We start from the raw sequence: 63,303 nt of genomic DNA, 5'->3' as shown, positions 1-63,303 counted from the left end.
ATCTGTCCTAATGTGTAAAATGGATGGACTGCTTCTTGTTCAGTTAATAATACAGTGTTTGTATATCTGGTGTACTTTTTCTCTGTCTTTTTTTTTAATTCCCCGAAACGAGCTTATCCGTGTTGTCATTTCTGTTAAAAGGTTGTTGTTTTTTTTTATTTGTTTGCCTTTGGTAATGCAAATCTCTCAGCGAAAGGCAGAAAAGCTGCTCCTGTTCGGTGCGTTTTTATCATTTATAATCATGTTTAATGTGTTCGGTCAGCACTGTTGTATCCACAATTGTATGAAATCCTGAGTGAAAACAAATCCAAAGCGAATCCCGCCACGTCGGTAAGCTGTGTGTTAAATGAGTGATGCATTGTTGTGGGGCCAGTGCTTTGCCTCACTGTGGGTATTTGCCCTAACGGCCCCCTTCCCTCACCACCCCCCAAGCCTCTTTGCTCTTAGAGACGTTTGACTTCTCTCCCGCTCTCTCAGACCAATTGTGTTGTCTTCCAAAAACACTAACTCCTACTTTTTTATTGAACAAACCAACAAAGAAAGCCATGACATTTTTTTTTGTTCCTTTTTAAAAGGCCTTGGCTGTGGTTAGAGAGCAGGACAGACTTCCAAGACGCTTCATGAGTGTAACCAGGGATTAAGCCACATGTTGGACCGCTCTCGCCAAGAGCCCAAAGACACACCAACGGTCCTCATGTACCGGCTTTCTTGAACACTCTTCAGTGAAAGAGAAGCAAAAACCGAAGACCAGCAATATGCAACAAGAACTACCAGCCTGCACTCAAGGAGATCAAGCAAACCCATAAGGATATCTAACAATTTTCCAGACTCTTTTATCTTTTTTTTTTTTTAAAGCATGCATACTTTGGCTCTTTAAGGATGACTCCCTCTCAGTATCTACAGAGACAAGCCCTCGATTCACCCTCTCTCCACTTTGACCTGTGTACATTTCTACAACCGCTACATGAATTAAAGGGAAATGTCTTATTCTGATATATTAATCAATAAATTAACATATATTTGTATGATTGTAACTTTTTGTGATCATTTTTCATCTTATTTTTGGGGGCTTTCCTAACATTTTATGAGTTTTCCCTGCAGCTGAAGAAATAAAAAAGATCATTTAAGAGTCTAAAACTTCCAATGGAAAGAAAAGGGAGATATAGCTTTAACACTGGTGGTAGGCAGGTGAAACACTTTGCATCATAGAGCAGTTGATTTGCAATGGATGCATTATTGTAATTTTCAAAAAGTTACAAATATGGTACAAATTCTGCTTCTTTTCAGAGTAATACAGAAGTAGCAAAACTGGTTCTAAAATGCTTAAGTACTGCAGTAGAAGGTTAGGCAACATTAAATGGACACAGAAACAGAAATATTTATACAGTTTTGCTCTTAAGAGTGACTGATGCATTAGAGTGCTATACTTTAAACAACTTTTTTGTTGTTATGATAATGTGACGATGACTTCAGCACTCAAAACACATGGACACACCTGAAGGGTTTCCACACTGAAGTATTTTGAAAAAAGGGTAAAGGCATTTTTATTGGTTATATGCATGTTTATTTTTGTTGTCGTTTTGTAGTTTGTTCATCTCTGAGTTCTAGTCTCGCCTACTCATAAATATGACAACAGCATAATAAAACTCAATTATATGTTTCATGGGGTTGGGTTTTGATATTTTCCTAAAAGAATTTTCAAATACTTTATATCACACTAAATCCATCTGAGTCTGAAAAAAAACTTGGTTCATGTTTTAAATTTTTGACTCTAACTCTAATTGTTTCTAAGGAAAAAAATAAGTGTTTTGTGGGTCTGTCTCACATTTAAAGCATGCAAACATAAAACATGAAGGGGCAAAACACACAGGATTATCAGCATGGGAGAGTCAGTGTCTCTTGCTGTATTTGTGCCAGCAAGTATAAACCACTAGCAGGTCAGAACACCGCTTATAATCCAAAAACTGAGCCCAGTTATCCAAGGAAGTACAGCAGGAAGCCGCAGATCAGCACAACTTTTACCTGTTTTAAAAACCCATCTGTCATAGGAGATTAGGTGGAGAATAAGCATGGATTATTTCAGAGGCCTCACTGATGCATCACATGGCGACAACATCATCACGGATAAGAAGTACATAATGTTGACATTTCCCTGCACACGCAACATAAATAATCTAATACGGAGTCGCACTGTTGCGTAGTGTTGCCATCATTTCCCATTGGCACGGCTTAACTTCAATCGGCAAAATGGAGGACTCTATGCGAGCGCTTTATGAAGGCGCTCTGATGACTTGGTCATTTCAGCTCGGGGAACTTGTTGAGAAAATTATTATGGGATTTTAAATGATTCTGTTTTGTTCAAAGCAAACTGCATTTACAAGCATGAGCATGCCAGCATTATCTTTTTGTTTTTTGAAAATAAAAGCCTTTGCACTTCTTCTGTGAGGCGGTACAATGCTAGGAAATCATGAAACAGCTAAACCTAAATATCCTTTTCATAAAAGGGTGCTAACATGGACATTTGTGGTTGTAATGGACATGTTCTATTGTAGGCTGAACTATACACTGCACATTTCAATTAAGACAAATTATTACCAACTCACTATATCATAAAATATACTTTACTCATTGAAGACTAAAATTAAATAAGTAAACAATGATTGCAAAATAGCAAGATTTTTAAAAAAACCATGTCATTAAAAATCTATTTATTTCTGTTTTAATTAACTTTACATTTTGTAAAAATATACCCACCATTTAACCATGGTGGTCAGATAAGTAGTTACAAGTTGTAGAAAAGGAGGGTAGAATTTTTTCTGGATCATTTATTTGGGACTTTTTGGGATTATTTAGGATTAATGAACTCACATCTATCTCATCTACCGATCAGCCACGGCTCTTTTCAAAGAATTGTTTAAGCAGAAAGTATAAGACGGATGAATGGCTCCATTTACATCTGTGTTTTGCAGCACGCCAGTCGATTAGACGCTACAATCGCTCAGTGACAACGATGGCAAATCAATGTTTGACAGGCAGAATAATTATGCTTCAAGTCTTTTCGCAGAACGAGCTGAAATTGAGCCGCATGTGATGTGACAGATTATCGTGAGCTCTTGGGTTGTTGCCGCTTTTACATCAACTTCCCCTTTTGAGACGTGACCTCAGTTGGGGTCAGACAGCCGCTCTTTTCCCTCGTCTGATCCTCCTTATATACTTCGCTGTGCCATCTATAATCTCGTGGAAGCATGACTTGTGCATTTGTATGAGATTATTCGGAGTAAACCCACACAGAGCGAAGCGGTCCACAGGCAGACTGAATGGAGCTTTATGTTTCCTAATGCAGCAAATAGGGATTACAGTGTTAAACCAAATATAGTTCCCTGGAAAGCTGGGGGAACCAATTACTCTCAGAGTGTTTATGCTTTTTTATAGAAACCTTTATGCTAAATTTGACTAGACGAAAAAAATCACATCCTTGTGTTAATTATGTTTTGCACCAGAAGCCATTAATCTTCTGTCTACTCCTGCATCAATCGCAGATCATTAATGTACTAAATAGCTCCACAGTAGTTTCATAGTATTTAGGTCTGGGTACTGAGATAACCATGGAAGACGTTTACTGATTTTCTGTTTAATTATTTTGATGTTGAAAAAAAAATAAAAAACATAAAATATAATAATAATAAATTTCCAGCTCACTGCTGGAGACAATACAGATCAAAGAAAAGTCGTTTTGAACTTGTCACTTTATAAATCCTCTGCCTAGAACAAAACTAAAGAAGCATAAACAGAGTAACAAGGTCTGTATGGCCTTTAAAATACCTATGGTCACCTTTAGATGGCAGTATTGTACCTCAGAGTTGTCCCTATTTAGCCGTTGTTCCCTAACATGCTCTGTACTTTGATGGTACAAAATGTACATTGAGATTAAAGGATTACTCACAAAGGCAAGATTACGGAAGTGTCAGATTGTGTGGTTTAATCCAAAGCAAAGTGATAGTCTTAAAAAAGTAATTAACTGCTAATTATACACCTCAACATATCAAAGCCAACAATTTCAAATGGGTTATGGCTTATAATGAACTTTTACAAAAAAAAAAGAATTGCCTGGATTTAGGGTCACCAAAAAGATCAAACATAAACAAGCAACTTTAAAAGTCCCTGTCAAAGGAGCAACTGTTATTTCATAGGGTGAGTCACTTTCAGAGTAAACTAAACACTAGGTCAAAACTTTATTCAAATTAGCTCCACTTGGTATTGTCGAAACGGTTGGAGAGAACGGAGACAGCTAATCCGGAAACACGCCCCAGAGAGGAACAAGCGTGTCCAAATTGTTCCATTCCTTGTCGTCTCTTTCACCTGAGATGACTCACGTGACAACACAAGAAACCGGCGGCAAGGAGAAAACATTTACCACACACCCCGTGTGTTTGTGCTGCGTGGTGACTCAGAGTGGCTTTAGTATCAGCCTAAAAAAATTACAGTATTATGGAAGCTGAAACCTGCCATTTTCCTTACAAAGAATGTGGAGGTTATATCACAAAAGTGTTTGACATGGAACAACAAAAAAAAGAAAGAATTTCACAAGTCCATACATGTTTTCATTGCTAGTGCTCATAAAAGTAGAGTGGAAAACTTGGCATGTGTTTCTAAGAACTGACTGGATAAAAGCGGTAGCCCGACGAAACCAGTTTGTCCAGTGAACGAACTGAATCAGCCTCCATTGTGACTTAAACATCTCTGTTCGCAAACAAGTTGCTAGAGATAGATAGAAATGTTTTTACAGTGTATATCTCCTCAAGCTATTCTAGCCATTTTAGATGGATGCTTTTTTCTGAAATAAAGGAAATTATGTTAAAACACTCATAACAAAATCGCAATTATTACAGAGGATTACAGAGATAACATTTGAGCAAGTACTAAGTATGGAATGTATATTGAAGTTTTTTTTTCTCAGTTGGGATAAAATGACATATAATTTTTGATGGTTTTATTATTGTGTCATTTGATGACAGATGAGGACTGTGCCAGATATGATTGGAAGATGTAATCAGGTCATAAAAAAGGTTTCAGTTTACAAAACTGATTGAACACAGTTTCAGTTCAACAGCATTTGTTCATATCCAGGAGAAGTGAACAGATGCTGATTCTGTGAAGTAGGTCTTCACAGACAGATATGATAAAAAGAAGAATAAAAAGCTGAAAACATAAAAAGAATTCAGTTTAGGGTTTAAATCAGAATTTAATTGCACCTTTTTTACTTAACAGCCAATACATTTGAAAACATATGTTCAATGCATCAGTCTACAAGCAATTAACTAATTATGTACACTTAAAAATGATGCATATCTAAACCCAGAAGATATTAAGATCTTGATATTTTCTCTCATGAGTTACTTAACTTCAAAGAAACAGTCTGTCCAAATTTTAACCTTTTGTTTTCCTACAAATTTACTTTAAGTTTTAATTTGTTGGCAAACTGACTGAAGGATCACTAAAATCCCACTGCTGTTATCATAAAAAAATATCACATCCGTTTTTTATGGGTAATTAAAACCCTCTCAATCTTTTTCACCTTTTGTTACAAGCACAGACCTCAATCTGTTCCATCTGATTTTTATGTGACACCCTAACACCACATATTTGTATGAAACAAAGAATGCATATTTTATTTTGTCTCTTTACGAGAAATATCTGAAAGGTGTGGCATGCATCAGCATTCAACCCCTTCCTCCCCTGACAGAACATCACGATGTACTCTCGCCTTGAAAAGCTTATTTACTTTCCTGGTTTTTCATTTTAGAGGGATATGTCTTAGTAGGTTTCCTACCTCTTTTGGTAGAACGGGTCTACCTCTTTTGATTCTCATATAATGGCTTTAATGAAGAAAGACTGTTTAAAGCATTGAATATTGTCTCAATACATGACCTTGCTTTAAACTTTTCCACAGCTGACCAGAAAACTTTCGAAATGCTTCAACAGTGATTCACAGAGAGGAGTTCTCTTTCGTCCTGTCTTCTTCTATATTTAACGATGCAGTGCCGAGAAGTCTCTAAAAGGGAAATGACAATTCCTCATAATAAAAACACTGTTCCATCATACAAATGATCAGTGAGCAGATCAGCAACATGTAACGAGGCCAAGCTGAAATCCAGAGCTAAAAACATACTTTCCATGGGTTTCCTCTGGAAATGTGACAATTTATATCAATAGCAATGTTAGAGTTAATTCAAATAGACTGCATTACTACATTGGATGTCCTTCTGGGTTAGAGCACCAGTCCTGTCTCAATTGTTTAACATATAGCCTTTGATTTTGGGCTTAGCTGAAAATGGTGAGGAAGTCACCAACCTTCATTTTTCCCCCTCGTTTTTTATGCAATACAACACAACCACAGGCAGAGAAACATACCTGCAACATACTGTATCTGCCTTTTTTTTTTAAAGTTACACATTCAATCTTTTTGAAAACGTACGGACTACGCTCAAAAACCAGATCTGTACAGACAAACCAACACAGCTCTAAGATTTTAGTCAAAATTAGTCGACACATTTAGATCGCACGTTGCCAGAAGTTTGTTGATAGGTACAAGACATGAGTTTTTTTGCAACTTGCTAAGATATATTGGGACCCTCTATGAATTACAGAACATCTAGAGACCTACCAATCCTGGAATTTAAATAAACTCAAATTGTATACATGAATTAAAAAGACTGTCATTGATGTTTTTGTCTATGGCAGCATTCCTGAAACTGCATTGGTTATTTATTTAAACACGTGCATAAATCCACATAAATGAGTCATTCAGGTTGAATTAAGAGACTCTTTTGCAACTCTAAAAATAAACTTTGCTGTTGCATAATATTGTGGGTGAAAGATCTGAATCTCATGGCTACAGGTGGTTTCACCTATGAATCGTGAGTTAATTTCAAGTGTGTTGACTTTAAGCTTTATGAAGCTTTAAAGTGTTTCCGGGTAATCACCTGACATAACTGAACTGCATGACAGGACATGAAGACGCTTATTTTGCTTCGCATCATTAGAAAGAGTGAAAAATCATTTTAATTTAGACAGGTATCGAAAGAGAGACGAAATAAACACGTTTAAATTCTATTTGCCCGTCTTTACTGGTGATTTTCTGTTTCAAAACCATATCCGACCAGGTGTAGTATCAGTGTTGCTGTCCGCTGTCTTATCAGGAAACGCTTACATCACGAAACTTCAGGCGTTCCTCCTTACGCGGATGAGTCGAAACTGCGTGCGCGTCCCCGCCCACCTGCCCCAGAAACCGCCTAAAAATGCTCGCTCCCGCCGTCCACTCCCTAGTCAAGGTGCGGAAGAGGAACAGGTGCGCAAGCATTTACCGAGAGAGTTTTCAAGCCGACATATCGCTTCTGTGTGCTACTCTTTCATTTGCACAAAGCAAGGGACCTTTTTAATTTTAATTTTTAAAAAAGACATAACTTTGTAAGAAGCAAGTTTTGTTTATTGGATTTGAAAAGAACAGGACTTTCTCAGTAGGTGGACCTTTTTGGCTTTTTTGTTGCTGTTCATCCCGATTTAGGAGAAAGGGGAAAAACAAATAGTCGAAATGGCAAACAAGGGCCTTCAGATTCTGGGCTTCGCTCTGGCTCTCATCGGTGTGATCGGATTGATAGTTGGCACCATTTTGCCACAGTGGAAGATGTCAGCCTTCGTCGGGTCAAACATCATCACGGCAATTTCTATGTACGAAGGACTGTGGATGTCCTGCGCCTTTCAGAGCACAGGCCAGATCCAGTGCAAGGTGTACGACTCCATGCTGCAGCTCAACAGTAAGTAACAGCAATTATGACTTGTTTAAAAATAATAATAGCTAATAAACGGGGGTCATTATGTAGTTTTGACGGAGTTAACCTAAAAATATGGCCCCACACTCCTCGCTCTGCATGGGCTTTGTGAAAGGTCACCTTCCTCCTAAGGAAAAAACAAACAAAAAAAAAAAAATTCACCTTGACAGGTTCTTCTTTTGAATAAGTCCCCAGTTTCTATTTAATTGACATTATATGTTTGTTTTTTTTTTAACCCAACGGGGACCTCGCCTAATCTGGAGGGAAACTGCTTCAAACCGTTGCTAGAAATTCAAATATTTAACATTCTTTGCATTTTCCACCCGAAAAGAGGGGAAATCTACACAATGGCGTCGACTGCGATTCTCCTTGAGGGCATTATTGTCCTGTAAAGCCTTCCCACCTTGCGGAAATGTTTTTTTTTTCTTTTAACATGGCAGATGTAGTTAAAGGTTAAACACCTGGGTGAGCCATTGTTTGGTCAACAGGCCCTATAAAGCTATGCACCTGAAGGAAGTGCACAGCAGTGGGGAAGTCTAAAACTGCCTGAAGTTAGTTTTGTTGAATATCAAAGGCAGAAACAGGAAGTTTAAGAGGTTTGACCTGGAGCATTTTAGATGTTTTTTTTTTTTATAATCAAACCCATCAAGAAACTCGGGTACTATCATATATTTTAGTGTGAGAGCCAATTGCGCTTATAAGACTGATTCCGAGAGATTGTGAATATATTTGGTGGCTCCCAACCGGCAGATGATGTTTCTCGGAAAAGCGGCCAGTGAGTTGCTAGAACTGGGAGTGTCCTCCATAACAAGAATTCTGAAAACCGGTCAGACCCGTTTTAGTACACCTACAGTCTACCACCCCACCCCCACGCCATTTCCTGAGTTTCTGGCTGAAGCCAGTTTCTAGAGTGGCAAGAGATAGCAACTGTTCCGTCCCAAATGAGTTTGTTCATAACACCTTTTCCCAAAAGGTGGTGTCTACATGCACACATGAACTGGGTATGACTATAGCAGTATCAGTTAATTGAAGCTATTTATTTATTGTCTTGTTTGCGCCACACCTGTAATTATGTGTCCTCCTGTTAATAAGTGTTGGGTTTGACAACAACTGATAGCCTAACGGACTTCTTTTGTACCCTTACCTAGGTGCCCTCCAAGCAACACGCGCCCTCATGGTCGTGAGCATAATCGTGGTTGTAGCTGGGATGGGGGCAGCTTGCATGGGGATGAAATGCACCAACTGCGGAGGTGACGATCAGGCGAAGAAGGCCAAGATTGCTATGACTGGTGGCATTATTATCTTGATTGGAGGTAAGAAGCAAATCCCTAAACTCAAACCAGGAGCTTTCGAAACTAGTGGAAACGTATCAAATAATGCCTGTTCTCCCACAGCTTTGTGTGCCATTGTGGCCTGCTCTTGGTATGCCAACGACATTGTCCGAGCCTTCTACGATCCCTTCACTCCTGTCAACACAAAGTGAGTTTCTCTGGATTTTTGGTTGCTCTTACTTCTTCTGTACGTGTAGAAACCGATTAAAATTTTTTTTTTTATTACTCTGCTCTCCGAAGGTATGAGTTCGGGTCTGCCATCTTCATCGCCTGGGCTGGGTCTTTTTTGGCTGTTATCGGAGGTGCTATGCTGGCAGCATCCTGCCCAAAAGAAAAACGTTCGCCCAGCTATCCTATGTCCAGCAGGCCCCCCAGCAACAAGCAGGACTACGTTTGAACAGGATAGGAACTAGTTATTGTTTGATAGAACATTTTAATATTCACGGTGAATCCATCTGGACAAATGTATAAAAAGAAAGTATCCATGAAGTACTGACTTTATTTTATATTACCTTTTTAGTTTTTTTGCAGGACTACTATTGATGTTACTGTAATATTTTACCAAATACTTTGAAAATTTCTTATTTTTTGCAACACCGGTTGTTTACTTCAGTACACACCGGTCCTGCCCTGTCTGAACTTTATGTGTACTTTTCAGTGTACTGTGTATGGAGCTGACAGCTGTAAAGCACTAAGTTAATTATGGAGAACCTTGAGGCAGGAAGCACTTTTCGTGTGCAGTACATTTGAATGGACAGTGTTGGGCAACATCTGTTTTACTGTAAGAGTTTTTTTTTTTCCTTTTTAGATTAAGTTTTTTTAATGCATTAGTCATACCATGACTTGTACTCAGATTGCCAATTTGTAACTTGTGATACTCTGACAGTTTAAGATCCACTTGTGTGAATGAGCTTTGCTTGTATTGGTGATTTTTTTTAAATAAGTTTTGATGTTGTAAATAAAGTTAAAGTGAAAGATCTAATTGCTTGATACTAACTTAAAAGTGCTCAAATTTTACATAACCATGAGATGGAAAGTCTGGCTCTCATATCTGGTAATAAGAAGTCTTTCTGCAGCTTAGAGAAGCTGCAGAATGCATGCTGCATTCTTTACTTCAATCTGTCATCCTTGAACTGTGCTGAGTGGAGCCCAGCACAGGATGGTGACTAACTCTGTATTAACTCTGTTCCAAAATGAGTTTGCATTATACACTGCATCATTGTGCATTAGATCTTTTTGATAACCTCACATTTAAGACTGATTGATTAGGATATGGTGTAAAGATGGTGTAAAGATTTCAGTGTTGTGCAGACTGAAACAAACGTCCCTCTGTGGGGACATTCATTTGTACCAAGAAAGTGAAAGACAAGTTGAAGCATCAAGCTTTATACCAAAGACTGGACAGTAAGAGCAAATTTACAGTTGATAAAAATGCCCAGGAGTTAAAAATGGCACACTCTGATCCAATGAAATGTTCAAACATATATGCTTGAAGACCAATTAAAACCTGCAGTCCCCTTCCCCCACCTTGTGGGGGGAGAGGAGCCTTACTTGGACAAAGCCGCATTAATCCCAATTAAACATGTAGCCCAGTTTATCACATCTGGTAGTAGCACTACTTGAGATTGACAGTGTATCTGTAATCCTTTCAAAAAACTATCTGAAGTATATGTCTAGAAGGTGGGGTGTTCTATTTAAATCCATACCTTGCATTGGTTCAGAGTATGTTCTGATGTATCGATCATGTGCCGTCTTGCTCTAGTTCTACCTACAATCTGTCCTCATTCTGCCTGCCAGACTAATCATTAGTGTCCCATATTGTCATATTATTAAAATAAAGTTGCTTATCCCTTTAGATCAGACTGCTCCAGTTCCTCAAAAGTTCAATCTCCAGTCTATTGAAGATTGTTTTTTGCATGAATAAATAAATATCTTAAAGGAATACAAGAGCTGAAGTTGGCTACTCCTCCGCTGCAATTCCCTTTTCCTTTTTTCTGGAAAACACTTCTGAATAAATTCCTGTTTCAACATGTTTGTGATTTTCTCTAATCAGTAGAGAAAGCTGCTTAGTCAGACCACAGACAACCAATCAGAGCATTGCAATAGCTGATCATAAATATATGCTCTAAGACTTTACTACCTTTGTGTAAATAATATACTAATAGCTGAGGCATTTAGAAGAATGGTGCAGCTGAACCAGTGACCTAAATTAAACATCCAATTCCATCCAGTACTTAAATTGAAAAAAAAAAAAAAGTTTTCCTTAGCGTTACAAAGAAAACAGTTCCAACTCATTTGGAATACAGATACACCATTTTAATCACCTTAGCATCATAAAGGTAGTATCAGTATCACTCTCCTCTGTAAAAGGCTTGTTGAATACAATTTCAACAAAGCCCACAGTTATATCCAACCTCTATCTTTAGTCATTACTTTGACTTCATAAAACATTCCACTGGCTGCTTCTTTTGTCCGTCACACATCTGTAAAAAACTTTATATGATCAAAGGTCAGAAAAACAGTTTTTACATCCTATTCCCAACACAAGAATGCTTGCTCTAACCTGCCCCACTGAGCACAAGAAGCTTTAAAAAACTTTTTAAAACGAGGCCAAAACACAAAATCAACGAGGCCAAACCCGTAACATTTGGTTTAACAAATACTCTTTTTGAATTGAATCAAACTGTTCTCAAACATTAAATACTAAATGCCACTGAGGCAAGAAAACTGAAGTCAAATTCCTCATGTGTACCTCGGTCCATAAAACTCAATCAGGTTTGTCTTCAGGTTTTCAAAACCTTAAGAGAACCTCACCTGATATTTAATGAGATTATCAGCTATACTCGTTAGATGGCTGAAAAATTGTGAAAAAATAAAATAGTTATAGTCAAAAATGCCAATACAGTAGTTGATTTGTCCCAGGTAGGAAGGTGTACATTATGGGGGAATAGGAGTGGCAGAGTAAGAGCACTACAAACACCAAATGTTAATTGTATTTTATTGTTTTATTATGTTGCTTCAAAAATAAAAAAAGGAAAAAAGGATCAAACACTGCATGCATCCTGAAACCTGGGAACATTTCTGACAGAAACAGTAAAACGCCTTGTTGTTTTAATCAATTTTGGAGACATGAACAATCAAACCAGAGGTTAAAAAAAATAGATTAAAAAAAATATATAACTACAAGGGAATGGAATGATCTCATTTACCACTCCTACTCCTTCATGATCTTACTTTAGTCAAATGAGCCCTGAATTTGTACCTTGTACCACTGAATTATGAGCACACACTGGAATTTCAGAGAAAGATTACACAAGTCATTTGCAGACTCCCTAATGCATAAAGCACCTCTTCAGCGGTACACAGCCTTTGGCCTAACGGACTGTCAAGTTTTAACAACTTGACAAACTTGAAATGCATTTTATCCCACTTGTTAGTCATGGAGGGGAAAAAACAAAACAAAACAAAAAAATTAACTGGACGGTTAAACGTAACAAGTTCTGAATACGTTGATCATGGTAGTGTCAACTTTCAGGAATAAAAGGGTAGATTATTTAAACAGTCATTTGACAAGGTATGTATTTTGTATGATGTGATGCTTTTTACACCTAAGAGAACAATTCAATTTGAACCAGATATAAGCAAAAACAAATGCCTGAAACACTCACATCCTAACAGTCCAGAAACGTTCATCTCCAGTAATCTTTGAACAGGCTTCAGTTTGTCTAAAGTAGAGGGCGATGTTAATACTCAACCTCTACATTCAGGAAGGCAGAGTGATTCCAAGGAAAACTGAGGCACAGACTTAGACTTTGAGAATATGAGAGGTTATGGGGATGAACAGGTCATAAAATTGGTAAAAACTACAGAGTCAACTACTTTTCGTCCTTCAGAGTCTGTCTCCACTTCCACAGATCTGCAATGATCTAAAGAGAAACAAAACAACATGTCACACTCATAGAGAAACAATGAAAACAGTCTCAGGGGAAAATTGATTATTGGAGCTATGTGGATTCAGTTCTACTGAGCTAAAATGTTGAAAATTTAAATATGTGGCAATAGTGCCCTCTTGTGGCAAACACTCCCCCAAAAAAAACATGCATGACATATAAAAAATTAGAAACATTCTTGGGTTGTTTTTGTAACGTTTCTACCAATCATATAGCATACAAGCCATTCTGTAAACTGATTGCTTTTTATAAAAAAGTGGCTGTTTTACCTGGGGGTCAGACACTTTGTTGGAGTGCTTCACAAAGTTCTCAAACTTGGGCTGCACTTTAGGTAACGTGATACCCTAGAAAAGACAAAATTCTTCAGTCATCACACCAAAATCAATAATGGGCAATAAATTAGGCAGGTTTAGGAAGTATGTGTAAGTACACCAACCTTCTTCATTGCCTCCATCAGCTTAGTTTTCAGCTGAGGAAGGGTTAAATTCACTTTGGGAGTTGCCTGAGTTTTCGGTGACTTCTCGGCTTTCCCCTTGGGGCCCTTCTAAAGTAAACAAAGGTCAACTTAAATTGGCCCTGAGCTTTCAGGAATTCATCAATGATTTGGAAGACTCCAGAAACACTTCACAGAAGCAGTGATTGTGAAAAGCATCTGACCTGCTTCGGGGCAGGTGTGCTCTGAGCAGAGTTCTTGCCATTTTGAGCCGGGCCCTTTTGTTTGGCCACAGTTGCTTTGGGTTGGGTTTGTTTGGCCTGTGATGAAGATATAGCCATAAGAAAGAGCACACACACACACACACACACACACAAAATATTTTAATACACAAAACGTCTGAATGTTTGCTCACCTTCACTGGTGATTCCTCAGTTTCACTCTCTTCATCCTCCTCGTCGTCCTCTTCATCATCCCTTGGGGAAGAAAAAAAAAAAAAAAGGAAAATCTTATTAGTTGAAGTGCAACTGCATTCTTGACGCAGAGATAAAAATGTCATGACTGTAATGGCTAAATTAAAACAGTAAAAACATCTATACTGCTCTTAAAGAAATTACAGTACTTTAGGACTGAATATGCTTACAAATGTAATGGTAATGTGTAGCATTGAGAAAGGATTTGAATCTTTATTCTCATTTAAATCTTTTGATTAGATCAAAATAAGAATTCAAAGACAAAACCAGCCCACTCAAACTTAATCAGAACAAAACATGTCATTTCCTACTAGGAAGCAAAAAGGGTCAACCATAAACTTCTAGACAACCAACAAATAAATAAAAATAAAGCAACCTTAAAAGGTGTGTAGAAGGTTACAGTGGATTTTTTTATAATATAAATGTTATTGTCATTGTCACAGGAACAACGACATTTAAAGTTATCCAGCAAATGGACTGCAGGGGACGTTTAGAGAGCAAAACATATTACTATACGTCAATTTTTCTCAATTCTGGTCCTCACGTCCCTCTGCCTGCATGTTTTAGGCGTTTCCTTTCTGCCACACACCTGGACTGAATAATGGGTGATTAATAAGCTTCTGCAGTACTTGAAACTTGCAATCATTTGGTTCAGCTGTTCTGGAATAGAGGCACATCTAAAACATGCAGAGCAGGGGGGCTTGAGGACGGGAATAGAGAAGCACTGCTGTATGGAAACGAGACTGATTCTGAAAGTGGATTTCCCCTTTTAACAGATGGTACCTTGACTTTCTGACCCTCTGAATCCTGTCCTTCCACCTCCAACAATTGGAGTTCATCCTTGGAGGTGGGGAACCTCAGTAGTAAAGCTTCACCTCAGAGCAGCATTATGTTCTGAGGTGATACAATTTGAACTCTTAACCCAGATATTTGTGCCATTTAAAAAAAAAATACATATTTCTGAAGTCAATTCTAAGAATATCAAATTATTGCATTCTATTAAAAAATAAAATTAAATAAATCTTGATACTCACTCATCGTCCTCCTCATCGTCCTCGTCATCCCCTGCTTCCATTTTTTGTTTTTTCTGTAGAGATCAGATCAGGTTTCGTTCACACAGACGTCTTTCTACATGGAACCTGGTGAGGTTTGTTAAATGACAGAGACAAACCTGAGACTTAGCAACAGGTAATTGCATGGATCTTTTCCTGGACACTGGAAATGCTTCATCCTCTTCCTCCTCTTCATCTTCATCATCATCTTCATCAAAAGACTGGTCATTCTCCATCACTTTTGGGGAACGTATTCAGAAGTTTAACATGAGCCAGCTGTAATTACTGGAATAATGTCAACATTTGGCTTATTTTACAACAAATACTCACTGATGAGGTGTTGTCCACTGAGGTGAACTGGACCGGAACCGGTCTTCAGACGAAACACTGTTGGGGGTGTGACTGTGAACCCGCCAAGACACACCTGAAGAAGAACAACATCAACCAACAGCCACACATAAAATCTAACATTTGGTAAATATAGCATTATAGACAAAGTAAATGTGGACTTACGCTGGGCAGGGTGGACGGCTTCAGCGAAACTAGTGCTGCCTTGACCATCTGACCCTCTGAATCTTGTCCTTCAACCTCCACCAAGTGGAGTTCATCCTTGGAACTGGGGTCCACACATGCCTGCAGGAGTAAGAACAGTGGGCAGATTTAAAAAAAAAAAAAAAACAACTTTATTCCTTTATTGTGACTTTCAGCTCAGATGTTTGCAGAAGCTTCCTCCAGTTTCAAAAGCTCAACTGGTGACACCTACTGTAATACTATAGATTCCAACCAAAAATGGCAGATAAAGAGAGACTGCTGTGTAAGGAGATGGATGATAAAGTTTGTCAGCGACATAAAAGTACTTCAAGTTGGCATTGACTGATAGGGTTTGGTTGCCATCCAGTGCACCACCTTTATCATGCATGATGAGCTGTTAATGAAACAACACACAGAAGATACCGAGGGTAGGAAAATAAGTCACCAAGTTGTTTTAAGCTGCGGAAGTTAGACTGCTACATGTTCTCCCAGATAACACGTTTATAGAAAAGCTTAAACCAGCAACATTCAACCCTTATAAAACGGGCATCCTGCGTGCTTCAGATGAGTTTTTCGTCAAGCGAGAAGTAAAATTCTTGATACATCCTCAACATGTCATCAGGTGATACAGGAGCCTGCTAATAAACCATTCAGAGGCGCTGGAAATGGATAGCATCTAAACGTTTGACATACAAAACTGCCTTACACTGGTGCTGCTGACCTCAACATTGCTTAATTGTAGATAATGTCAAGCTCTGAACCTTACACAATCACAATGCATGCAGTTAATGAATACAAGTGATACTTTTTCATGATTACATTTGAAGTTAGGCTGTCAACCATTTTTTTGTTGTTTTGAAATTGGTCTCTCTTTGAACTGAGACTTTTTTTTGTTCATTTCCAGTTCAATCTTATTGTATTTAATAGGGCTTTATGTCCCATTTGCCTAGTCTGCCATTCTGTGACCTTGTAATAATCAATAGAGTTCACTATCTGGGTGCTGCCAGCAAAGGAGCTACAGACTGCATGTCTGATTGCCACTGAACTGTAGTTGCAGAGGAAACATCTTCTCTACTTTTCCCAAAGTGAGCAGAGTGTTTACAGACATTAATTCATTTAGAGCCAGTTATTATCATCCTGAGAAATATTATAACTGAACTTGTATACAAGTCTGTAATATTTAATTAAATAGAAGAAATTAACTAAGAAAAAAAAGCACTATAATGTTCCGTCTGTTCTGATTCTTTATTTTTCTCTTTTCACGTCTCAGGGACTTATTGGACTCACCATCCTCAGATCTAGTTGATGCTCCAACTCGTCGTCATCAGGATGGAAGACCACCTCCTTGCCAGCTTCCAGAATACACCCTGATAAAACATAATCATAAAGTAAAGAAAAAACTGAATCAAAATACAAGTCTTGCAATTTTCCAAAGAAATGATTTGTGTTTTAGATGAAGTTTTGAAAATTGACACAGGAGGGCGCTCTGGAGTCCAAAAAAAAAAAAAAGATTACTTGTGAAGATGAAGCACGTGCAGGAAATGATCCAAAATGACTTTCTCCTGGTTAAAATATCACTATAACAACTTAGCAATCAATTAGTTTAAAATACACTTAAGACTAATTCCAAATACAAAATAATTCACTATCCTCAAACCAATAATGAACATATTTTTTTTTAAAAAAAGTTAATATTTAAAATTCTTAAAAATCAGAACTTCGTTGAATCAAACTTTGGAACTTGAATTGAGAGTAAAGCCTCCGGAACAGATCGGAGGTAACCAGGTGGAATCTGGTTATTTCTGATCTGCGGCTTGTTCAATCTGCACTGCGGTCAGCAGTGCGCGTGTCCGCAGACACGTTGAGACGGTTTTAACCTTCATTACAGAAAACGATGACAATTTACCCAATAGCTTTAAGTGAGCACGCACGGATGATGTCGAGTGAGTTTTGACCGAGTGAACTGGTTCGCGAGTTATAGGCTGAACATAGTTAAAATTTAAAACGGTTTGCTAAAACACGGGCGCCGCCATATTGACTGCGAAAAGCACGTGTGCAGAAAACTGGATCCGAGTCTCGTTTTTTTTTCCCCACCAGGACTCGAACAACTCTTTGTTTTATTGCTGTAAAAACGTCACCTTCAAAAGGTCTTGATGTTTTAAATATCACTCTTTGTCACTAAACAGATTCAATTTAAATCCCAGAGGAGCGCGTGTGACTTCAACATTGGCCTGAATGCAAGAACTATCTCTTTAATAGTTGCATCAATCAACAAAAAATTACAAAGTCTGGGTTTAAAAACATTATCTCACCATAAAGAAACGTCTGTGGTGCCATTGGCTCGTTGTTTAGTCCTTTCATTTTCTCGGATGGAGGGAACCTGCTGCCTGCCTTCGCTGCAAATGTAATGTGAGGCTTTGATAAACGTGGGTTCTTCCCTTTCTTCTTCTTCTTCTTCTGCTTGGTCTTCCTCTTCTTCTTCGTTGTATGAAAAACAAAACTGCAACACTGCCCCCCACAGGATAACAGTAATATTAGTTTCTTCGGCGCTTTTAAAACGGGTGGATGGGCTGCTTTATATTAATCTACTGCTCTCGACTGGCTTTTATTTACCTTTACACTGCTGTTGCTTTCTAATATACCTTTAAGCAACGCATTATACTGCGACAGACTGGAGCCTATCCAAGGGTGTTAGAAAATGTTTGGATGGATGGATGGATGATGGATGGATGGATGGATGGATGGGGGATGGATGGATGGATAGATGGATCGATGGACAACGCATTATAATTTAATTATACTTTTATATTTTTAACACTAATGTGCAGTCTTAAAACATTTTAAACAACAAATACAAAAATGCATTCTTTAAATATTAATTCCATTTACTCAATGAAAATCTGTGTAAATATAGTGGAGTTTTGTGTGTCACAATCTCCAGCAGATTTTGCATTTATTGTGTTTGGTCTTATTTTGACTATTTGGACAACCACTTCAGAGATGAGATGGTTCTTCCAATCAGTTGTGCTTGTACCTATTTGCAATGCCAATTAAAACTCCAACATCTTTATAATCGGTTCTGTAATTTTTCCAAAGTTGATCAGAATTCCTAGAAATTTTTAATTAATAACCTATCAACATTGGTTTCCTCTGGCCATAAACATGTCTTGACAGACACCCATTTCTCTGACTCATGTTTCAAAGTGGCGAAGACAACTCAGTCAACTGGATGTGTGCTAATCTCCTTAAGTGAGGAAATAAACAGCAGCTTGAAAAAATTGGGACTGGAAGAAGAGCACATGTTTATCTTTCCACCACAGACATCAAGGAAGGTGTGAAATGTGGTAATATAATTTCTTACTCTTACAGAACTGGAGCAGCGAGTGGCAAATTTCCATAACAACCATTTATTTTAAGGCATTTGTACACATCTTCGGTGGGGGGGTTCAGAACTCTGGAGGATGCCATAGCTCAAGCTGAATCAGCTGCTACTTTTTATGCATGACATATAAATATTTAATATTCAGAGGAAAGTCTTCTTTCTAAAATGTGTCTGGGCTTTATTTCGGACACATCCTTGTTACTGTAAATGCAGAGTTCTCTGTCTGGTGTTCTTCATTTATTCATTTATGCAGAACGTTGCATATTCCTTTGTCCAACACAATGATGTGAGTAGCTTGAATATTTTATGACATTTAGCAAAGTTAAGTAAAACACAGCAATCAAATAACTTAAATATTTATTTTATGGCTTTAGATGAATCTTTTGTTAATCTGATATAGCAACTCTGTTTCAACAAAGGATACTGTACAGCGGGGGAGGGGATGTCACACAGATGATGCACAGACCAAAGAACTGCTCCACTGACTTTAAAAAAGCAAATGGTTAATATTTCAGTGATTAAAATACCTTAGGCCTGTGAGTTTTCTATTATCTTTCAAATACTGGAAAACTCAAAGAGAGCAATAATAGATGTGCTGTTCTGTCTGTACTTTAGGTGCAAAATCATTGTTTTGGTCAGTGCGACATGTTCATTATGTCAGGACATATCATTTCAAAGTTGACACTACATCTGACTTCTGACAACCTTCACCCTTCTATACTTAGCAAAATGAGCTATCCACTGCCACCCAAATGCTGGCCTCTGCATTAATATCACAAAGATAGCCCAAACGTTTTGAGGTAAGGTTGTTCCTCTGATCTGTTGAAGATACCTCTTCTGGAGTCTTTTCAAAAGTATAAATTCAGATAAAATGGTCCAGGAGGCTGAAGCTAATAGCTACTCCGAAACGGCCTAAGCCTAAACACTTCCAATTTCCAAAACATTATGGTGGTTTATCTGACAGATCTAGTCTGAACCTCTAAACATTGCCATATTTCTATTGAGTAAGTATTAAGAGTTAAATAGATGATTTTTGTAATGCCTTAAACTACGCTAGGAGGCAGCGTGACACTGATGTATGTGAAACACATGCCGAGAGCTAAACACGTCAGCGTTTTCACTCGGAGTAAATCCAAAAAGGTGAGGCTGTTTTCAAATCAGTCAAACATTTTTCACGTAAACTGCTACAATTTTTTTGCTTTGTATGCTGCTTTACCAAACTCTGATTGGACAGAGGTTGTTACATAATTTCCATGACACAATACATGATTCGGAAAGGAGGATCACTGGTACTGTACAGCATCCATGCTCCTTTGCCTGTATAAATAAGAATCTGTTTCTTGGGAAATGCAGCCCAGTCCAAACATGGCAAAGGTTTAAAGATCTGTGAGATTGTGTTCTCATGGCCTATGAAGTTTTTGAGATTGGATAAAAATATTTTTATGTTTTTGGTTTTACAAATCTTTAAGAAAGTAAAAGTCAATTGGTCCAACACCATCCAACCTGGATTATTATTAAAGAAAGTTGCCAACTAACTATATTCTTTATGAAATATAGATTTGTGAAGCTACTTATTTTTTGTGAATGTTTTCTGATATTACCTGGACATTTAACTGAAAGTATGCAGTCATTTAGAGTAGAAATGCAGAAAGATGGCTGTGTGCTCCAGTGATCTTCAGTGTAATCTGTCCAAGCAAAAGGACCTTTGTAAAGATTTCTAGTCAGTATTAAACTGCAGGCAGTTTAAAGCTCATGGCTCTGGCCAGAAAAACAAGTTTTTTCAGAAGTACATGCTATGATCATGAGGATTGTTGGCAATACACCACTACCTAGGCTACTTATGTTTCTTTGGTAAATAATTCTTGTATTGGTTCAATTGCGACAAGGATTAAAATAATTCTCACTATGATATTTATGAAAACTGGAGTATGTAGAAGGATATAGGACTAGCCATTAGCTTTAGCCTTGGGGAATATACTACTACCAACTCTTTTGATAAAAGTGTTAAAAGAGTGATATGCAGCAGCTGAAATATTAAGAGCACATGACTATTTTATCACAACTTAACTTTTAAAATTCCAAACTATTGCTTAAATAATATAATCCCTGGAAATTATATATATTTCTTTGCTTTGCTTTGACTTCACCTCATAAAAATGCTATCAATTAAAATCATACACATTTGACTTTTTTGACAACATGAAGTCTTACAAAATACAAAAGACAGGCAACTGAGACATCATCTAAGGTCTATATAATTTACAACCTTAATCGTTTGAATTCTCTAATGCAGGCGTTTCACAGAACAACAACAAGCAAAAGACAGAGAGGTCTGAGCAGCAGCCAAGTCGACACGAATGTAGAAGCATCACTAAAATCCAGAGACTCGGAAATTACATTTTTGAATCCTTCCAGCCACTGGATGTATGAGTCAATTAATGCAGATGTACTTATAGCAAACTTTTCAGAAAACAATTTGACTTATAAGACATTTTTTCCCCATTAAACACATGCAAGGGAGTCTGGATAGAAAAAAAGCAAACGACACATGGCAAGAAAAGAAAAGTAGGTCCACCTCTGGAAGGCATGTTTCTTCAAAGGTCAAAGCATCCTTTCAATGTCAGAGCGTCTTTATCTATAAACGGCCAATCTGTTAGACGGAGCTCAATGCCTGTCACATTAATCACTTTGCTGTGTGGCCAAACGTGGCAGGAAGGCTGAGGGCATTCCACTCCAGTCCCCTCATTAGTGTCATCACAGGAAGCTCTGGCTGTATCCAGAGCTCAGCTGGCGAGAGCAGAAACAGGAGGATAGACTGGATGTACGGCACATGTGCACGCAAACACACATACACACACACACGCACAAAGCCCTCTGGTTTGCCATGCTCCTGTCTTCTTCGTTTCAAGCCGTCCTACATCACGTTTTCAAACAGCTGCATGGATCTCATCATGTTTTCATCCTGATGGGAGATAGAAGGTGGATAGATGACTTTTACCATCAGCACTGCTTCAGGAAATAGAGTAGATGACTACTGTGTGTTGAGTAACTGATAGGAAAACATTTGCAAATATATGACAAAGTAAGGCCACTTAAGCGACGGTTAGGTCGGTCTTGGATAACAGTCTGGATTGATTTTATTGTAAACCTCTACATCAAAGAGATCCTGGTGTGGGGTCTTATAGAAGTTATCCTTACATTAAGATGCTTATTTAAATTTTTCCACAGCAATTTTTTCTTTAAGCACAGTAATGTCTAATGTAAAAAATAAAATAAAATAAATGTTAAAAAGAAAGGACATTTACTGTTGGAAAATGCATACCTCTTGGCAGGCAATAATAAACTCTTCCATAGTCACCACTCCGTCTTTGTTCTTATCCATCTTCTGAAGGGAAAAAAAGGGTAATTAGTGGTAATTCAAGGTTACATTGAAGTTTGCTGACGTAAAATGGTGTAAAGAACTACAACAAAATGCAAATACTAAGCAACAGATAGAGAGCTGTGTGCAGGGGGTTCCAGACTGCTGTCAAGCACTGCAAAGATCTCTTCCAGAAGCCTTGTTGAATAAGCAGCTTAAAAATAGGTTTATGACTCCAGTTTCTCCCTCTAGAACACTGGACGTCCACAAATTTCTTTTCTCATGTCTATGTCAGGCTGACAGGCTTTTTTTCTTTTTTAGCATAGAGACTCATGTTGAACTTGGTCTTTGTTCATTTTCCTCTGATTTGTATCATATTCAGTGCTAGAAAAGATGTTCTTATGCAGTTTAAACAAACTGATTTATCTATCATTAGCTCCTCCAGAGATGTCAAAATGAGCTATTTATTTCAGTCATTCAATAGCAAGTTTTGGCAAGAGGAAGGTTATTAAAACAGTTTTTTTATTGTTTTTTTTTATTGTGAAAGAGTCAGTTTTAGCTAAAAGTCTTGCCTTGTTCAGTCAGTCTAACAACAACTTGCCTCTTCTATGTTAACAACAACTTGCCTCTTCTATGTTGTTGATGGATGTTGGAAACAAACCTGAAAAAAGGCATCCACATGCTGCTGTGGGACGTCTCCCTTTAAAGCAGGGTAGGTGTACTTGCCCATCATGTCGTAAATTGCTCTTACAATCTCCGTCATTTCCTGAGTGAACACAATTCAAGCCGCGTTGAGAGAAACATTTTAAATTATAAAATAGCCACAATGCTCAAGTTGAGAGGTCTCACCTCTCTGTTTATATATCCGTCTCTGTTGATGTCATAAAGATGAAACGTCCACTCCAGCTTTTCCCTCAGGGTTCCTCTCAGCAGAATGGATAAGCCCACCACAAAGTCCTGCCAGCAGGACAAGCGAAAAGAGCAAGAATGAACAAAAATGTGATTTTTTTTTTTATACCAGTTTTGAAGGGTGCCTAAGGCTACAGAGGTGAAGTAAGTAGCAAAGCAGTAGTATTTTTTGGAACACAATTATCTCTACAAAAGCTCTCGATGTAAATCAATATTTGGTTGATTTTCCTGACAGGTTGTCTTTTCTTCATAATGTTGCCACATTTAAGAAAAAGTAAAACCATCAAACTAAATTTCCTTTAACCAATCACAAATGACTGAAAGATTTGCATGTTGTGATTAAAAAATAAGTGAAAAAAGTTTAATTGCAAGCGAGCTAAAAAGGTTAGCGACGTATCTCAGTCTCAGAATTATGAAAGAACAGATTAAATTCACACCCTATGTTACAAACTCATAAGAAGAGGCTGTCTAGTTTGATAAACATGAACCACTAGAGGGCACTATAATTTTGAGAAGTTTATCTCATATATGTCATTTCGGAAAGTCTCAAAACTTCAGGGTAATTCAGGATTTTTATTATTATTATTATTATTATTATTATTATTATTATTATTATTATTATTATTATTATTATTATTATTATTATTATATAATATCTAATATTATTATTATTTGATAAAGATAATTTCTGTATCTTGTTTTGGGTGAAATTTTGCCAACGTAGCTGTACGGCATACTCTCTGCTTGAAATTCAAGTAAACCAAAGTCTATTAAGAGGGGCAGTACAGATTGTATACAAGGAATTGGGGAAAAACAGAAGAAAGGCATTTCTTATAAATTACTTCTCAACATCATGAGAAACTTTTAATTTGGTTATAATGAACATATAATCCCAAATGCGTCCTCTTGAACTGTTCTGCATATGTACCTCCAACTGTATTGAGCATTTTGTTAATATTTTTAATATGTTCAGTCTGAATACTAACAGGAAAACTGTTAGTTCTGAGTTTGTTCTTGACATATAAACCCAGTCATTAAACCAGTACCGTATAGGGAAGGAAATGTGTCTGGATGGACATGTGCATTGATGGAGTTGTTGAAAAGGACATTACCCTTTATTATAATTTCCTGCTCCTGCTTTCAGTTGTAGTTTTACCTTAAATTTGATGGAGCCATTGTTTGTTGTGTCAAAAGCGTTGAAAAGATAATGTGCGTACATGCTTGCATCTGCAAAAACAACAACAATATCAATGTTTAAGCATACAGTACATAAAAAGCAACACGAAAAAAAAAGTGAAATGGAAAAAACAAAAAAATGAAAAAAAAAAACAAAAGCAGTGTCAACAACTTTTTACCTCCATGAGGGAAAAACTGTGCATAAATGTGCTTGAAGGTCTCCTCATTTACGACTCCACTGGGACATTCCTTTGGGGAAGAATAATATTTAATGATAATGTCAGTTGGAGTTTTTCTGGAAGGATACATTATGTAGCAAAGGAAGGTGATCTGATGTGTGCAAATACATTCTTAAAGCCGCGATAGAGGATCTGCAGCTCCTGCTTGGAGAAGTTTGTTTGGGCTTCCAGTTGGTCAAGACCCTCTGGCCTGTGACACACCATGGTCATCTCAAGCTCATCATCTGCTTTATCTGCAGCAAAAAAAAAAAAAAAAAAAAATCAAAGATATTAATTACTCTTAAAACCCGTGTCCTAGTTATTAAACATATAGTCCTCTGTGGAAAATGAAAGCTTTTCAGACACTCAAAATGAGAAAAATCAGCAAACTTGAGACTGTGAAGTCGGCAGAAAACATCATAAATCTGATTAGGCTGCAGAAAATCGTGTTTACAGAGGTAGAGGGAAGCAGAACAGGGAAGAAAACACCAGAGATGAAGACGTAAAAAAAAAAAGAAAAAGAAAAATGAAGGTCTCAAGAAGAGCTGCTTGCACATGAAAAATCCGATTGCTCCCACAGGAGTTGAAGCGTTTTATTGATGGGAAAGCGGTGCTCAGAATCGGGGGTGCCAGAGATGGATGGTGGTTAATGATGCGAGGAGATGTCCATGCTGTGGGGTCCTGTTTGTCACTGTTGCGCTGTCTTGACACAGGTCAGCGCTCACAGCCAAAACATCCAGCGACGGGCATCTCAGATGAGTTCACAGGTGCGAGCAAATATCCAGAAGAAAACACCAACTGGCAGATGCAGATCCGCTGAGAAAGTGGTGAGGGCAATAAATTTTGGCAGCACAGTTTTCACTGGATTGTGGTTGCACAGTGCAGCAATAAAGAAATATTAGATGTTCTTGAATAAACAACAGCAATTCCACTCACAGTACTTCAAATCTGAAAATCAACCTTCCTATAAACAACCTTTGAGAGAGAAAAGAGTATGAGAAAGGATATATGAATTTGGGCTATGAATTCAAATGGTTTAGTCAAAGCATCAGGTCGATGCCTTCCACACTTATCAGCCTTTCTTGTAAAGATGCAAAAAAAATCTTTTAGAAATGATCTTACAGACAAATTCAATCTTTAATTGGAGTACATGTGTTGAATGGGGTAAAAATGCCTATAAATTCATCTATCATGCATATTTTGGTCTATAAGAAGAAGATTGAGTAACTCATTAAAAAAAGAAACCCAGTTTTATCAAAGTCATGCAAAAAGCACCTGCTGGAAATTTAATCCAGAATCTACCTAATGCAAGGCAGCAGTTCTGCTACTTCAAAATGCCTTTATTTACAAGGCATGCTGTAAACGACCAATAAGGGCAGATCTATTTTCATATTTGTAATTAGGAAGTAGCAAAACAAAAACAGCTAGCTGTCCAAAGTGGGTCACATCTACAGTCAGAGCAATGATTAAAAAGTTTAAAACAAGTGGTCCGGCCTCTCTCTACCTTTAAAACAGAAACATGTACATTTTGCTAAATGCTACTAAGAGCTGTATGAAAGTAGGACTACATTTTATGACGACAGGTTTGGTATGGGACAAAAATATTGGATTATTTAAAACCTCACTTCATTCCCATTGTTATATACAGCACATATGGTGAAGGATTGAGTAAGAATGGGCTTCTTGCTCAAAGAACTGTATTGAAAATAAAAATGGAGTGTAGTGTGTTAGAAAACAGAAAACTGGTCCTCGGTGGGTCTTTTGGCACAACGATAATATTTATGTGATGTACATTCTCCAATGAACCAAAATATATAATCAGATAAACACAGAAGTAATTTATTAGACACCAATTCAACTTTCTTCCATGGCTATCTTAATCCCCCCCTATGTAAATGATATAAACAAACCTTCCTATAAACAACCTTTGAGAGAGAAGAGAGCATCAGAAAGGATACATGAATTTGGATGAACGAATGAACAATAATGAGGGATATCAATGGGGCAGTGATTTTATACTGTAGATATAAAAACATAAATTTGAATGTAAATTTTTTCCCCACACTGAGTAAATGTGTTTAAATGTTTGCCCTTCCTAAAATGTTTCAAAATGAAATCATAGTGATTGGACAAAATATCAGTTCCTCGCAACCTGAAGACTCCTTCAGTGTTAACTCCACCTCCGGCTGTACTGTCCTAGAGCTTCTTGTTGTCATAGAGATTGCATTTCAGTGGAGCTGTTCGATCTCACAACACAACAAAACAACAAAAGGGGTCGACGCACCTATGAACTGGCTGTCAGGGGAGCTTTGATTCACGGCATATGAGGCAGATCAAATGTAACGGGGGTGTGAGAAAGAAACAGGAAACAGAGGTACTGATTAGAGGGCGGCTGCAGCAGAAGACAGGCTAAAAGATGAGGAGTCAGGGAGAACAACGCATGCTCGAATAGGAAACATGTTAATTAAATTACAAAAAAATAAGGCGCTGATTTAAAAAAAAAAAAAAAAAAAAACGCGGCCCACGGAGGCACCTACCCACGGAGGCACCTAACACCAGATCAGATCTCCTTGTAGTCTTACTGTTTAATAGTGCAAAATGCAGGCAGAAAGACTATGTAAAAAAATGTTCCCAACATTAACTGTGTTTATTTCCAAAAAGGGATTTTAAAAATATATTAACAGTGAAACAGCTGCTTGATACATAATGCCTCATCAGCCTCCCTCCACTGGGACGGAAGAGCTATATGCTGGCTTAATGATGATAATTAGAGGTGGATATCAATTCTGTTATGTTGCTAATGGCACATCCTGCTGGGATGTCAGGATGGCAGCGTAATTTTTCCAGAACTGTGCTAATATTTCCGAATATCCGAATCAGAAAGAGGCAACCATTTTAAGGGCCACGAGATGAAACATTATAACTTTGATTGAAGTTAAAATGAAGCAGAAATTAAACTTGTAAAAGCATTTGAATTATAACCGTCTATTTTAGTGGTACAAATGCTAAATATGCCCTTATATTTCCAGTTACGTTCCACAGAAAAATCTGTGAATAGGTGAATTGGCAAATCTGTACAACAAATTGTGCAATAATTTGTTATTTTCAATTTTGTTTCATGAGAATGCAAATTGGTTAATAAACTGATGAGCAGAAAAAACAAAATAATAATGCTTTAGTAGATTTACAATTTGCAAAAAAGCAAAAAGCACTTCCTACAGTAGACACTGTGTTTGTGTTTTGAACCTGAGAATGTTTTCATAATCCCGTCCATTTAATCATTGATACCTGAACCAAACCACCTTCTGCTCTTTGAACCAAGCACAGACTGAAGGCAGCGACTGAAAAAGTGTCAAAGTAAAGTAGGTTTAGACACAAGAGGGAGCAGGAATGACTGTGCTACTATAGCACACATTGTTCCTGCCTCCACGTTATTGACTTTAGCCTTCCCGTTATAGCCAGTAATCGCTCATTTTCAACTGCACTGCAATATGCCCTGAGCTGGTATCCCAACACAGAGTCATTTCTGAGCCAGCATGTGGAATCACTCCCCAGCGTAAATGAGTAAATTACTGCATAAATTCAGTAACTTCTGTAGTTAATTTTTAAGAGAATGAAGTAAGGGAAATATTATGTCTAAACCTATTCAACTCTTCAAAATATGAATCGCTGCCACTTTTTCTGCTTTGTAATTTTTGGATGTGATTTGTTGGACAATGTCTTTTGTTCCCTATACCATGACGTCTTGGCTTTATCTGGACTGTTTTTGACATTGCAATGTGTAACATTCTTATTTGGAATAGAATAGAATAGCATTTATTGTCATTGAACAGGATTCAACGAAATTTCTATTGCAACTCCCGTGCAAAAAGTCAAAAGATATTTGGAAGATATTTGTACAACATATACAGCAATATTTAGTTTCTCCTCACTCTATAAAAACAAGCACTCCACTGTAAAGATTATTTGCTGCAGGATTGTTAAACAAGAGAACTTGTCAAAGCCGAGGGAAAAGAAAAACGCGGCTCAAGCTATCAGTTAGCACAGATAGCTTGAGTTAGCAGCATGACTACATGACTAGTTGGCAAGCATATAGAATCTGAGGTAAGTGCATTTTTTTTGTTTTTTCTGTTTGTCCTAGAAAAAGTCTCCAGATGACTGCAGATCTTGAATAAATCTGTTTGATTTCCTAAACATTTCCTCCTGTGAAGTACACCGAGAGTAACTGTCTGTGCCAATTGGCTTGTTCATCAGCATTTGAAGTTCCCTTCCAAACACAACTTGAACAGCAAACATTTTAGGGCCAAATGATGAAAAAATAAATTGTAGATTGAGTGGGAATAATGTTTTGAGATTGACATTACAGTGCTATAGTTAATCCCACACAAGTACAATGTTTCAGTAACACAGACAAATGTTTGACTAGTGTTAGGGTAGCATAATGTAGACTATACTAATGGTAAAGCTGCTAAAACAGGATCACTGATGCCCACTGGCAACAATGGCATCTTTGGAAACTCAGAATTGCAATGTCTTGCTGTGATGCCTGAATAAGTTGGAGTTTCTGTTGTAAATTAATAGTAAACTAAGGTTGTCACAGAGAGCTTTTTTATTTCTGGGTAGGATCCCGGCTTGGTAGGTCTCCATGCTACTGCTCTCCTGACTAATAAATCATCACATATGTTTCTTGTTCTATGAGTTCATATAAAAATGGCAAACTATTACTTTTTGTCTTAGGTATCAAAGATATAATTTCTTGACATCAACTTTTGGATGTGTTCTATTTTTCCACATTTACATCTTTTGGCTATTTCTCACATTTTGGACATATAAAATAATAACAAGAGCAGAATTAAAAAAGAAACAGTTGTAAAAATAGATGTCCTTTAAATTAGTTAAATAATTTCCTCTAAATGTGTTTCAAAATTTCTGTTGCTAACTATCTACCCAGATTATCAATACATTTTTCTTTTTTCTTCACAAATTGCGTTCTGATTTCTGGCCAATTTAATACCACAGATGTATTCACCAGTTGGACTAAATGTAGACCGGCTTTATTTGTGTCAAGGGAGACAAACATCCATCTGTGCCCTGTTTCCGACGCTGGCATTGGTTATTTCTCATGCAGGGATTGAAGTCTTATCTGTCTAATCTTACCTCCCACAACTCTAAAAAGTGAACATGACACACTTTTTTAAACTGAGTACTTTAGTCAGAGAAACAACCGGACCTGGTGTGGTGAAATGTTTTTGGAAATCTCAAAAGAGGAAAAAATGACATCATAAACATTTTCTTCTTGTGAGGTCTCACATTTGCTTTTGCTCTCAATGCCCTTCTAATCCTCCCCTCATTTTAACCTAGATCAGCTCTGCGAACGTCATTGTTGGTGGGGCTTCTCTGTTTGCACTCTCCTTTGCGCCGTTTTACAACCCAGTCTCCATGACAACTGGCTTCTCAAGCATAAGGCCAGGAAGAGGTACGATATGTGAGCTGCCTGTTAATTTGCACGGCTGAACTCTCATTTGCTCCGCGGCGTGTTTCTCGTTCGCTCGCACACACTCGCTGACACGTTTGACTGGCAGGAACACACGCAGAATCACAGAGTCGGGGAGGGGGCGTGTGTGGGTGTGTGTGTGTGTGTGTGTGTGTGTGTGTGTGTGTGTGTGTGTGTGTGTGTGTGGGTGTGTGTGTGTGTGTGTTGTGCTTGTCAAGGACATCTCAGCATCCTGGAGTCTCATCAGCACCGTCATTACCACAACTCTACATCAGTCAAAGACTTCAATCACTTTAACCGTTGCGCTCCTGGAGCCAGTGTTACTCTCTGACTAGACCTGTTTCTTCAAACAAATAATCATATTTCACCTGCTTTCCTGTGCAAAACACATGAACATTCAATCCAACTGTTCAACATTTTTACATAGCGGTTCTGCTGACGCACAACTATGTCCAGTCTCACAACAATTCAAGAAAACACACATTAAACCAACGTGCCTAAAATGACTTCGAGGCATCTCGCAGTGTCTCTCCCAGATAAGTCTTGACGTACCTCTTGATGGTCTCCTCTGTTTGGTTTGCATGGTCAAAGTGCCCACCACTGCTCCCATGTTGTCACTGTGAAAACCTGCTTGGCCAAAAAGCCGCCTCAGAGTTATCAGTCCACTATATTTTATCAGCTTGTCGTCCTGTCTCTGACTTCCTCCACAGGTTTGCTCTCTCACGCTCCCTCTCTCTGTCAGGGCTTTTACCCCACTCTCACGTCTCCTCAGAAGCTTTTACTTCTGCCTCCGGTTTGAGCGGACTCTTGATTTTTCTGATGCCCCTCTCCCCACCCTTCTCCCTCCATCCCTCCACCCCACTCCTCACCAACGAGCTGCCTCCAGCCGTTCTGCGCCACTCCCTCTGCGCTGTGCTTTCACTCCGCTCATCTGTCAGGCTTGCACCCCCGTCCTCCCTCCTTTTTAATGTTTTCTTTCCAAGCTGCATCTTCATGCACTCGTTTCATTGCAAAGTGATGGACTCCCAGATAGTGTCAGCTGACAGGAGAGAGGTTGATGGGTGAAACCCCCCTGTCACTTTTGATTTTATTAATTCATTTTTCTTGTCCAATCTTTTTTTCTGAAGATAATAATACCTGAATGTTTTTTTTTGTTTTGTTTTCCTTCTGAAAAGCTGCATACTCAAACTCAGATATTAAGGCTGACTTCCATTCAGTGCTGGCTAAAGTTGACATTTTGATCCATGAAGCACACAGTTAACCTTAATGAGGTTGTAGATATATGATTTCTGCGTAGAGTCACTTTTTTTTAAGTTCAGAAACTAATCATAGGTAGACAGTTGATTTGAACAAGTAAAATAATCAACTTTAAAATAAAAATTCTTGCCTCCTTTCATAACCCTTGGTTGAGGAAAGTACATAGAAAGCCATTTAGGTAAACAAATATTCAGAAGTCACACATTTCAACGGGTAAAAATTTTATGTAAACCTTTTCAGCTGTAATTTTGTTCTATGTTTTTGCTCTTTAGATTTAAATTTTTCAGATCTTCAAACTAACTTTATTACCTGACAAAAACAAGAGGAAGTACAAAATGTATACCTGAAATGATTTCAGATGAGCATTCAGCCGTTCAAACCAATATGAATGACTTTTTCATTCTTTCAAACCAAGAATGAAAAAGTACTTGCCCTGTTATCCTAATATCTAGCTTTGGGAGCCTTTGCAGCAACAACTGACATAAAGGACATTTGCATTAGATAATCAAAGAGCTTATCAACCAGATTAAAAATCCAGATTTTGGTGGATTTGCTGGTGTGTTTCAACTTTACTGGGATGAATAAACCAACTACATGTGAGTTTAAAATCATGTACCAAAGACTGATGAATCTTCTTCAGGGTTTCTCGTTAAAAATAAGGTTCAGGATTTTATAGACAAGTCATTCAGGTCTTGAAGCAGTAAAGCAACCCCAAATCATTGATGTTTATCACAACATCTTGTTATGTGATTCTGTGTTCATTTTATACCACATATATCAGGACGTACAAGTTTTTTTTTCTTTTTAAATTCCTCTTTTGTCAGTCTAAAAAGCATTTATAACAAAATATTTCAGGATCATCAACATATTTTTTGGCAAATATGAGATGGGCCTCGGCATTCAGTATAGTTAGCTGTGGTTTTCAGCTTGGAACTCTCCCATGTTGCCACTTTTGCTTTGTCTCTTTGTTATCCTTGATTCTTGAACCCTGACCTTCACTGACGCAAGTGACACCTACTGTAATTTTGCTGGTATTCTGGATTTTTGCTTGACCTTTTTGCTTGTGCTCTCGCAGAATGTTTGGTATGCTGGTCCATCTCTAGAAGTTCCTCCATTGTTCCAAATTTTGTTTTATTTTATTTTTTTTATTTGTAGATAATAGTTCTCACTGTGGTTTACTAGAGCCTGAAAGCCTTAGAAATCCCTTTGTAACACTTTACACACTGAAAAAAATAAAATGCTTTGTTCTTAAACTTCTTGAAGCAGTTGCATTAAAAATTTTTTTTAGAACATGTCACTTTGTTAGAAAGTGACGATTTGTTGATTCTGTGGGTGGGGCAGTAATTAAACCTGGTAGAACGATCAATGTAATTACTCAGAAAGCGACCCATAGACTTAACAGCCTCTCTGGTCTCTGCTGGATGCCACACTTGATGAGACTCAATAGGTAGGCAGCATCTTCAATTAAATTTCAGCAGTAAGCTTTAATTGTTATTGAAAGTTACATAAACCCAAGATGCTATGCTAAAATTGGAACAGTTTTATTGTTTTTTATTTGTTAACCACCATTAATATCAGACAGTTGCTACATGGATGGAAGAGTACCCTTGCTCTGTTTGGACAAGAGCAGAACCTTCCCTTCAGGTACTTCATTCACTCAGAACCATTTTGTTTAAGGAAGGTGGAGCTGCATGGATGCACACAAGTTGGGATGACAGTTCATTGCAGGACTGAGACACACAACCAAGCACAGTTATGTATCAAAAAACATAATAGCATTGCATAATTTAGTGTGAACCGTACAAAAAATCTTTAGCAGTCATTCGATGATACAAACACCAACAGTTGAATAGACATTTTAGGGTTGCTGTTTGGACACAAGTAAAAGCTCAACGTGGAACAGGAAAAGACACATACAACTGCTTAAATATTCCAAATACTGCAGACTGGGAATGTTACATCTCTGCAGAGTTTCTTTGTGTGTGTTATTGAGGATGTGTGGATGCGAGTGTGTGGGTGTCAGGGATTGCTTAAAGAGAAAAGAAAAACTCTTGGTGAAAAAGTGGATGCAGGGCAGTTTTTTTCCAATGGTGTTGTTATGTTTTATCATATTTTTGTTGAAGAGCAGAAAAAAAGGACGACTGGTGCAAGATTAAAATTTAAGGTTTAACCTTTTTGTCACTATTACTTTAAAGGAAATGATTACACTGAATACCAGCTGATGTTTGCATTTGCATGAGTGGTTTTATTGGGACCATCCCTTTGATTACCGAGGTGGCCCTGAGGAACAAACGTAACACGTCTTCATCAATTAAATATAAAGGTATTCATTATTCAGATATATATGGCTCTGCCACTGTGTCTACACATAATTTTTTCTAAGTTATATAACATCCTTTAAATTTTCTTTCTTTTTTTTTTTGCCATTCAAAAATAAAATGGTCTGGCTCTCTTTTCATTCGTCCTTTATTAACGGCGACAACTGGATGCAAAAAATTACACACATTTTCAGGTGGATATTTATTAGATTTCCTAGAAGGGAAAATGACAAATGATCATAAAATACATTGATTTTTAAACAAAATTATTTGCTTAATACTTTATTCTGATATTATTTTTTTTTTCTCTTTGAAAGACTTTCTATTGTTTTCTAGCATTGTATGTTCAAAAGCACAACACTGCTGCAAATTTGATTCCAACCTGCAATGGTACGTTAAAATCTCTGACTGCTAATGCAAAGGGTTGCTTAACCTAACATCTTGATTATTGAATCATCTAATAGGTTTGGAAATGAATTCACTTTCAAGAGTATTTATAGCTGAACACTTTTTAAAAAATTTCTCATAAAATGGTCTCAAGGACCACAGATACCTGATAATAGCAAAAATCTCCAAATAGATGAGAAGCCCTCTAAAAATCATTTATATCTGCCCATTTCAAAAGTTCAAACACAAATATGCATAATGGGCCATAAAGCGAAACAATCTTGCCACTACTTTGCTCCTTCTCTTGCCTTGAAACTACAAATGGGATTGGTTATTGCTTTCTTTAAACTACATGGATCATCCATCTTTCAGGACGGGAGCCACAAAGTATTATTTATATAAATTACCCCTTAAACCTCAGTAGGCCTAGTTAAGTGACTTCTAAAGGAAGTGAGATGCACTTCATATTCTTTAGAAGTAACTAAGAAAAAGGGCTAAAGACAAACAAATTCCCTACTTTTCTCATTTGTAAAAATCCAGAACCATTTATGCTTTTCATTTCACTTCTCAGTTATGCATTCTCTACGGAAAACAGCAGTAAGAACAAATTTAAGATGCAATAAAGATCCACACACCAGCTGACTGTTAATTAGCACAACGAACCTCATTACACACACGAGACAGCGGCGTGCTGTGAATGTTGCCTGAGGTTCGGACATGTCTAAGGAGAGGAGCTCCAAAAGTGGTAAAAATGTTTTATGCCCTCTTCTGTTAATTTAAAGAGATTTACAGATGTTACTGCCTTCTTTAAAGATGTCAGGCCTGACAGTGTCAAGGGGAAACAGGCCTCCAATACCCATTCCATGTTTTTTTATTACCTCCTCCATCTGTCAAAGCTTAGGACAAAGTTGCCAGTACAGCTGAACTCCCTCACTGCTGTTTACATAAGAGACGCTAGTGTTTGCTTTCAGCAGCATTGCAGGTTTAATTAATGGTTAAAAACAAACAAACAAAAAAAAAGTTGTGAAACTCTTTAAAATCCACTTGTTTTTTTTTTCATTGATAATTGTGACGGAGGAGTGAATTGTATCTTCACATTCCTTCAACCTCGTGGAAAGCCTTTACAAAAGAGCTGCAAAGTTTGTGCTGTTATGTCGAACCCTATTGATTAAAAAATCCTGCAAATTATTTTTTTTTTGGACAACGGTGTATATTTTCTGAACTGAAAATGACATAAATAAACAATTTACTCAAAGAACAAAGAATAAATCCTGGTATACCCAAATACTTTAAGGTACTATTCTTGTCTTTTTTGAGTTTTTGAGTTAACCATTAATGAAATCTTCTGCGTAATTGTTTATTTGTTGTGTGGACCTCAGAAAATACAGAAAACATGAGCATATATATACAGCTCATCCAGCTGCTGAGCGACAGGCTGCAAACTGCTCCAGATACCACACATCTGTCCAGCGGATCACTCTGGCTTACTTAGCATAATCTACGCTTAATTCCCCCTCTGCAAGCATATATGTGGGTCAGTGTGTCACTCCATCGGTGACACACTGAATAAAATATTATAAAAGCAAATATTAAAAAACAAACAAACAAACAAAAAAACAACCTTCTCAAAAAAATAAAAATAAATACACATTTTCAGGGGTTTTAGTGAAGGATCAGATTTTGAGTGAGAAAAATAGTTTCTGTTATGTAGTGTTAGATAATGAACAACAGATGGCAGTAGAATCCACCAACTGGAGATGATCCAACAGCAAATTAAATATACAAATGAGCAAGAACCTGCCAGAGACAAAAAAAGAAAGAAAAAACAAAACTCATGCAAGACATGCAAGTAGTATGACGTACTAACCCAATAGTCACCGTTCTTTGTGTGCAATAACTACAGAAGGAGAAATGTTTAACTTAAACAATAGGAAAGAAAACCTGGAGCTAAAGTAAAATTTCTGAAACACAGACACAGAGAGGATGCATCTGCAAGAGATATAAATAAATCTTGGAGAGGTTGGTTACATAAAAGCATGTAGTGAGGTGATGTAAAAAATTAAAAGCAAAGTCGCACGCTGTTAGCTGCAGTCCACTGCTATAACAGCCAAGTGGAGTGAAAAAAAATGATAAAAAAGAGTCTTTCTGGGGGTGGACAGAGTAAGAACTGGTGAGGCTGCTGTAGATTTTGGACAACATCGATCCCACCACTGATGGGTTTGTGTCGCACATCAGAATCTGTCCACACAACTTTAAAAGTACACACTTAAAAATATTATTTATAACTATTTTTCCTCTGTTGAGCCCAGCATGGGCTGGCATGTGTGTCACGATCACTTTTCTGATTTTCTCTGAACTATTCTGAAAAGTCCAAATTTTCTATCAACTAAGGCAAGTGGTGTTGCCAAAGAGTGTGGATTCCAGCATGTTTGCCAAAAAGTTAGTTCACTTAACGAGGGAATGAGAACATGAAGCAGCAGGTGGTGCGTGGGTGAAGGGAGGAAAAGATGTCACATGAATATATTAAAAGGAAGAAAAAAATATAGTTCTTTTAAGAACTAATGATTTTCGCAGTGATTAATAAAACAATACATGTCATCCTATTCATATAGCTTACTGTCACTGTTAATGACTAAAATGTGGGTTAGCAGTTGTAGGATTCAAAGAAATTCACTTCCTTTGAATGTGCTGTTATTCTCAAATACTTTTCATTTTACTCAATAGATTGAGTAAGAAGACAATTGATTTGTCTACTTACAACTTCAACATAACTTGAACTTGAAAATTACTGCAAGGAAAAAACATGGCGGATTCACCAAACCAAAAGTGGAGTACTCTGTGAGGTGGAAGCTCACAAGAATTTGTTTTCCATTTGTGTGAAACGTAAGTTCACTTTGGCCGCTTAGCATTAATGATCAAAAATAATTAGTCTGAATCAAATTTGAGGAACTTTAGGACTGTTTGATTTTACAAAATAGTGTAACCACTGCAGGTAAGTTATGCTCTATTTGAAACACACACTGATAATTATCATTGAGGCACATTTTAAGGTGGATCCCTGAATTAATCTGGTGTTAGGAACTCAAATCACATTTAAAAAGCCTCAAATATGGAGTGATTTTGGTTTTGGAGGGAACCAGCTTTCACTCTTCTAGTCCAATAATAGGTTTTTCATAGAAAAAAAAAAGAAAAAAAAAACAATTTTGAATGAACTTTTGCTAATGTGAGCAAGTTTTTACTCAAAAATCTTTGACACCGGAGTACAAAGAACAGCATATCACCAGGAAGATAACAATAACAATGTGTGCCAAGTCAGAATCAGGCCTTAGGCAAATCATCAGCCTCTGCTCCCAGCTCTGGAAAGCTCAGCTTGCTGTCTAAAGGTCTAAAGATGAATATTCATGATGGGGAACCTTGTAGCAGGGCTTCTTTAAAAAAAACAAAGATTACAGTTCATGCATGAACAACAACAATAAAAAAGAAAATAAATTACACTCCATGGATGCAATCATGTTTATAGTTCAGAAAACTGAATAGAATGCTTTTGTGTGTTGTGTGCACACAGTTTTCTGGTTTCCTCCCATGCATATGTAATCATGTGTTGTTGCTCCACTGCTTCGTCCGTAGAGATGAAGCTGTGCAATGTTAAAGTGAAAGCAGGCAAAGGCTTTTGTAAATTTACAAAAGCCCCAATAAAAAAATCAGAGTGAGGTTTCAAGCCTGCATGAATCATTCAACTTAGAATATAAATATCTATCAGCAGGACAAACGACTGAGCTCTAATTATTTCTCAAAGAAGTGTGACAAAAAAGTCAGTCTTTCGAGAACTGGCGTTGGGACACTCTGTGGTTTAATCAAGTCTTGATCACAGAGATATTGACGCAGCTTTAGAGCTTTACATATTTGATTACAGTGCAAATTTCTCTGATATCAGGTTTCCTGTTGAATACTTTCCTATATGTTCTCATAATTTTGAAAATTGGAACTGTTAAGCAATAACTATGCTATACTTAAATAGTTAAACTGTACACATAATCATTATACATATTGTCCAATATGTATGTTTATTAGTGAATAAAATGCTGCTGTTTTAACCAAAACCAATTATTTTATAACAATGGGATAAAACAATTTACCATTTTTGTTGCCCACTTTGTTCGTATTTGTGTATTCTTAGTTTTGCTAAAAGCACTTCATTAACTCTGGAATGTTTTATAATGCAGCAGCGTAATGAAAGGCTCCCTTTGCTCCTGAGTGTAAAAGTTACTGTTATTCCGGAGGAGGTCGATCGCACACTGAAACCACAATGCACAAAAACAATACTAAGCGCTGAAACAGAGATACAGCATCATGGCAGTAGATGTTCAATACGACTGGCACTCTGTTTCATAAGCTATTCGTGTTTAAAGAACAGAGACAGGATTACTGACAAATAACGAGAACATCTTTCCGCAAGCTTCTTTTTTTTTTTTTTTTTTTAAATCTTTGTTATTTTGGATTCCATTCCGTTTCATTTAATTACTCTGTTCCAGCAGTGATGATTAAGCTCCTTAGCGCAAATTCAGGTTTGGCATTGGCTCGGCGTATATGAAGCCGCTTCGCCCACATAAAACCCTGAAGGTGTGAGGAAGATGTATTCTTGCAGAAAAGTGAAAAACTTTTTTCTTTTCGTCTTTTAAAAAAAATGCAATTTCTGCATCAAAAATCGAATGTCATGGTTGACAATGCAAAAGCAGTTTGCGAACGTTGCAGTCAACTCATTTGTTTTTTGCAGGAAGCGTCCTATCAGAACCCAGTTCCATTCAATGCACACCGCTATTGTTCATTTGTGGAATAATCCCCAAGACGAAGCTGGTTTTAATTATGCGGCGCCTGCAGATTTGGAATGATTTAATATGCCATGCATTTACATAGGCTGAATTCAAAAGTCAGGTTGGAACAAACAGACTTCCCCTGAAAGCGGGCAGAGCAGCATGACTCTCTGACTCATCATTTATGTTTTTTTTTTTCCCCCACTGACACTGAAAGTAACTTTTAACTACGGGATGAGATGTCACAGGAAGAAAGGGGCCATTGCTTTTAGAGTACATCATGACTCTTGCCTCAGGGACGCATGCTAATGTGACCTGTCTGTTTGGCCTGTGAAACTGTGCAGCAGATATCTAAAAGACGGATCTCAGGGAGAAACATTTTGGTGGGTATTGACCTGAACATTTCACACACTAAAGTCGCTGCATGGCAAATAGAATAAAGGTTAATAATGAGTAACTTTGTCCGCAATCTGTATATATATTCTTAGGGGGGGATCACGGCCTGAATTGAAGTAATTTGTGGGTTTTTGCATCATTTTTGCTTTTCGTCTCAAAGCACCTCAAACTCTCAGTTTTATCTTGATTTCACATTGTGTACTACTTATATTCAGATGGAATAAGTAATCCATAATCTGAAAGTAGAGGAAAAATGATGTATGGTTTTGATACTTTTCATAGTGAAGATTTATGATTGTGCATTTGTATTCAACCCCTCTGAGTAAACACTTGACCTTTCCCTGCTGGTACACTGCCAACTACTTTCTCAGTTTTCTGCACCTAAATTTGTCAATGTGAAGATTCTTTGCTTAATTTCTTTTTTGCAAAGCACCAAGCTCAGTCAGACCGGAAGGACATAATTCCTGGACATCAACTTTCAACTGAGCTAACTTTCAACTTAGCTCACCACTAACTTGGACAGCCTGAACATTTTTGTAAGTGTGACCAAAAAGTTAGAGCAAAGTTCACATAATGCTTATTTTAGGATTTGCTAATAATGGAGGATTTAATTTTTGTGTAACCTGACACAATTACAGACTTACTGTTAAAGGAATTTTTTTTTGTTCCCTCAACAGATGCTATTAGAAGACACCCACAGCTGTTGAGGAATGACAGTTTCTAGTGCGGTAAACTGGTCACAAGCCTCCACCAGCACTGTAAGATGTACCAGGCCCAAGCTGTGAACTGGTAGAAAGCGGCTCAATAAAAGCATGAGTGACGCCAGATGCTGCTAATACATAGAACGACACTGAATAAGACAGACTGGACACACAAAATGTTGAGAAATTTGGAAGTGCATAAGCCAAAAGCAACCATACCTTTAGTGAGGGTTCCTGACACCAGTCTCTGCAGGGACTGAATTAGCTTTTGCAGCCCCTGCCTGCAGCGGCTGGTACAGCCAGCCATTGTGGGGTTGAGGCAGGGGCAGACGGGGCGGGTTTACACCAAGGTATCTGAAGAAGTCAAAAATGACCCCAGCGTAATGCTGCAAGAAGAACCGGCGGAAGGAATCGTGGGATCATCAGGTGGGGTCAAGGGATGAGATGTCCTTTTGGAGAGAAACAGAGATATATATATATATATATATATATATATATTTTTTTTTTTTTCCACCAAATAAGGTTATTAATAGCAGCTGTGAAACATCCCGGTAGCCTGCTTATCTTAAATCGACTGTCGCACTCGTACAATACAAGAATTACACATGACACACTCATGCACCTGCACGCACACAATGTGTGGTAAACTTTACAGACAGCTAAACAAATCAATGTTACAGTTGCCAAAAAGATTCAAAAATAACCCTTTGAGATGGCAACTGAAGCACAGACATCTGAACAAACATGAAACAAAGTGCTAAAGGAGTAAATTGTTGCAGCAGAAACCAAAGCTAAGGAGAAGTAAAATATTTAAAGAAACTCCAAAGGCAGAACATGCTGCATCCAACTCAAAGTTTGTTCGCCAGCAGGCAGAAACAGTTGTCCCATCCGGTTTTGCTCACCTTGCCAGCCTCCTTTTCTTGTCTTCTGTTCTAAAAACCTTTTTGTCCCACTCCACTCCCGTGCCGCTGTTATTTCTGTATGAGGATTTCCCCTGAACTGCAGAGGCAGCCCTGCAGGCTGTGAAGGAGCTCTGCACTAGTGCTCTGAGCAGAACTAAACTGCATAAAGCGCCAGCAGCCACCACCGTACCCTCTCCTTCCCCTCCCTTCTTGGTGGTCCCTCCTCCCTCCTCGCATTTTTGCTCCCTCGCTTTCAGTCCGGTTGAAGCTCCTTGAGTTCTTTTTTAAAGTGCAAACGCAGCTAGACGATCCGGTAAGCAGTCTGGGTAAAGATCAGCATTTTATGTGGTAAGACCGGAGGTTTAAAGCTTGCGAAGCCTAAAAGGTAAACTTTTATTTTTTATTTTTACACGCAATAGCAATAAAAAGTACAAATTACATGTTTGAGCACTAATATTGACAATAAAAAACATAATCTTTGTTTAAATAACCATTTGAAAAATAAATAAGAATCAGAGACATCTTTTTTTTTGTCAGTTTGGTGACAACTAAGAGGCTATCATCCTCGAAGCAGTACCAAAGTCCCACTTGCGGTGGAACACAGCAGACTACTCAGTGTCGAAGTCACTCTTAAAACAGATTATGTAAGTCCGCAGTGTGCTTTTTGGAGACAGAGCTTTTTATTTCTCACTCCAGTGAACTGGGGAAACGCTCCGGGAAAGCATGACGCAGTGCTGCCTCTGTCCATTTCCTTCCCCCTCATCTTGTCTATATTTAATGCTTATAGATTCTATTTATCCGCTCACAGCCACTCTTTCTGTTTCAGGAGGCCACAGTCTGGCAGTGTTTTCGCCCTGAATACCAGCCAGTAAAAGATGGATACGTACACGCACACAAACACACAAAAAAAACAAAGTAAAGAATGAAAATAGAGGTGAAAACAAAAGAATTCAGGTTGTTTTGCTAGCTTAGTTTCAGTACATGTATCTTTTTCTGATGCAGAATAAAATATTGGGTTAAAATGCTGTTTTCATTTTCTGTACCCACATTTTCCAGGAAAGCTGCTGCAAATATTGAACATTGCTCACAAAAACATATACTAAGTACTGAGCAGGTAAAAAGGAAGGGAGTAATGAAGTCTCTGTGAACTACCATAAGAACATATGTCTTAAACAATTGTTTACCATAACTTAGGGTTTTTGAGTTTGTTGTCTTTATCTAAGAAAAAGAAGAAGGAAAAAGTATTATGATTTTTTTAAGTGAGTAGTTCAAGTTCACACCTGCTAAAAGAATAAAAATGTCAATTTTATCATTAGAAAAATTTTCAGTTTTTTAAACATTAATACTTTAAATCTCTGATTTTAGGTCTGTTAGTTATGGCTATGTGATCATAATGTTAATGATGTGTTTTGTAAGTCTAATCTGCACAGCAAGCCTGACAATAATGGACACATGTTTGCATCTATCAAGGTTGATCATTATGGTTATTTAGAACTAAATGAGTTTGTCCTGATGAAATACTATTGAACCTCACGATGTTTTACAGCTTCTATTGTACAATCCAAGAACCTCATTGACCCAAGGGAGGAATTGGTCAGCAATCTCATTTGCACCATGTAATCATGTCTGCTCCAGAGAAACCATTAAACAGCCACGCAGGGTCAGTACATAGATACCAGCAAATGACTGCTTTATAATCTGAATCACTTCTGGGGTCCTCTCTCTATGTTTCAGCCTCCAGGTATCCATGTAATATGTCACCCAAAGCCTTTATGGTTAATGTCAAATCACGTTATGAAGAGTAAAATACTAAAATACACCTGGTATGACACTCTAAAGTATGGATCACAGTACACTCTCCAAAAAATTTTAAACCTTTACAATTTAAAAAATGTCAGCAAGGGTAGAAACCTTGCGAGAAGAAAACATTTAGTGTCCATGGTGATTTGGGGATATTTATGTGATCGGGTTTTCCAGGAGGAAATGTTGTTGCTATAGCAAAGAACATTTCTGCAACGAGAGAGAGAGAAAAAAAAGAAAAAGAAAAGTGATACAATCACCTAATAAATTCAGCTTTTCAACTAAGGCTTCTTTAATTTCCTGGTTTGAAGGGTCAGTTTTGTTTTTATTATATCTATCTTTAGGGTTACCTGTGTGGTATCATCAGCACAAAAACAACTGCTGTCAGCTGGAAGCGGGTCACTACAGCAGCATCTCAGTGCCTCCCACACCTTCAAAACCCCCGCACTGAGCATGCTCAGACTAACCTGTTCCACGATTCTCTACACATCATCTGGCCAGGGAACAATGAGAAGTGGCAGCCTCAGAGGAAAGCCATTCTGGGACCTGACCTAGTGAGGAAGAGCCAGAAACACAGAGGAAGAAGAAATTAGTGGAGAAAAAATTTCATAAACGCTCCCATTTGCTCTCATTAGGCATTTTACTCCGATCAAATGACAGGAAAAGGAAGAAGAGAAAAACACTCCACATCACCCTGAACACACCACTTCGACTGAAACATGCTGGCGGCAGCATCATGCTGTTGAGGGTCAAGGAAGCTGGTCAGAGTTGATAAAACAAAAAGTTAGATGAAGCTAAATACAGATTGATCCTGGAAGAAAACTGTCATTTCGGCTGTTAAAAAAACTCTTGCAGGGAAGAAAATTTCCAGTAGGAAAACAACAACAAGCATAAATATAGTTGCAACAACAATAAAAAAAAAATTCAAGAGTTAGAACGGGGTAGCTAAAGTACACATATACAAATCCAGCTGAGAATCTGAGTAAGTACTTGAAAACTTAACTTCCCAAGTGCTATCACGGATTTTTATTGAATTTGAACTTTTTTGCAAAAACAAAATGAAATAAAACAAAAACGGACCAAAAAATGTAGTCTGTAGATCAGTTTTGATGATGTGGATGGATGGATGGATGGATGGATGGATGGATGGATGGATGGATGGATGGATGGATGGATGGATGGATGGATGGATGGATGGATGGATGGATGGATGGATGAATTTTCTACAAAAAACTACAAACATACCAATACAACAGTAGAAGCTGGTTGGAACCAGAATTACAGAATTCCTTCAAAAGATGAAATCCTTTGAAAGACTTCATAGAAATGGATGCTTTCACGCAGGTTACAGTAGAAAAATTAGACAAACAAGTATTCAAAATGAAACACAAAGCAAAGGTTTGATTAAAACATAGCATGCAGTGCTGCTTTTAATTCCCGCGCCCCCTGTTTAGCCCAGATGAAAATGTGTAGCTCCCACTGCAATCAGCAGAGGAAATTTCTCTAATTATCCATGGCAACCGCTCTCCTCTGGGGGTACATTAGAACATGTGCTTTAACAAACAATTACCTGCTCTCCAATAACAGCTCCTCTGCAAGCTCATGCAATGTGGGCTTGAGTAGCTGTGAAGAAATCACAAACAAAATTATATTTTAAGTTTGGCTCCTCACCGCCCACCTCCCATCCTACTCACTCGCATATTATATGTGAAATGTAAACACTTTCCTTTTCCCTCGGCGAGAAATAAATAGCATGTAATTAAAGCCAGCTTGCAGAGATGACTTATAGCTTGCAGAAGGAATCTTTTTTTTTCTTTTTTATTAACAAACATATTTTATTACTCCATTATAGTCATAATGGCTTCTTGCATTGTAAGTTCTTCCCTCTGCTTCGCTTGATTTTCGAACTGAAACCTTTAAGTGGAGTGGTCCAAGAGCTTCAATTTGTATGCCAAGTGTATATTATGATCTCGCTCTCTTTTGGGACTGTTATAAATTTTATTATTTAAGCATTCTCTAATGAACAACCATACAAATAATTAAGCTTTCAGTCTTACTGCAGTCCTTCTCTGAATACTTCCAAATGTACCTTCAAAGAAAATATAAATAAATAATTTTTTTTAAATTTCTGTTATGAATTGTCTTTCATAATGTGCATGACTGAGCTTCTCTGTCAAACTCATGAAAAAAACTGAATGTTGATCCATACTGCCATCTGGTGGAAGTTTATAGCATGTGTCTTCATATTGATGACACTGTTTTTCTGTTTGGGTTGTTTCTAAAACATTATTACTTACATAATTTATCACGTCTGTTTTCAGAAAAATTCAATTTTCAATTTAAGGTGTGGGCTCAGCATTATGCATAAAACATGTTGCTGTTGTACCACACAAGCTATTTTACTTGGGACTTAAAAAAATGTCTTCAGTTCTATATTTTTTTCACATTATTTTATCCATATGTCCCATTTGAAAAATGATTATCAATTGCAATCATGTAAAAAAACTTTGCTTCTCTGTTCAGTGTGCCTGAGCAGCATGTTTGAGATGGACCAATTCAAATGAACTGGCACTGCTTAAGAAACCGAAATAGATCAATGAGGCAACAGTGACCGCTCAAGATAAAGACTCTCCATTACTTTTGTGAAAGCGAACATCCTCAGAAGGTATTTGGAGATGAGTGATATATTAAAAAGTGCTTCTCTCAGACCGGTGTTAGCGTTCCACAGATAAAGAAGTTTTTGCCTGGCCTGAGCTGTTAACCTATATTACTCTGCTCTTGCACTTACCTCCTGTGTTCCCTGAGGAGGTACAATAAATCCCTACTCATTAAGTTCTTTCATCTCCAGTGGCAAGGAATTATTAATATTTCACTTTAAGTAAAAATGGTTATGTCATGAGAGTTCTTGTTCCCATTAATCCCTAAATTAAAGGTCATGGGTTAGCATGCAGTGCTATAAAAAAGAAAAAATCACCATATTTGTCCACCTTTTCCTTTATGTCACAGTTAAATATGAAGCATCCTCAAAGGTTTATTTTTTTATGTCCTTTATTTAACCGTGTAAAATCACTTTGAGATCTAGGTCTCATTTTAAAGAAATTTTAACAAAAAAGATACACTTAATGCAAAATGCAAGATGTTTTTTTTGAAACTGCTCTATCTGAAAAAGTAATTAATCCCTAAACCTAATAATTAGTTGCTCCCCACTTGACTGTCACCCAGCATTTGAAATCAATTTTAAGATTTCTGGAGGATTTTTTTATCCATCTTCTAAATTCTTTTATTCGGCCACTGAAAAACCTTTAGGATGGATAACATTTTTAAGGTTAATGCCACATAAGTGCAGATTTTGACAAGACCACACCAAAATCTTTATTTTATTTTTGTTTTGAGTCATGCAGTTGTTGGTATGCATCATATCCATGTCTTGCTGCGTAGCTCAAGTGAGTTTCAGCTTAAGTTCACAAACTCATGGACAGACACTCAGTTGAAGTGTTATCCAGGTACTGCAGCAAAGGCAAGTATTTGTCATCCATCACTATGTTTGACTGTTGATATGCTGTTTTTTTTGACATGCCGTGTCAGTGTTATGCCAGATGTAATGTACTGCACAATTTCCAAAAAGTTTCACTTTTGTCTTGCCAAACCACAAAACATTTCCCCCCAAATATCCTAATGTTTATGTTCATTGAAAGGCTCAAAACCTTTCATTTGTGGACGATCACATAGGGAGATTCCCTAAATCAAATCAAAATCATTTTGGCACTGCATTGACTATTTACTCAGGTTATCTTTGTTTGAGATTATAATTTGACTAATCATCTTAAATGTTTGGAATTATGACAAAACAACTCGGTATACTGTAGTATATTGATGCTCCTTCATGGGGTGTACACACCACTTGGTGTTTAAAACTCTTCCCAATCTCACAGCAGCATAATGTTTGTCTCTCTTGAATAGGGTTGTGTTTACAAAAGTCATCCTGCAAAACCATGATTCTCTATCAAGATGCTGCTCTGCCATTTGAGAGCTGGACAAAAACTCCTGTTGAAAGCTGCTTTACAAGAAACATTAGATCAACCACAGCGTTAGTTTGCTCTTTTGTATCATCAAGCTCGATCGAACTACATCCTGTATGTAGGATGCATCTCTGTGCCACTCGATATTGCAATATTTCTTGTTTGTTTCATCGTTTACATTTTTCCTTACGCAAAATCTATAAAACCTTTTATTTTCATAGTAATGATAAAAAAAAGATTTACAAAACCTGTAAATAAGTCTCTTTCTCTGACTTGAATAATTTATAGTCAAACACAACAACTTAATAATGCAATTATTGACATTGAGATAAAAATTCTGCTCTTTATACAGCGGATGGGGTTTTATTAATCTTTGTGCCATTGAAATGTTGCACAGGAGAACACAAAGTACAAGTAAACAAGATAACCTCAATGAAAATGACTAAGGATTTTAAATGACAGATATGATCTTTGTATTAGACTTTGTATAAACAGTGAGACAAGTACTATAGTGGATTGGCCCTATGCTGATGGGGCAATATATTTTCATCAGGCATATGATGACGCACTTTGAATGGTGCAATCGTGGCGTGTTTTTCATCTCATTTGAAACAATGATCAAGAAAATATATGCATTCTGACCTTAGACAAGGTAACACTTTTTTCTTGGTTGATGTTCCTGTTGTTTCCTTTTACAGGAGTTCAGTCTATGTTAAATACCACCTCACTTTTTGACCTTTATTATTCACAAAGGCATAAGAGCTCATACTGACAGTGACAAGTTATTAACATGTTTGACTGCATTGTTTCATTTAATGTTATATTTACAACCACACATGATATTTCTGGTTGAAAAGTTGACCTGTATTTTGGGTCCAACCCACAACCCAACCCTGTTGGGTTAAATCAATCCAAGGCGTACTCAGTCCATATTTAACTTTGAACCAAAGCCTGTTGAATGCTAAGTAGTTAGCACAAATTATAGCAATCTATGAGTAGCATTCACTTCTACCAAAAGAGCTACTTTAAAAGGTAATATAAATAGACCAAGAAGAAATTTTTATGTATTCTTTTTTAGCTACTGCATATCTATATTACTTGCTACAGCCATATTACTTAAATTTTGAAAGATTATGCATTGAAGCTAAATAACTATAAATTTTGCATAATTTTTTATTCGTATGTAATCTGTAGTCTATTATGTTTTTTTTTTTTGCTGTTTGTAATCTAGTAATTTGGAATGTAGGAATAAACTAGGCATACAGTTTACTTATTTTAATATTACTTGCCTTGTAATTCAAGATACTGATTATTTTTCTGACCCACTCTTTTTCTTAGCATTAGACAATTATCCATAATCCAGTGACAAGTTTTGGGGCTGAAAACATAACCAAGTTTGCCTGGTCAAACCCACAACCCCTACTTTGTTTCAAATCGGCCTAAACCAGGACCTGTTTAGCAAAACAACTAAAATCGGATTGTTTTTAATCCAGCAAAAATGCTTTTAGACAGTTATGCTATGTATTTATATAAACAAGATTATAATAACAACACTCTTCATTCCACAGTAGCTTTCCATGCTATAAAAAAAATCTCTAAAGGATAAATTTATTTATGAAAATTCTATTAAAATGTCCAGGAAGTCCTTGAAGTGAATCTGCTCTGGTCAGGTGAAACATAAACCGGTTACGCATATCAAATCAGATAGTTGGTCACATATTCACTATGACTTGCATGGGTGAAGGGAGAGAAAACAAACAGTTTGCATCCTTTAGGCACCGGTGTTCCCAAGCCTTTTGCTGGAACATGTACTGGGATATATTACTTTATTAAACTCACCTAAAGACACTTCAGATACGTGAAAACTATGAAAGCAATGCCTTGAACCTTGGATTTAACTTCATCTTCATCTATAGCCCCACATATTGAAACACAAAATGACTATCTGACAGTAGAATAGTCTCTTAAGCTGGTGCTGTGAACAGTTTAGAAGATTTGTACCTGCAATGTTTACACAAGCTGTCCAAAGAACTTTCACCACGAATCATCTGCACAATGCCTTTCTTCACAGGATAGGCTCTTCTGTCTTTCAACCATAACCACGGCTGTGCTTTTCTTAGAGTTTTGGGAGACCCTGAATAACTTGAAAAAGGTCAATCTTTTGTGCAGAGTTACATGCGTAAGCTGCAGCGTCCTGCGTGACGATCCTCGACAGCGAAGCAGTTCCCCATAGGCTCGACGGAAATCCCTGTTGAATGCTGGATAGAGAATGGGATTGAGGGTAGAGTTCAAATATCCTAGCCACAGAACGACTGAATGGAGGGTGTTGGGAGGATTTGTCTTTTCCTGTACACCCATGCAGCTGAAGTAGCTGAAGTAGGGAAACCAACAGATGATAAATGCACCAAGTACAGCTGCGAGGGTGACTGTAGCCTTGTGCTCACGGGCTATAGCAGCAGTCGCTGAGCGTGCAAATGATGGAGTGGTAGCACGGATACGTCTTACCTGAAAAGATTGGTGGTGGGGTAGGGTTGGAGAGGCAGAGAAAACAAAATCATTTTTTTCATTAATCCAAGAAATCGATTTAAAAAAAATCTACATTCAAAATCACAAAATCTGCAACAGCTTTTTGGACAAGTGACAATATGATGTGTTGCCACATGAAGTCAACAGCCCAAAAACAAAAAGTACAAAAACTCCTCCACAAATATGTAAATTATTGTTAATAATTATTCATGTTAATTACATTTAACATTCTGATTTCCCTAGAATGTTAATTAAATATCTAACATGGCATCATATCAGTTTTCAACAACAAATGTGATGTACCTCTATGTCTGGCATTTTTTTTTTTTTTTGCCCTCCAATCAATGTATTGGGTTGTGTGATGCTAGCAGCTCCACCCTAACCATAACACATTATTGCGCTATGGAGCTCTGACTGAAAAGGGCCCAGAAATACTGCGGTACAGGCTGGTTGCGTGGGCCATTTTTACAATGGGAAAAGACAAAATGATGCACCCAAACCATTGACCCGCAACAAATCACTCAGGGAATTCGTGCTATTAGAACCGTCTGTCTGGTTTCAAATGGTTTCAGTTTATGGATGATTTAAGATGAATCAGTAATTGACACTGACCTGTTCGCGAGCCACTCTGAAAATGCAAAGATACATTCCGCACATGACCATCAGTGGTAAGTAAAAAGTGCCAAATGCATAAATAAGGACATAGTTGTTGTTCCATTCAAACTGGCAGTAGCGTCCTTTATCAGTGCCCTCATCCCCAAATTCCCAGTCCAAGTTTTGCACCCTGTAGTCTGCTGTATTCCAGCCCAGGTGGATGGGGAAAAAAGCCACGGTCAGCGACAGCAGCCAGATGAAGATGATGGCAAGCGACACCCTTCGTGGGGTGACTCTTTGAGAGTGGCTGAGGGGGGATGAAATGGCCAAGTACCTGTTCACACTGATTGCCAACAGGGTCAGGATGGAGCATGTACACAGCAAGACATCCATTGAGATGTAAATATTACACAGTGTTCCTCCAAAAGGCCATTTACTGTCGCGGAGCTCCAGCGTGGCAGACAAGGGGAGCACCAACACGCCAAGCAGAAGATCTGCCACTGCCAGCGACACCACAAAGCAGTTAGCTGTTCGCCACAAACGCCGGCTGAGCCCCACTGCCAAGCACACCAGTATGTTACCACCGATGGTCAGAAGTATAACAGACATGAGGAACAGCCAACGGAGAACTGTGGTGACAGTCATTTCCACTGCGTTACTGTCACTTTTAGCTAAATTAAAATGAGTTGTCCACTCGGCCAGTTCAGCTATTCAAAATATGTTTCTCCTTTTGGTGTATATTTGAGGCACGGCTGTCTTCAAAAGCACATCACTGCATGGAAAGGCCTTTTTCGCCATGTCTTTTCAAACTCTGACAATGTTGCTGAAGTAACCAGGCCCCTGGAAAGACAGAATAAACATTTAATGGATTCACATTCATTGAACGCACAAACACACTAATTTTTTCGCCTAGATTCTTTCAAATATCCCTTATGGACATGTTGGATTTATCAAATATAGTGTCATATGTTTGAATGTTTTTCTGACCCTGAAAAGTTTAATTAAAAAGAAATCAAAATCAAAAATGTTATAATCGAATCAGGTTGATTACTTTTAGAGGCATTGTGTACATGCATTAAGTTCATCTATCCTCCATAAAGTTTCAGGTTTCTAACAAGTTACTTCCTCAGCATGGTTACTGTGTTACTTTCTAACAATTTGTTTATCCCATAGACTGTTTGTTTTCTCATTTAGTTTGAAAAATATAGTCCTGTCATCTGGCTGCAGAGCAAGCTAACTTATGATCATCTGGCATCATTAGCACATCTTGCAGATTCTCTTGCAGCACCACACACTATACCACATTTTATTTTGCTAGAAATAACAATTCATAAAACAAAAATGGATTCAGGAGTCTGCATGGGAATCTGGAAGTAAGTGAAGTAAATGTATGCATTTCTTAATGGAAAAAGGGGGTGGACTTTAAAAGATCCCCAACACAAACACTATAAATAGATAAAAAAAATGAAAGAAAAAAAAAAAAACTGATAGACCCTGAGGTCAAAGAGTTGGTCTCTGGTGATTTATTGGAGAATGCGTAGGCAGAGCAGTAATTACTCACCAGTAGCGAGGTCACACAGTAATCTTTTATAAACAATCATAAAACATACAGTGTAGTGGTTGTATAAATGTAAACTCCATTGAAATAACTTGACATAAAACAAACAATTTATTGTGTCCCCTAACATAGTTTGAGAATACACCAGAGAGCTGTTTTATTTTTGTCTTTTTCTCATTTTTACATGCTAAAGTCATGCCCTATTAGTTCACTGCCTGAATTTAAAGATCTATGTTGTTCATATCCACCTTGTCTCAAAGCACAATAGCTTGTGAGAAATCAAACAAACAAAACATGCCAAATGCACTCACAATTATTATTTTTGTATCTTCTGTCAAGGCCCCAGCTCCCCCAACTGGTGAGGCTAAGAAAATGTGCATAAAGGTAATTTATGACACACACATTATTTGATAATCAAGAAGCTAAACTAATTTTACAGCAACATCTAATTTAATTGGATGATGTTAGGCAGTGCTTTCTTGGTCTCACCCCCACCCCACACACACACACACACACACCCACACACACACACACACCCACACACACACCCACACACACACACGCACACACACACATGCAAGTCTTTAATCTCTGAGAGAAAAAACAGAAACAAAATACTTCATTCAATACTAACATTCATCAGCGGCTAAGGAGCAGAAAATAAGATTTAATGTTTCTGAAGCCATAATGATTCATAAAGGTGCCACTGATGATGAACTAACAAGTTAAATTTCCAGCCTGTGTAATTACATTATGTCTGCTATTTATATAGCACAATAAGTTCAACAGCTTTCTAAAGATTTTTAGATAATTGTTGGCTTTAATGTAGATTAATTCTCCTCTTTACCTTGCACTACACAAAATGGCAAACTTCATATTTCTCTAAAGTCTAAACGTGTTAAACTGACAAAATAACACATGTACTAAGCCTGGAAACTTTGTTTTTGTTGCTGGTCATGAATCCAGGTAGCAACTTCCCACCAATTTACACAACGTCTGTACTAATCTGTCTGTAAATTTACAACACAGTGGCCCAAGCAATATTAAGTGCATGCTTGACACTTTCTAAATTATCACTTCTTCTATGAACTTAACTTATCACTCCTATGAACTTAACTCATTACAAACACCTCGAGTTTTGTACTGGGTTACATCATAAAGCAGAGAGACAAGACATTTGCACCTCTGGCTTTATGGTGCGTGTTTAACTGGACAGTCTAATTCATGTGGTGTTTGTACAGGGAATTTTCAGTGGGTATCAAAGCTGAAAAAGGAAGCACCGTTTTACCTGGGCTTCACTTTGTTTTGCTTCATGGAAGTTTCTGTCAGTTTTGCTAGTAGAAGACTGATCAGGATATTTTTCATTACGTGGTTCATAAATAAATGACTGTGAAAGCATCTATTTAAAATTAAGAACAAAATATGTGGAAAATATACAAACATACTTTAACTGAATTAGAACCACAGGTTTCATTTTTTTTTTACAATATAATGGTTACTAATACCGGCATCACAGTATTGTGTACCATCTTTGCTTTTTTATGATAAGAAAACTGTTTTAAGCATGCATCTACATGCATCTGATATTATATAATCCAGGGTTGAAAGATTTTTGGACATACAGAAACATTCAGTGGCTTAAGCATTGAAAATTAGAGACACGATATGTATAAAACCATACCTGCAACAAAATGGATATAAGAACTGTGACAATGCCCCTGCTATTCCATAATAATAAAATTTTTCTACGATCATGTCATGCTATGCAGACATTTAGTTTGCACTGAGAAAGACTGGCTCATGTGACATGATGAGAGATTGACATGGCAGTAAACATGTGACAGTGTTGAGTGATTCTTCCTATAACACAAATGTGCAACAAACTTTTAACATTTGTCCATATAAAATATACAATCAAATGTTTTCCTTAGTTTTCACAATTATGCACAACTTTAAGTTGGTGAATCACATATAACAAGACAAACCTTTTGTAGTTGCAAAGTGATAAAATAAAATATATATTTGAAAAGGAATTTATGAATTTGTATTTTATTCTCGTCCAGATATTAGCTTAGTATTTTAGATGTGGATCATAAATTATTCCTCATGTTCAGTCTGAAGGAGCATTAACACCTCACAATAATGCCAGATAATTTCATCTCGCATGAACACTTCCCATCGTTTCCATCGCAACCGTGTTTGTTCTGAACTGACGACGTTTGACTCCAGCCGTTTAACCGGTCAGCTCCATTCTGCGCGTTGAGAATCAGGGTGTATCGTGGTAAAACAGCAAGTCGACTCTAAGAGCAAACTGTCCGAATTATTCCAAGAGCTACGATAAAGCAAATTACTGTTGTTGTCATTTCGCCATGTCCTGCTGGTGAGGCGCCAAAAGGTGAAATACGACACTATCATATTATGAATGATCTGAGCTCATTTAACAGGTCAATGCATGATTTAATTTCCTATTTATAGCAAAGTCTGATCCAGAAGGGAAAGAAAGGCTGAGCAGGTGAAATGAAAACTTCAAGTGTTTATAGGTCTCTGGAATACTATCATGCCTGAAATGTGGAAGGCTGCATGTGTATGCACTTAATGCACAATCACACAGCTTGCATAAATGGCTGAGGCTTAGCCTGTGTTAACACTTTATGTATGACTTGCTAGATTACATGGCTAACACCACATGATTGCTTTACTGCTTGATACCATGTTCCAAATGAGCGGCACAGTCACATGCTGATCTGTACAGCACACAAGAACAAAGGCTCTTATTTCCTGTAATTAAATAGCGTAGTGTTTCAACAGCACAAATGTACACAATAGTTTGAAAACACACCATGTAATAAAGATAGGCATATGAATTGACAACAAGAGCGAGCTTCTTAAGTCTTCATAAATCATAAATCACTAAATTAACAGGTGAAGTGGGAAATTAGCAGCAGCACAACACCATAAAAGGCAAGAAAGGAATTTATGTGGCTTTCATTGAGTTGACTTGGGTTTTTTTTTTTTTGCCGTTATTTATTAATCCACACTTCCATGCTGACTTTGAAATGGTTTTTGTTTCTTTAAAGTGAAACACGTCAGAAGAGTTTTAGTTTTATTTAAAGTAGATTCATAATCACATTTGACATATGTTTAAGTTCCCTTTAGAAAACACCCAGAATACATAGAAGTAGGCAAACAAAACATTTGAACTGTTAACTTGAAATAAAGTAAATAAGTGGGAGTTTATTGTTAAGAATTTCAATGAGGTAAAAATGCTTAAATGTACAAAGTGTTCCTTCGTGTCCCTTACATGTTAACTACCTTTTGATGGCAGCTGGACACTTTTCTTGTTGCCCTACCATCACATTTTTATTTTTCCTTACTTTACGATCTCCTTATGATGTACCTACATGCAGTCAATGTTTAACCACAAAAAGTGACATTTATGTATCACTAGGCAACTCTCACATCGGTTCAAACTACGTATGTCAGTCCAACTAAGTAATTATAACAATTTTATTGTACTTTTTGGAAGACTCTAGAATGCCATAAGGGGCATTTTTAAACATGAGGAAAAATGCATGCATTTGCCCCAGTTTTAAACATGCCATAAAAAAAGACTAAGAAAAATCTTAATGACTTACCATATTCACTGCTGTTTTTCTTCTCCTAGATCGCGAATGTTCTCATGTTCCTCGATCCTGCATGAGTATATTTATTACACACTCCTTCTCTTCCTCTGTCTCCACCCCTACTCATGTTTCCTACCATTTTCATGAAAGTGCCACGGCCAAACACCCTTTGAGCTCCTGCAGTTTAGCTTCTTTTAGTTACCAATATCATTTTGTAACATTAACTGCAGAAGTACATGATGCTCAACTCGTGCACATGTTGAACCTATTAATTAGTATTCATTCCCTTACTTTCTTGTGAATAACTGTCACATCTGCATGAGGTTTTAGCTTGCCATATTTGTTATTTTAATAACAAATATTGCAACAACAAAGATGCTTCTCTCCCTGGAGAGAAGCATCGCAGTAATGCATGAAACTCATGGGAGTTTCAAGAGTAACTTGAAACTCAAATGTTTCAAGTTACTTTTTGATAAAACAGTTAAAACAGTTTTTAAATTAGTACTTTGTTGAAGAAAATCCAAGAATTTTGAACCACAAATAATTATATCTGCAAATACGGAATCAGGAGTAGGTGGCATTCGACTGTACCCAAAAGAATGGTGCAGTTATTTTCAGGAGAATGGTGACATCTTATTTTTAGATGACAAATAATCACAACTAAATACAAAGAGAAACTTGAAAAATGTAGAAAAGATACAAAAGAATTGTTGCACAAGATGAAAAGCAAAATTAGACAAATAAAACTTCAAATATTACAAATATTACTACTGAGAAATTTGTATTAACCCCAAAATCACAAACAAAATAACAGAACAAAGAAAACACTAGTTTTTGCATTTTCCCTATAGCTTGATTTGTGTGTGGCCATTCTGAAATACAAAAAATTGAAACAGATTTAGTCCGAGCTCATTTTTCTTTACCCACACGCCAGCCTTCCCTACCTCTAAAACAACAAGTTAACAATTAAAGTCAGCCTGCAGAATCCTGCTTGAATAAAGATTGAACAGTAACATGAATTATGAAGAATGGGTCACAGTGCTTGACTGCTGGAACACCAACTTCTCATTCTTCAAGTTCCAGTCTGTCACTTGCATAGATGAGTGAGGAAGTAAGACAAACACATTAACTACCAAATGAATCATCAACATTTACTGAATTAAATTAGCAATGATGGAGAAGTTGGAAAGAGTAAGAGAGTGTCAGTGAGGTACTTAAACTCCTCAGCCCATTAATCTCGCATTTTACAGTCGGAAAAGAAAGCCTGGGTATCTCAGACGGTTTTGTTTGTTGCAACTGGAAATGGCAATGTGCCGTTGTTTATAAACCCTAATTTGGTCAAGCTGAGATGCAGACACTATCAAGATTATTTATACCTCGTGCATATTCAGATTTAAAATTATTATACCAGCATATTTATTTTGAAGAAGATTTGGAATAGTGCACCTAGTCCTGACTTGAGACCTGAAAGATTTGAAGCTTATTATAGGGTATGTGGTGAGTATATGGAGGACTCACTCAGTGTGTCAGTTCTCTTTTGCAAGTCTTTTCTCCCATCTGCTGGAAGTTGGTGGGAACTCAGCTGAATATGACAATAAGCAGGAAAAGCAGGACTGCCGACTGCACAGCCAATACTTACTGCAGACTTGCTATGCAAACACAAATAAGTGCGAGTAACTATTCACTTTGCGCAACAACTAATATTAACTGTAGTTTGTGTCAATGTGACATAGGAGTTTTCAGTCACTTTTTCATTTAAGTCACATTATTTCATGAGAGCAGTCAAATCACATGACTGCAATCAGTTAAAAACAATCTTTGGCCTGTAATATGGCACTATTAAGCATTAGTCCATCCTTACACGCATACCCTTTAAATTTAAAAGAAGCTTCAAATTGGCAGTGACGACAGGATTCTGTAATGCTTCCCAGACACAGACGCTCCCCTTATCTTTCATATATTATACATCCGTGAATGTTAGGTGTTAAAGCATAGTTCTCCAGCTCGGCTGTCAGTCATCATCAATCACAACGCTGTGCTAATGAGATGAGCCTGAAGTGATGATTCTAACAAGCTTTTTCCCTCTCTGTTCTTAGGCTTGACCTGCTTTGTGTTGATTCCCTTCTAATCTCAGGCTTTCTTCTGTCATCAAAGTAAATCCCATTAAATGCGACACGCAGGCGGCTCCGAGGTTTAACTTTTTCAGACATCATATAGGTTTGCTAATGATTTGCTGAAGTTAATATTACTGTAGGTGGAGCTGATTTTTTTAGTTTTTTCAAGTTGCTTCTGAATGTCAGAGGATTTACAGTATATGAGACACAAGGGATTTTTCATTAATTAAACTGGGGAACAAAACACTTGTAGCTTCATAAGGATGCATAGAGCTATGTGCCATTGTAAACTCATTTAAATGCCAACCTACAGATTCAATATCCCTAATTCTGAGATGTGCTTTAAGTGTTAAGCTCATAAAAGACTTTATAGACTCATTTAATTAACTTTACTTATCAAAATCATATGTTAGAATTCTACAGTCTTGGTCATTAAAACCCATCCCACAATTGTTCCAATTTTAAGAGACAGCTCTGTCCATCATAGAAAGGTATTACCGGAAGTGTATGATGTTTAAGAATTTTTTTTTTTTTTGCTATTTAATTAGCTTAGATCAGTAACTAATTGTAAAGTCAAAGAGTGCTGGAGTAAACGCAAAATGGAGTTTTCAGACCGAGGGGTGATCGCTGCCAGAGCTATAGAATAATAATAATAAAACAAAATCCTTAAGAGCATGGTGCAAGCTTATTTGCTTTTTTCTGAGATTTTTTTGGAAAATATCAGTAGATTGCCAAGACAAAAATTGAGCACTTTGTAAAGTATGAAATATGTCACATCTGATCTAAAACTAATACACATTTTACTATCAGAACTATCAGATATGACAGTGATAGTGTGATGTACCAGGATGACTTGATAGAACTGTGATTTCTGCTTTCTAGTAGAAAACACTGAAGGCCAATCCAAAATAGTTCAGTACCAACCTCTCTTCTCCTTCCCCTTTTAAACACACAAACAGTAATTAAATGGAAATAAACATCAGTTGGTAATTTTGACCCATTTTTACTTATCAGACCAAAATCGAAATCTTAAATATGATGACCAACTGCCAATACTGACATTAATGTTGACATACTCCTACCAACATCTTTATTCATTGCTACTATGCAACCCCTTAAACGTTGAACCCGATGCATCATAGAAGGGTTCGAAAAGTGACATTATTTAGAACAAAATACATTTGGTCTCTTGTGTAAACACCCCGCTCTCTCTTCCCTCTACCATTGACCGTTCTGCTGTCATATCGCATTTCTCTCCCAGAGGAAGTCTGTCTCCCACATTTCAGTGGATTATCGCTCCTCTAAAGCCCCTCTGGAAGTTGCTCAGCCACGAGAGCAGGAGTAAAAGCTAAATCCTGCTCTGGTCGCTTTTGCCCCATTCGTAGTCCCCGAGGAACGTTGCCACTGAGTCTCCACGTCAAAATGAGTCATAGATCCTGTCTGTGATTCAAACCGGCAGCAGTGTTTTCATATATAGAGAGCAGTAAGAGAGGAGTGATGAATGCTATTATTTGGTGAATGGAAAGAAAAAAAAAAAGTATCAACAGGCAACTGAGGTGAGGACCAGTTCACCAGAACAGGCTTAGTAAATGCACATGGAAAGCCTGGGGGACTTACATCAGCCACTGTTGTTTGTCTTTCTTTAATAAGGTCAGAGTTAGAACGTACCAGCTGAAGCATGCTTAATGAGAAACAGTAGTACTCCATGCCTCAGTGCATTACGACCACTGCTGCAACTGAAAACTGCCCTCCCAATGCTTTTACTTACACGCTGATCTTCTGTTGTACCTTGTCCAATAAATCCCATTAAGTTTTGAAACGGTTTCTCACCTGTTTTTGAAACATCCCAAAAACAGATAATGCTTGTCTCTTGATTCGTTCAACAGCAAACAAAATGGATCAGAACATACGGTGTAATAAACCTTTCATTTCACCATTGGCGCACAGAGTTGAAGTTAATATTATTTAATTTAATAAAATATACACACTCATACACCATTTGGATTTTCTCCTGAAATACTAGACGAAGGAGAGATGTGGGTAGAACTCTGTTTTCCACGTTGCATTGAATTTGGCTTTTGTTTGCCGTCATCGTGCCAGCGTTGTCGAAATTCATTTACAAACTCTAGCATGCAAACTATCACAAAAGCACACACTGCAGCAAGTTGCGTATGCATTAGAACATTTAATTTGACAATAATATTGCACAAAGAATTAATTCAATGAAGAGCTTTTAAATAGTATATGCAGAAAAAAATAACTGTCACATCTGCATGAGGTTTTAGCTTGCCATATTTGTTATTTTTATAACAAATATTGCAACAACAAAGATGCTTCTCTCCCTGGAGAGAAGCATCGCAGTAATGCATGAAACTCATGGGAGGGTCACTCTCTCAAGAGAGTGGTGACAGCTGAGACAATACTTTTCTTGACGCTTATACAAATGCTTAAATGTTTGTGAATTTTTGTTGAGAAATGTCCAACTAGGAGAAGGCCTTGTTTATTGCTCCTAAATAATCTGCTCTACGGCTCTGTCACATAATTTGCATATGTTATCCTACAGGATTAAACATAACTATGAATCACTGCTGTCACATAAAGCTTGTGGTGATGCAGAAAAAAAAAAAAGAAAAAACAACCTGCAAATCACCACCAATTGCATTTAAAAGGACTGTAGATGTTTTTAATGACGTGTTATCACATCTGTCAGCTTAGAGAGACCGGTTTGTTTGAGATGATATTTATATATCATATTGATATTTATATACTTTTTTTCCCCAGCCTGTTTGGAGGTCTAAACTTTTTTTTTTTGAGAAACTGTAAGTGCAGTTAACATTTTATTGCATCATTCTGCAGACCTGTCCCTTGTCTCAGTGCTGCTTTTGGAACAAGCATGATTTATTCTTAAGCTCTGACAGACCATCACTTCTAAGGCTTGACATAAATACATATGTGATATTCTTTATGTTTAGCCAAAATCTCAAGGATCATCACCGGAAATCCAAGTCCCTGAAACCATATTTTACATGCCATGGCATTAAAAGGTTAAAATTTAAAGTGAACAAATACAGGAAAACCTTCAATACCTAACTAAATCTATTCACTTGTGTGGCACTTTTTTTTTTATGTCAGAGCATATATGGGAATTATTGGATTGATTTAGATTAAAAATTCTACACAAACTCTTGTTATTTGTGTTTCAGCTTCTTTATTATGGAGTTTTCAGACTGGGATCGAGTTGCTGCCTGTGGCTTCCTTATGCAGAGGCTGCTCAAAGCACTAATGCTCAACCTGATGGACCAGCGAACCAAAATAATGAGCTGAAAACCACTAAAAGTTTGCAGACCAGGGTGTTACTTCTGATTTGGGTAAATCAGCTCATATTAATTTATCCCCCTTTGCCAAATCGAGGCCCCATTTTGTACACATTAGTGCCAAATTGTTCCTTTCTGCTTCAATTTCTTACCATTACGCTTAACTAACAACATGCATTTCTGTTTATTTTTCTTGAAAATGAAGTCATTTTCATGAACTGTGAAGATAATCATTAAGGTGATCAAATCTGACGGTTCATTTATTGAAAATATTTCATTTTCTGAAGACTTCACACTTCATTATTTTCTCTGTCTGAGCCAGTTGACTCTTTTGAAACATGTCCTTCAATTAAACCTAAACTCCTCCTGCTGAAGGATTTGCATTTTCTCTGTTTGGTTTGAGTTTAGCTTTAAATGCAAAAAAACAAAACAAAAAAAAAAACAAAAAAAAAAAAACAAGAGAACAAGAGACCAAAATGAATGAGCAAATTATTTTTTAAAAAATGCATTCAAACTCAAACAAGCTCTTCATCTGATGATCTAAAGCTTAATTTTATAACTCTCGCTTCACCATGATGGCAAAGACAGGAAGACTTTCTGTCTCTTATGAGGCAGGATTAATGAGCTGCACATTCAAGGCCTCTCACAGTGAGTCATGCTGCCGAGGTGGGGCAGAGTGAAAGTCATTTTAAATATCATAATATTTTGAGGCTCAAAACATTTTCCCTTGATTTTAGCTCAGGTTTTCAGCTGGCTGTCTTTAAAGACAAAGACAGATCCTTGACCAAACTGTGGCCCCTATTGATGAAGTCTTCTCTGTATAATGGCAGACTATAAGGTCTCTACCAGGGCTGTGCCTTCTACTGCGATAAAAATGTGCCTGTTTGGACTTTCCAAAACAAAGTTATACAAGCAACACCGACGGACAGAAGAAATGTTTATTTTCTGACGAGAAAAAAGGACGGCCCTGACGAATTCTAGAGCTTGATGAGTAGATCCCAGTGGAGATGTTTTCATTGCTGCAAAGTCGACGTGGCCTATCCTGATTTGAGATGCTTGATTCCACCTCATTTGAATAATGGAGCTCCAGGTTGTGCTGAGGTGTCAAACTGCAGCCGGCTGCTGCAGCAGGTATCCCTCTTGACAGAGGGGCTTTTTTTAAGCGGCAATGACATGCAAAAGCAGTTCACAGAGCCCATCTGTCAAAAGACTTCTTCTCATGACTGTCCTGTGAAGAACCTCTTTACTAATTCCCATTGACAACATGTATTGTATGGATGGCAAGGGAGGTATACAAAATTGGATTGGGGTCCAATACCGTGGATTTTGTGATTCCATGGTCTTCACATGGAGCCGCCTTCCTTCCAGCCTACTGGAACCAGTGGCACCAAGCATGACTTGAGCAGTGGGGTTTAGCCATGAGGCCTTTCTTTGACAATTCTCAAAACAACAGCAACTGTATCCTTTGATCCCCTGTTCCTGTTTCTCTATTTCACATTTTGTTGGTCAATTTACAATCTGGCTACAGTCCAGCAGAATAAAATGTGAACCTCATATCCAGATTTCCTATTGAATTCTTTCAGTTTTTCTCTTATCCAACTCCATTTCAGCACCCTACTTTAACTCCCAAAGGCCTTTTGCCTTTTCCTAATGGTGATCTTTATTTGTTATGTCATCTACTGCTTGTTGTAGAATTCTCTTCCAACATCCTCAGTACTTTGCATGGTGGATAAGAAAGTCACTTTAGTTTCTTTTGTGGTGATTGCACAACCAAAATATCTATATCTAGGGTAAAGTTTCAGTTGTTATTTTAGAATAGATTGTCTCACTAATCTCTAATAATTAACTAAATACATTTGTTGTTTACTGGGATATTTCTTAATCATTTTCTTATTTTTTTTTCTTCTGTGATTTTTTTAAAGTAATGAAATGCAATATATTTCCTTTATTATCCTTAGATTATTTTACAGCACGGTTTTTGTTTGAGTAACAATGCTTCCTATTGCTTTCGTAAAGCAAAAGGCAGATTTTCAGTTTTCAGTTCTCAAAACTGAAAAATCTTTTTTCACAATACTGAACGTATTTCATAAATTTTGTCTTCAAATTCCCTTCTTACACTCTTTAAGGGGTCTGACTTGCTGGCCGACTAATTAGGTGACACCATTTCCATTGCATAAGGTACCGGCACTTCTGGCTGTGTGAGCAGATGCCAAGTCCTGCTGGAAAATAAAATCAGAGCCTCTGTAGAACTTATCAGCATCTTGATAATTTGATAGCAGCAACAACCGCCATAAAGTATCTGTGATAAGTGACGATGGGCTTTTTAAAACATTGTGGAGGGATTCTGGCCCACTCGTCTTTGCAGAAATGTTTTAATTCGGCCACGCTGGAGGGAACACGAGCAGCCTGTTTTAAGGTCACGCCACTGAATCTCATTCAGATTTAATCTGATTAACATACTACCTTCTAGGGCTCTACATATGGGAATGCATGTGCCCCAGTATTCCTCTGATTTTAATCACTCAAAGTTCTTTTTCTTTATCTCAATGTTGAGCTGAATTATACCTCAAACCGGAAAAATATAACAGCTTTCTTTTGGCTCAAATGCTGAGAATTTACTTTCTTACTCAGATAAAGCTTGCCTCAGAGTTTTGGACTAGTAGATAGAATGTGTGTTTTCAGTAGATAAGAGAGATTGATTTCGTGAGACCGATTTGTTTCTTAGTCTTTGAGATACCTTAGTGAAGGTTATCAATGTGATACGTTTTCTTTTATTTTACGATCGCTTTGAGCCCATATTTCCCTCTTGTTCCATTGATATAGGGACAAATTTTCACTCTTATATTT

The 63,303-nt window shown here is 37.4% G+C and overlaps 4 protein-coding genes across 8 annotated transcripts; 1 reads left to right on the top strand and 3 right to left on the bottom strand.

Moving 5' to 3' along the window:
• The first annotated feature begins 7,465 nt into the window (after positions 1-7,465).
• cldn7b (claudin 7b) lies at positions 7,466-10,142 on the top strand. 2 transcript variants are annotated; one of them, XM_055043754.1, is made up of 4 exons: positions 7,466-7,814; positions 8,978-9,142; positions 9,224-9,308; positions 9,401-10,142. In XM_055043754.1, exons 1-4 carry the CDS (start codon positions 7,592-7,594, stop codon positions 9,555-9,557), a joined length of 630 nt encoding a protein of 209 aa, XP_054899729.1. In that variant the 5' UTR covers positions 7,466-7,591; the 3' UTR covers positions 9,558-10,142. The 2 variants fall into 2 exon arrangements, with proteins under 2 accessions (XP_054899729.1, XP_054899728.1); XM_055043753.1 differs by having other exon boundaries at positions 8,978-9,308.
• Positions 10,143-12,141: 1,999 nt separating this feature from the next.
• npm1a (nucleophosmin 1a) lies at positions 12,142-18,061 on the bottom strand. 2 transcript variants are annotated; one of them, XM_055043751.1, is made up of 11 exons: positions 17,912-18,061; positions 16,887-16,966; positions 15,582-15,701; positions 15,399-15,492; positions 15,188-15,306; positions 15,051-15,103; positions 13,959-14,019; positions 13,768-13,863; positions 13,547-13,654; positions 13,380-13,454; positions 12,142-13,086 (listed from the first exon to the last, which is right to left on the bottom strand). In XM_055043751.1, exons 1-11 carry the CDS (start codon positions 17,958-17,960, stop codon positions 13,036-13,038), a joined length of 906 nt encoding a protein of 301 aa, XP_054899726.1. In that variant the 5' UTR covers positions 17,961-18,061; the 3' UTR covers positions 12,142-13,035. The 2 variants fall into 2 exon arrangements, with proteins under 2 accessions (XP_054899726.1, XP_054899727.1); XM_055043752.1 differs by having other exon boundaries at positions 13,547-13,651.
• Positions 18,062-19,321: 1,260 nt separating this feature from the next.
• kcnip1b (Kv channel interacting protein 1 b) lies at positions 19,322-41,042 on the bottom strand. Of its 3 annotated transcripts, none has more exons than XM_055043847.1 (9): positions 40,909-41,042; positions 40,226-40,455; positions 24,772-24,896; positions 24,604-24,673; positions 24,405-24,475; positions 23,189-23,296; positions 23,001-23,105; positions 22,304-22,366; positions 19,322-21,943 (listed from the first exon to the last, which is right to left on the bottom strand). In XM_055043847.1, exons 2-9 carry the CDS (start codon positions 40,311-40,313, stop codon positions 21,896-21,898), a joined length of 678 nt encoding a protein of 225 aa, XP_054899822.1. In that variant the 5' UTR covers positions 40,314-40,455; positions 40,909-41,042; the 3' UTR covers positions 19,322-21,895. The 3 variants fall into 3 exon arrangements, with proteins under 3 accessions (XP_054899822.1, XP_054899823.1, XP_054899824.1); XM_055043848.1 differs by having other exon boundaries at positions 22,304-22,363; XM_055043849.1 differs by lacking the exons at positions 40,226-40,455; positions 40,909-41,042 and adding an exon at positions 30,689-31,029.
• Positions 41,043-47,925: 6,883 nt separating this feature from the next.
• Positions 47,926-50,619, bottom strand: hrh2b (histamine receptor H2b). Its single transcript, XM_055043760.1, has 2 exons — positions 49,866-50,619; positions 47,926-49,232 (listed from the first exon to the last, which is right to left on the bottom strand). Exons 1-2 carry the CDS (start codon positions 50,490-50,492, stop codon positions 48,762-48,764), a joined length of 1,098 nt encoding a protein of 365 aa, XP_054899735.1. The 5' UTR covers positions 50,493-50,619; the 3' UTR covers positions 47,926-48,761.
• Between the last annotated feature and the right edge of the window lie 12,684 nt (positions 50,620-63,303).

Source organism: Poeciliopsis prolifica, unplaced genomic scaffold (assembly GCF_027474105.1).
Source record: "Poeciliopsis prolifica strain line A6 unplaced genomic scaffold, Auburn_PproV2 SCAFFOLD019, whole genome shotgun sequence".
Lineage (NCBI taxonomy): Eukaryota > Metazoa > Chordata > Actinopteri > Cyprinodontiformes > Poeciliidae > Poeciliopsis > Poeciliopsis prolifica.
Note: the sequence above shows the minus strand (reverse complement) of the source record. Positions and strands in the feature narration are given on the sequence as shown.

What these genes read in the sequence shown, in the direction of transcription:
- cldn7b (XM_055043753.1), top strand. Translation starts at nt 7,592, where the DNA reads ATGGCAAACAAGGGCCTTCAGATTCTGGGCTTCGCTCTGGCTCTCATC. An exon ending in CTCCATGCTGCAGCTCAACA is followed by an intron (nt 7,815 to 8,977) that starts GTAAGTAACAGC and finishes ACCCTTACCTAG; the next exon opens with GTGCCCTCCAAGCAACACGC. An exon ending in TTCACTCCTGTCAACACAAA is followed by an intron (nt 9,309 to 9,400) that starts GTGAGTTTCTCT and finishes TGCTCTCCGAAG; the next exon opens with GTATGAGTTCGGGTCTGCCA.
- hrh2b (XM_055043760.1), bottom strand. Translation starts at nt 50,492, where the DNA reads ATGACTGTCACCACAGTTCTCCGTTGGCTGTTCCTCATGTCTGTTATA. An exon ending in TCAGAGTGGCTCGCGAACAG is followed by an intron (nt 49,233 to 49,865) that starts GTCAGTGTCAAT and finishes CAATCTTTTCAG; the next exon opens with GTAAGACGTATCCGTGCTAC.
- kcnip1b (XM_055043847.1), bottom strand. Translation starts at nt 40,313, where the DNA reads ATGGCTGGCTGTACCAGCCGCTGCAGGCAGGGGCTGCAAAAGCTAATT. An exon ending in ATGTGGATGCCTTTTTTCAG is followed by an intron (nt 22,367 to 23,000) that starts GTTTGTTTCCAA and finishes TTTTCCCTTCAG; the next exon opens with AAGATGGATAAGAACAAAGA. An exon ending in TTATTATTGCCTGCCAAGAG is followed by an intron (nt 21,944 to 22,303) that starts GTATGCATTTTC and finishes ATCTCCCATCAG; the next exon opens with GATGAAAACATGATGAGATC.
- npm1a (XM_055043751.1), bottom strand. Translation starts at nt 17,960, where the DNA reads ATGAAAGGACTAAACAACGAGCCAATGGCACCACAGACGTTTCTTTAT. An exon ending in TACCTGTTGCTAAGTCTCAG is followed by an intron (nt 15,104 to 15,187) that starts GTTTGTCTCTGT and finishes TGATCTCTACAG; the next exon opens with AAAAAACAAAAAATGGAAGC. An exon ending in GACGATGAGGAGGACGATGA is followed by an intron (nt 14,020 to 15,050) that starts GTGAGTATCAAG and finishes TTCTTCCCCAAG; the next exon opens with GGATGATGAAGAGGACGACG.